This window comes from Podarcis melisellensis (assembly GCF_964234715.1).
Source record: "Podarcis melisellensis genome assembly, chromosome: 8".
Lineage (NCBI taxonomy): Eukaryota > Metazoa > Chordata > Lepidosauria > Squamata > Lacertidae > Podarcis > Podarcis melisellensis.
In genome coordinates this window covers 72287953-72359336 of record NC_138540.1, presented here as the reverse complement: position 1 = coordinate 72359336, position 71384 = coordinate 72287953, and the positions used below count along the sequence as shown (strand labels likewise).

The 71384-nt window shown below is 45.1% G+C and overlaps 3 protein-coding genes across 3 annotated transcripts in view; 2 read left to right on the top strand and 1 right to left on the bottom strand.

Annotated features, from left to right (window-relative positions):
* The window catches only part of LOC309375104 (IgGFc-binding protein-like), a 12828-nt gene extending 3208 nt beyond the window's left edge, over window positions 1-9620 (top strand). The window contains exons 3-9 of the mRNA XM_081920509.1: window positions 1-513; window positions 1191-1795; window positions 2887-3460; window positions 4264-4463; window positions 5223-5603; window positions 6752-7040; window positions 8234-9620. The exon at window positions 1-513 is cut by the window's left edge and continues 55 nt beyond it. Coding sequence (XP_081776635.1) covers window positions 1-513; window positions 1191-1795; window positions 2887-3460; window positions 4264-4463; window positions 5223-5603; window positions 6752-7040; window positions 8234-8259 — 2588 coding nt within the window. The 3' untranslated portion in view covers window positions 8260-9620. The remainder of the gene's footprint in view (window positions 514-1190; window positions 1796-2886; window positions 3461-4263; window positions 4464-5222; window positions 5604-6751; window positions 7041-8233) is intronic.
* Window positions 9621-11311: 1691 nt separating this feature from the next.
* Window positions 11312-44288, bottom strand: LOC309375810 (IgGFc-binding protein-like). The gene is made up of 22 exons (XM_081921733.1): window positions 44263-44288; window positions 41838-41897; window positions 37541-38776; window positions 35402-35742; window positions 34231-34879; window positions 33343-33947; window positions 32372-32939; window positions 30530-31286; window positions 29476-30248; window positions 28856-29055; window positions 28255-28396; window positions 27372-27712; window positions 26291-26864; window positions 23943-24547; window positions 22969-23536; window positions 21513-22099; window positions 17644-18217; window positions 17024-17223; window positions 16423-16564; window positions 15595-15833; window positions 13515-13798; window positions 11312-11756 (listed from the first exon to the last, which is right to left on the bottom strand). The coding sequence occupies exons 2-22, from the start codon at window positions 41893-41895 to the stop codon at window positions 11747-11749; spliced, it is 9453 nt and encodes a 3150-aa protein (XP_081777859.1). The 5' UTR covers window positions 41896-41897; window positions 44263-44288; the 3' UTR covers window positions 11312-11746.
* An 11686-nt stretch (window positions 44289-55974) lies between these two features.
* Window positions 55975-69601, top strand: TYROBP (transmembrane immune signaling adaptor TYROBP). The gene is made up of 5 exons (XM_081921834.1): window positions 55975-56198; window positions 63653-63673; window positions 64145-64276; window positions 67503-67540; window positions 68289-69601. The coding sequence occupies exons 1-5, from the start codon at window positions 56138-56140 to the stop codon at window positions 68355-68357; spliced, it is 321 nt and encodes a 106-aa protein (XP_081777960.1). The 5' UTR covers window positions 55975-56137; the 3' UTR covers window positions 68358-69601.
* Window positions 69602-71384: the final 1783 nt, after the last annotated feature.

Sequence of the window (71384 nt, the reverse complement as noted above, 5' to 3'; positions counted from 1 at the left end):
TCTACCGCCACGGCTGGGATATTGTGATCACTACTGATTTTGGTTTAACTGTCGCATTTGATGGCACTAACAATATCCGTCTCACGGTGCCAGGAGCCTACAGGGGTGACGTGTGTGGCTTGTGTGGCAATTTCAATGGGCGGGCAGATGATGACATGACTCTGCAACACAGCCAAGTTCTGACAACCAACCCGGGGGACTTTGGCCGAAGCTGGAAAGTTCGGGACATCCCAGGGTGCATTGAGAAGGAGAAGGAGGCCTGTCCAGACCTTGTGAACATTGAACACTCACAGAAGACGAGCAAGGAGTGTGGCCTCCTGCTGGACATGCGTGGCCCTTTCAGGGAGTGCCACAGCAAGGTGCCACCTCAATCATATTTCAAAGACTGTGTCTTTGACTTTTGCTCCAACAAGACCAATAAAAATGCCGTCTGTCACATCATCTCCTCCTATGCCGCAGCTTGCCAAGCATATGGCACCAGGGTCTATGAGTGGAGGTCTGCCAGTTTCTGTAGTAAGTTCATGGGCAATAACCTTGCAGAAAGTGAACCCCCAGTTCCTGCCAAGGAATGATGAGTACATAAACTCCCAGGCCAATTTTCAAAATTATTTTATTTGATGGAGAAAGTGGATAGAAAGTTTTTCCCTTTCTCAGTACTTAGAACTTGAGGTCGTCCACACTGATTGGCAGGTGATTCAGGACAAATAAGAGGAAGAGCCTATGTTCACAATATATGGAACCTGTTGCTACAGATTGTGGTGATTGCCACTTGCATACACACAATGGGGATTTGACAACTATCTGTGGAATGAAAAGTGGTATATAAATACATTGTAATATGTTATGTTCATCATCAATGATAGCTATAGTCATGATAGCTATAGGCGTTGCTGGAGAGCCTGATGGGAAAACCAGTTTCTTCATCCTCTGCTTGTGGACTTCTCAGAAGAATCTGGTTGGGCTTTGTGGAAAATAGGATGTTGAATTGGATGGACATTTTGATCTGATTCAGCTTATGCACTTATTCCTAGAGTCAGGATTAGGAGATCTCCCTGTTAGAAACAAGATTTGGAAATGTCTGAAATTAGTATCTCTTCCTACACCTACATTTTAGGTTGGGGGGATTAGGAGAAGACGCCAGACTAAGTGGGGTTCAACCAGGTCAATAATGTCTTCCTGTCTCTCTCCAGCTCCTAAATGCAGTGCAAACAGCCGCTATAAAGTCTGCACCAGCAATTGCCCAGTGACGTGTCTCAGCCTCTTTAACCCAGTAGCGTGCACTACTAGATGCCACGAGGGATGTGAATGCAATGAAGGTTATGTTCTGAGTGGCGACCAGTGTGTTCCCATCTCCCAGTGTGGCTGTGTCCACCAAGGCTTCTACTACAAGGCGGGTGACTCTTTCTATCTCAACGGATTCTGCAAGGAGCGATGTGTATGCCAAGTAGGTGGCATCATGGACTGCCACCGTTCCTCCTGTGGTCCTAATGAGGAATGTCGTGTGGTGGAAGGTGTGCAGAAATGCCACTCACTTGCCCCCAAGAGGAGTGGCTCTTGTCATGTGGCTGGTGACCCACACTATCTCACCTTTGATGGCACCACATTTGACCTCCAGAGCAATTGCACCTACACCCTGGCTAGGAGCTGCACACAGAAGACCTCCCTTCAGCCCTTCTCTGTCAATGTGCAGAATGAGAGGCGGTCCAGGGGCAAGGTCTCTGTGACGAAGGTTGTGTCAGTCACAGCTTATCAAAACACCATCTCCATCTTGCGGGAAAAGAGAGGCATTGTCCTGGTAAGCCTTTGTGAAACGGAGAGCAATGGAACATGGTTGCTTGGTCAAAAGACATGAGGTGTTGAATATATAGGGTGAATGGTTGCAGCAATGAGGTTGTGTAATGATATAGCTATGGGTAATGATGGAGTCTGCGGATGGGCTGTAGCTCAGTGCAGAGAATCTGCCTTGTATGAAAAAGGTTCCAGGTTCAATCCCCAACATCTGGGGCTGGCAGAAACCCCTGAGAAACCCTGGAAGGTTCCTGCCAGTCAGTGTAGACAATACTGAGCTAGATGAACCAATGGTCTGATTCAATATAAGACAGCTTCCTATGTTCAAGATGAGCACAGTAGAACTGATGTGTGGCTGGTGGGCAACAATCAATATACAATAGTCATATTAGCAAGGCTAGATCTAGGTTTGAGGGAGGCCTTGGGAAAGTCTCTACAGGTGGGCTCCCTACTTCATTAGTGAGTCCCTGTGGCCAAAGCTGGCAGCAGCAGCACTACAATCAGTGTTTGGCAGGGCCGTATTACCCATAGGTGCTAGGGGTGCGGGGCACCCAGGTGCCAGGCTCTCAGGGGCACCAGCCAAGAGTCCGGGCTCTTCTGCTGTGGGCAGCTCTGCGCCGTGAGTTCGGGGGCGACCAACCCAGTGAGACGCTGAGGTGGCCGGCCAGGGACTGGGCAACCGGGGGGGGGGCGGTGCTGGGTGGATCTTTGCATCCTGGCGCCACATATGCTTAAGATAGCCCTGGTGTTTGGGCAGCTTAGCAACACTTTTTAAAAAATTTTCTGCTTTGACCACAGAGTAAGTCCTTGACATTACAGGAAATCTAAAATGGTGGCTCCAAGCCATCCAGCACAAGGGGTCCAGGGCAGGTGTCAGTACAGTGATGGGCCCTGCTTGCAATATGGAGATCCTAGTGTTCAGGGATGCTACATGCTAATGCCAGGTTTGCACGTATAAGGAACATACGTAGAAAACAGACCAATAAACAAGGGCAAAAGGTGAAACTACATCAGATGTTGGTTTGGACACATCAGAGGAGTGGCCATTGTCTTAAACTGTCTGCCTGCCTGATTCTCACTAACTTTCCACTGCCACAGGTCAATGGTGCAACCACCTACTTACCTTTCCGGTTGGTAAGTGATGGTATGTGGGCGTACTACCATGGTGACAACATTGTGATTCGGACAGACTTTGGCTTATTCGTCTCTTTTGACCAGCTCTACCATCTTGTTGTCAGAGTACCTGAATCCTATCAGGGCCAGACCTGTGGCCTATGTGGTAATTATAATGGCAGATCCAATGATGACCTCTTCCTGCCCACTGGCTACCCAGCCTCAAGCGTCCAAGTCTTTGCAGCTGCTTGGAGAGTGGACGTCCCCACGGCTGTCTGCGCAGATGATTGTGCCGCTTCAGTATGTGGTGCATGCAGAGAGAGCCGGAAGGCCAGCTATGTACACAGCAGTCAATGTGGCATACTTCAAGCACCATATGGGCCTTTCAGTGCCTGCTTTTCCACCATCAACCCTGCAGACTTCTACAACAATTGCGTGCATGACCTCTGCAAAGCAAGAGGGAACACTGTTATCCTCTGTCGGGCTATCCATGCCTACGTCACTGCCTGTCAAGCTGCAGGTGTCAAGATCAAGCCTTGGAGGACAGCAGCATTCTGCCGTAAGTCCTCCTATAGAACTAGCTTTCTAAGGCCACGGGCACCTAACCCCACTTTCACAACCCCTGCCAGCATCCTTCTTGATCTGTGCACACTAGTATCTATTAACAATCTCAACTATACATCCAAGAACAGGTATTACCAACTTGTCTACTCATAGTCCAGGCTTGGTGATGGAAGCAGCAGCATGTAACATCCCAATTCGTACTTTGCAAAACAATGGTAATTTTCCAAATGCAGTGCTGCAACCCAATGTACAAAAGTGCATATACTAGAGTAAAGTGTGCATAAAACTTCATATATTAGGGGGAAATAATTCACAAAGATGCTTTATATTAGGGGGAATAGCTTTGCAAAAATGTGCATGTTAGGCAAAACTGCATACAAAATTGTGCATATTGGCAGGGGGGAATCACATTGAAATGTTGTTGAGTTTTCCCAATGACTTGAAAAAAAGAAAAAAGCAAACTTGCATGGAACTTAAGATGGGAAAAACAAGGAACTGGGAATAAACAAAACTGTGAGATTTACCAATCCCTATTCTCCATCTGGCCCCCCATACATTGTCAGGTGTGAGGCAGCTGAGTCCAATTTTGGGGTAATGAGCTCATTGTTCAAATTTGTACCCTTGATTGGCCAAGTTTGGCATGTGGGATGGTGATTTCTTATCCATGGTGCAGACAATACTGAGCTAAATGGACAAAATGGTCTGAACTGACTCAGTATCCTAGCTCCCTATGTTCCTAATCCAAACTCATCTTCCCCTTTCATATAGTAACTTAATTTCCCCCAATCTTCCTTGCAGCTATGAAGTGCCCAGTCAACAGTCACTACGATATCTGTGTCAGAGCTTGCCCCAGAGGTTGCAGAGAAGCAGTCAGCATCACCAAGTGCTCTAGCAACTGTGCCGAAGGCTGCCAGTGCAAAAAGGGTTACTTTATGGCTGGGTATCATTGTGTGCCTATTAGTCAATGCCGGTGCTTTCACCAGGGCACATGGTTTAAGGCAAGTGACAAGCACTTTCTGAAAGAACAAGAACTTGTTATCCCAATACACAAGCTGGCTAAACTGGAATGCTTGAATTTAAAGGCATTTTGTTCAGTTGGGCTGTAGTTTCTCTAGAAAGATCAGGAAGAGATGCTAGTGTGTGTGTGTGTGTGTGTGTGTGTGTGTGAGAGAGAGAGAGAGAGAGAGAGAGAGAGAGAGAGAGAGAGAGAGAAGGAGAAGGAGAACTTTAACACACACACTTACAAACAAAGGCATAACCCCAGCTGCACACTCACAGATTGTTCTTGTTAAGAATTCTTCTGCACAAGGGGAAATAACACCTGAAGAAGGGTTTTGCTCCAACAGGAAGCAGAAGGCTAGCTGGGATGTTTATGGAGCAACGGGAAGAAATAATGTTGTAGAGGCAGAAATGGGAGTGGTGTAGGTTCCAGAAGCACATTTGTGGGTGTCACACGCCCCTGAAGTTTGTTAGGCAGAGCTTTCAGTGTGGTGGCATTCATGTTTTGGAATATGCTCCCACTGGAAATTAGGAGGCACCAACTATTTTTTTCTATTTTTACTCAATGATGTGATGAAAGTATTTTTTTTCCAGTGTCAAACTCACACACATAAATTTGCAGTTGGGTCAGCAGAACTGTGATGATAACATATGGAAGAGACCATGTAAACTCATCATACGTTATATGATTTCAAACATGGCAAAATGCAAGAGTCACCTGCTTTCAACACAGCTCCTATCTGTGTTTTTATTGGCAGGTTGGAGTGAAGGTGATCACAGCCAACTGCAGGGAGCAGTGTACCTGCCATCGTCAAGGTCGGGTCGTGTGCACACCTCTACCATGTGCAGCTGGACAAACCTGTGTCCTGAGTAATGCCAAGTGGACTTGTATCCGGCAAGAGGGCCATTGCACCATTTCCCAGGGGCACATCTTCACAACTTACGACGGGGTCTCCGGAAAGGTTCCCCCTGTAGGGTCCTATGAGATCTCCGTGCTCATCAATGCCAAGTCTACATCTTGGTTCCGGGTGGTGATTCAGCTGCAGAAATGTCCCACATGTCCCACACCCCTTGTGGTCACTGTCACAATCTATTTTCACAAGCTTATTGTGCTGGTGAAGCAGGACAGCTCAGTTACGGTAAGAAGTAAAGAATGGAAGTTGACAGAACTCATATTCTATCAGCCATTATACCTTTCAGTATCCACTTCTTATTTCCACAAAAGCTTTCTTCCCAATCAACACACCACCATCTCACCACCCACGCTTCCCACTAACTTGTCATCCTTTTTATCTATCTGCCCTGGAATGCTGTAACTAATGAGCATTAAATTAGTGTATACAGTTGCAATAGACACTTTATAAGGGTGGGCTTAATTCTCTTCAACCAGCCTTCCATAGGATTCATGCCAGAAGTGGGCAGGGCCAAAGCCAATAGTGGGAAAAGCAATAACTGACAATAGGTGTAGCCACTCTACACTTTCACACATGCATTCACCATACCCACCCACATAAATACACACATCACATATTCAGCACTCACCACACAGTCAGTTGGCAATAGAGATGCTGGTTGGATGAGACTAGTCTGACATAGGAAAGTGTTATATGAAAACTCTGGAGAGGTGAATGCATTGAAAAATGTAGAACATAGAATTGCAGGGGCACAGAGATCAGAGAAAGAAACAAAGATGTTAAGAATTGCCACTGAATCAGCAAATTTAAGGGTAGTTTTGCTCAAACAAAATGCCCAGGGATATAGAAGGCTATCAGTAGTTTTCTTATGGGTTAGTGACATAATTCAGTGTGTTTGTCAGAGAAAGAGTGGGCAAGCGAATAGATACACTTCTGAGTCATAGGCAATGGCGTAGTTGAACTCGAAGGTCCTCTCAAGAGAAACTTCTATACAAATTCAAAGGAAAATGAAAGGAATTTTGATAAGAGTTTCAAAATATATGGGTATGTATACATTTCACATACATTTCTGGAAAGGTTCCTTAGCAAATGTGCTAGATATATGATACAGAAAATAGAGGGAGGGGTGGTAGTCTAAGGCCATGAGCTTTAGAAGTTTTGTGACAAAAGCTTGAAATTGATGCAGCTTGCAGGATCCAATGCAGAGGTTTAAGGGGTAGGTCATGGTCATATCATGGGGAAGAACAGTGAGTTTAGCAGAAGCTATATCTCTCCAGCAACCACACATCTTCTAAAGTTAAATTGTTGTTCTCCTTGCTTTGTCTTTATCATCTGTAGTAGTTCTAAATGACCAGCTGGTTTACATGTTATAGGTTAATGGGCACCCAGTGCATCTTCCAATCCAGCCCTCAAAGGAAGTATCGATAAGCCTGGCTCAGGACTTGGTGACAGTGGCACACAGATCAGGTGTGCGGGTTCTCTATAGCACCAGAGGAGACCTGACAGTGGCCATCAGTGGTGAACTGGCCAACAAAGTATTTGGAGCCTGTGGAAACTTCAATGGGAATGGTGCAGATGACTTGCGGTTACCCAACGGTAGAGTAGCGCACACCATTACAGAGGTCATTAGCCACTGGCGAGTCACGACAGCTATGCAAAATGGTATGTAAAGACAGAAACTTAATCAATTTCCCCCCAATGCTTGCATGTCTTATTTCACTAATCTATTTAATGATCCCCACTGCTTAAGCCAATGGGCAAGGGTGCAATCTCTCCCCCCCCAAAAAAGCAACTGGGACATAAATGATGGCAACTGGATACTTGGTTGTTTAAGAAAGTAGGTTTCTACTGATGCTATTTATGCTGCTCTGTTGAGCATCTCAAGGTTGCACCCCATGACCCAAGCATGGAGGAAGAAGGAGAAGAACGAACAGTTTATTGGGGCCTATTGATCATGGAAGACTGGGCCTCAACTGTAAACACATTGCCATTGAGGGGTGTGTGTCAAATTGTAGCTCATGCTTGAGGGTGTTAAGGTAAACTTATTTCCCTTTCTCTATCTATGATTTCTGCTCTTCTTTCCTCCTCTTTTCTTTCTTCCATTATTTCATCTTTGCTTCCTTTTAACTCTTTTCTTGCTTTCTTCTCTTCACATCCTTCCTTTCTTCCCCCTCTCCACAATATGTTTTCCCCTAGAAGCAAGACTCAGTCTAAACGAAGACTTCCATGGCACTGCTTGAGAGCCAGCAGACTTTTCCACCCTGGTGCTCTCCAAGTGGTCTGGACTACAGCCTGACCATTGGTCATCCTGGCTGGGGCTACCTAGAGTTGTTGTCCAAAGAATCTGGAGGGCACCAGATTGGGGAAGAATGATATAAAAGTGCTTCTTCACCATCGTAGCTCTGTGGTAGAAATAATGTTTTGTATGCAGGAACGGGCCAAGGGGAAACCTACTCTGACCCATGCCTAGAAATAGGGTTACCATACGTCCAGAATTTCCCAGACATATCCAGAATACTGCATTCGTCAGCAGCGTCCAGGCAGAAATCAACTAAATGTTCGGGAAATTCCAGACGTATGGCAGCCCATGTTGGCAGTGCTGATTTCCCCGATTTCCCCTTAAAATAGCTCAAAAACAGCAATTTTATGACACGAGTAGAAGTGTGGGCAAGCCTCGACAGATTTATTCATCCTTAGCAATGGCTCTTTAGTGTCTCCTGTTAAGAACAACACCTATACACAGTTTGGAATTGCCCACCATGATGCATGTCCAAGTATGGGTATACAAGGGATTTGGAATATTGTTGTTTGATATACAAGGCACTGAATGCTCTGTTATTCCCTTATATTTTTAGCTCGTTTTAAAATCCACTCCTACTGAAACCTAGAATCGAGATCACTTTTGGATGCCAACCCCTCTGAGACAATATCTGGACTGGTATTGTGACAGAAACAGCTTCTCCCTGGCTGAATCCCAGGGATAGGACAGGCAGCTGGTCTCCCAAGCACAACGGAACACCTCTTGCTGTTAAATACATGTGCTTCCCTGCAGCAAAGCAGATTAGGTTCACCAGCTCAGAAATGCTGAGCTTCAGCCCCACAGATATTGTACAAAGTTCGGACACTAGCTAGCCTCTGCTTCCTTGAATTTGCATTGTTTGATGTTTTCAGTTTGTTTCACTAGCTTATTCACATTTGACTCAAAGTGTCACATAGCATACATAGAGGGGTCCCTCTGCCAAACAGTACAACACATTCCAATCTGATGTGTGATAGCTGCTCCCCAGGTACACAGCAAGTCTTTCTTGGTTCAAGGCTACAGCTGTCTTTGGGGCATGGCAATGAGCATTTCACAGCAATGTCTTGACCCATACCGAGTTGAATCTAACAGACAAATCAATAAAAAGCTTTTGGTAAAGGTCTTGCATTTGTGTGAGTCCATCTTGACAGCTTTTTGGCAAAATAATGATTTTACACAGCTGCCTGGGCTACAGTGCTGGTCAAAGAAGTACTGAGAGTACCACCAGGCCTCGATGGTTGTAGCTGGCATTTGGGTCAGTGCTATTACTTCCACAAGGACGTAGTCCATCAGCAACTGCCCAGGTTTTCCTGGTTTGGAGTGTATGTGCAACAAGTAGGATTGCTAGACAAGAACTGGTAGTCGTGTTTGGAAAAGTATTTAGTGAGAGGGAGTAGATAACCCCAATTCATTGTTTCTGTAAGCTGTTTTAGAAATAGAAAAGCAATAGAAAAAATGTGTTAAATAAGCAAATAAATTGCCTCATAAGAAGACTCCCACAGGACTGGGGGTGAAGAAAGAGGCAAAAATTGAACTTATGATCATATTTTGGTGATGCTGTTCCTCATGGCCAGTATGTAAAACATGACAACCATTCAAATGGTGGGTGGTTGCTAATACTGCCTCCAACTCTTTCATTTTTCTCCTTCCTCCAATCTTGATCAACACTTAAAGCCTCAGGCTTTGTGCCAGCGCTGCCCTTCCACAATTTGCCCATGTCACCTAGATGTAGCTCAGACCTGTAGGCTGTAGACCAGCCTTTGTCAACCTGGTGCCCTCTAAATGTTTTGTAGTACAACTCCCATCACGAAGTGACCACTCTCGATCCTGAGTGAGACCCTGTCAGCATATAAAACCTCTGCTCAGAGATCTTTAGTGGTTGCCAATTTGTTACTGGGCTAAGTTCAAGGTTACTAGTGGTATGTAAAACCCTTAATGGCTTGAGACTAGTTTATTTGCAAGATCACCTTACCCCATATATGCCCATTTGACCACTGGAACTTGCACTGTTACAGATGCTGCATATTACTCGTCCCACACTTATCTGAAATTGACCATTTAGTGTTGCAATGACTATACTTATTCTCTGCCTATTGAAAACAGGCAGGCCCCTACACAAGCCTATCCAAACAAAAATATGTTGACATGTTTTAATCTTTTTTACTATATATTTTAATTATCTTTAACTGTTTTCGTTGTTTTCAAATGGTTTTATTGATAATTTCAATATTTCTTGTAAATTGCTTAGAGGTTCTACTACAATCAAGCAGTGTATAAAAACTTTGTTAAATAAAAATAAATTTTCTTAGGGTTTTATGTTACTTTGGGTTTTGTGCTGCATTACACACTTCCAAACAACATGTTCATACCAACTGAAATGAGCGGGACATTATCTCTTCTGTGCCCACAACACGCCCGTTCATGTGGCTCCACAGCAAACGAAACTAGGTGGTCTTAGGTACAGGGAAAGATGGAGGCCCTCTGGTCACAGTATCACATTTTTATTGTCAGCTGTGGCAGGGGGGAAACTGGGGACAAGATAAGAAAGGAATATTGCTAATGGCGGTGAGTTCAGTCAGAGTAAAAAGACAAAGCTCCCTCAGAGCTCCAGGCAGCAGAGCCTAGGGACTGTTTCATGACAGACAGACAAAATGGAGGTTTATTGCTCTCCAACTTCTCAGAGGCAAATGCAACACATGTTTTGAATAAGCAGACTCCATACAACTAACACTGCTAGGCGACATACGCAAGAGGTTCTAAGGGTGCAATATATCATCACAAGCATGAAGTAATATTTGAGGCACTTCCTTTGCGTAGCTTTTTGTTGTTTTTATTTACCTCAGAAATTTTACCTCAGAGCAGGGATGGCCCTACAGTTAGGCAGAGGCTAACCAGGGAGGGCAGCAGCAACAGCCACCTTTCCTGAATCCCCAATAATTCCCCTCAGTGTCCACATGGCATCTCATAATCTGGCCTGCTGCCTCAGGGGCAGTGAGGAATATTATCCTGCCACCAACGCTGAGGTTAAGATTCAACTGCCAGTCTGGAACATGAAATGGGTAAGTTGGGTGGGGGGGTGCCATCTTGTCCTTTGTATCAGAAAGCAAACTACCTTCAACCATTGCAGGTGCATTTCAGCTAATACGTGCAGTGCGTGAACTGAATTTTTCACAGCACCATCTACTGCCCTGTTCTGGAAAATTCATCTTGTTCCTCAGTTAGTTTAACTGCTAGTCAACCTGAGGAGACTGTCATGGGTGGTGTATTGAAGGGCCTGTTCAACAGCAGTGTCCTGACTGAAACATTCTCCTCAGAGAGGCTGGCCTGGTTCCATTTTCCAAATGCTTTTAATTTATTCTTGCCTGTGCCTTAAAACTCTTTGTGTTGGTTTCGGGGTCCAGCTGCTTCAATCTATTCACATGTTTGCCATTTTATTTTATTGTACAGTTGACTGTGTTTATCGTAAGGCCCCCTGATAATGCAATGTTTAAATAAAAACATAAATTGAAGCACCTCTTTAATCTAGCCTTTGACACAAGAGATGTGTGCTTTCAGGACTCACCGTATTCCTGTGATGGTAATCTGTTTTAACTGTTTTTAATTCTGAAATTTAAATTGGGGCTTGCTGGCAAACAGTGGGTAATACATTAGTTAATTAATAGTGACCTGACAAGTATTTTTTAACTTTCAGTGAGGGGATCAAAATACAGAAAGCTATGCCTAGCATTCTTTCAAAACTTTCCCAGGAACAGTGCTGAGGGAAACCTTCCCCCCACCCCCAATGTACTCATCCAAGTCATTGTTACATATTTAGACTCAAGAGAGATTAAGACAAAATTAAGCCAGATGTCTTTATTAGGCATAATCTGTTCGCTCTCACATACCTTTAATTAAAAGATCTGAAGAAATAGATTTACTGAACAAAATCATTCTAATGAGATTTTGCCAAGGATTACCCAAATTATAGGATTAAATTCATCATTTCACCATTCTCCCAAACACCAGTTTCCCCTTAGTATAATTCAATAGCTTCAGTCTGGAACTTTCAGTTTACCAAGTGAATCTTCTCTCACTCCACACTGAGAAGGAAAAAGAGAAAGTAGCAGTTAGAACATAAAATGAACTGAACCAGTGGTGCAGTTAGGCAAAACAATGGTCTTATGGAACATCTCTTTTTTAGGTCCTTCGAAATGTCACCTTTTCTGTTTGGGATCCCTCCAGTCCACCATACTGAGTGGAGCTATAGACTTCCACCCTCAAGTCCCACCTGGTGGCATTGCTAGACCAAACAAGCCTCTACTTTAGTAAATTTAGTGAAGCTCCTAATATAATAATTGCTGAGTTTGCTCCTATTCAAGGCAGCAGGGGAAGCCCTGTGCTCCCTTGGTGTTCTTTCTTTCTTTCTTTCTTTCTTTCTTTCTTTCTTTCTTTCTTTCTTTCTTTCTTTCTTTCTCGCCAGGATTCTGAGCACTGCCATGTGCCTGGATCTACCTACTTTTTAATTTCCAGAACGCACATGATTATAGTGTTTCTCTGCGGCATCATGAGAACATAGGAAGTTGCCTTATTCCGAGTCAGACAATTGGTCCATCTAGCTCAATTGTATGTACCATGAGTGACAGCAGGGGTTCAGATAGGAGTTTCCCCCAGTCCTGCCTGAAGGCACCAGGAATTGAACATGAAACCTTCTGCATGCGAAGTAGATGCTCTACCACTGAGCTACTTCCCTTCTCCAAATCAAACTGCTCCTGTCAGAGACGTCTGCTAGAGGAACTTGGCCCAGGCCCACCACAAGCCTTGTTGCCTGAAACCTTGTTTTGCGCATTGATTAATAATTGGAACATGTTGCACAGGAAAATAATTTGCAAGATGCATATTGGGCGACACACACAAAAGGAGTTGATTCAAGTGCTCGAGAAATTTGATAAGATACTAATTAAGAAGTCATATCACAGTGGTTCTTCACAGTGGTTTATTTTCCTTTTTCTAAGTCATTTTATGGTTATTTAAGGAGAATTTTTGGACACCCTTCAAAGTCAACCAATTTAATTTTCTCCGCTGTTCTTAGTAATGAATGTTGTATTTTAACTTTGTTATTGTATATCATTTTCTTCTTGTTAATTGCCTTGTGGGGCTTGTTAGGGGTGAATGTTGGTGGGTGGGTGTGTATCTAAGTTTGCTGACAGAAAAGCACAGAACATTTATGAAAGAAGCCCATATGGCTTGCCTCATTGCTCTTCATTTCATACAGGTTTTCCCATTCATATCAATAGAAGGGGCAATACTACCTACCCATACCCATGAGAACAGAGAAGAGTTGCTTCCACTGAAATGAATGGGTAAACCCATATATGTGGAGTTGGGAACTCCACATATATATTTGAATCCCATCACTTGCAAGGGACTGTAGAATTCCAGGGCATTTCTGAAGATCCAATTGGCTGGATCTCATCCAGTTTTAATAAAATAGTCTGTCAGACCAGATTCCAATTTTTCATCACTCTAATTTTGTTAGTTTTGTGGTTTAGATAGAACCCAACACATTCTTTACTCCACTAGAGGGCCTGCTACTGCCTTCCCCACCAGTGGAGCCAAGTAGAAAGCTGCCAAGTTCTTGGTGGTGGCAGCAAAAAATCTGGATTGCTGTGTTACAGACAAACTTTTGAATTGGATCATCTTGGTGGTGAAATGTGGGGAGGGGAGGAGAGAGATAGAGAGATTTGGAACCTCTTATGGGGCACCATATCACCAACATGCTTTTGCAATTGTCAGCATAGCTCTTTTTGATGGCCTCCATTCAGTCATCCACAAGGAGGAGCATTTAAAAGCTAACTTACCAGGGGGTGAAATCTCTGGCTGTCCAAGATGTCAACAACCCAGGAACATCAATTACTTTCACTTGATTTGGGCCAATTAGGTCATCCGTCTGATCATTGTTGAAGTTTCCACACGCCCCACATACTTGTCCTTTCAAATCTGGACTAGCAGTCACCTGCACCCCTCCAGCTAGGTTCAGGTTTACTTCAACTTGAGGTGAACTCAGGGTGATGACTTCACCAGACAGATTAAGTATTATTGACTCTGTGATTTTGGATGGGATCTGAACTGGCAGCCCATTCACCTGAAACACACAAAACAGTTAAACAGGACAGAGAAAAGAGAAGCATACAGTGAAACAGGGTTCTCTTCCAAGTGCTTGCCTTCAAACTAGAGCTATAAGGTTTAACTGGTTTAATCTGGAAGATTAGGGATGGGGTACATGTGGCCAACCAGAGGTTGTAGGATTACAACTCCCATCATCTTTTATCATTGGTCATGGTTTTGGGATGATGGGAGCAGGAGTCCATTAACATCTGAAGGGTCATAGGTTCCTCATTCCTGCAGAGTATACTGATTTGTTGATGACTGAGAGCAGCCTTGGGGGCTAGACCCTGCACCACCACATGGAGTGGTTAGGCGAATGCTGCTGGTCCCCATGAATACCATGATTTTTGTGGTGGCAGCCATGTTTTGTTTTTGTTTCTTACCCACATTGTGATGGAAATTCCAGTTCAGATCAAGGGAATGCCCAGATGGAAACCCAGACAAGGAGGGCCCTGGGACAGCATCTTTCATTTTCCAAGGGCACCTAGAACAGCTCTGTTAAGGGCCCCATGTTTGATTACATTTATATCCTACCTTTTCTCCAAGAACCGTATGGTGTTGTACATGATTATCCGCCCCAGGCCCCTCATTTTAGCCTCATAAACCTTGTGAGGTAGGTTAGCTATCCCACCCCGTATTTTAGAAAGCCTTGTAAGAAGCTGCTGCAGAAGAGTGAATGTGACTAACATCATGAGATGAACTGGTGCCTGAATGGTGATACCAAAGGGGCAGTGATTCTTTGGGGAAGCTGAGGCCTAGGCATTTGATCAGACTAATTTTATCCTTGGATAATTGTAGCTGACATAGTAGTGGTGGCTAAACTAGGCTTGCCATATTTCAAAAAGTAAAATTTCTTTTTTAGGAAACCACCATAGTTGTTGAACTTTGGTTTTGTTAATTTTTTTTAAGGAAGCTTCCTCTTTCTGGCTAGGCCCTGGGTGGCATATTTCAGTTCTGCAAAGCTGGGCTCTTATGGACTCCTTCACAAAGGGAGAGATTTCAAACCCACAACCCTGAGATTAAGAGTCTCATGCTGAGCTAGCCTCAGAGAGAGAGAGAGAGAGAATGCTTAATGCACACACAAAAACAAAACCCTCCCTGCACAGAATTCCTTTCCTGACAGATGTGGAGCATTTCAATTCAAGAGATCGGGGGGGGGGGCAGAAAACAAAGCAAAACCCGGGTTGCCATACGTCCAGGAAATTCCTGACATCTCTTAAAATTCAAAAAATTCCCCCTGGACACCATTTTAGGTGTCCAATTTGCTGGCATGACCATAATTTTCCAGACGTATGGCAAGCCTAGGCTAAAACATCCAGGACCAAGGTGAAACTGTTCAAACATCCTTGTCATTTCTGCTACTGCTAGGAGGAGCAATGTTGCAACATTGATACTATGAAAATGTTGGTGAGGGGTTTTATTTGCCATTACATTTACCTTACGTTGCTTCTTTATTATGGCTGTTAATATGAAATTATTATCGCAATTGTTGATTTTATGATGTTGTGTTCTCATAAGCCAGTTTGAGCATAATTTTTTGTGTGTGTGTGAGAGAGAGAGAGAGAGAGAGGGAGGGAGGGAGGGAGGGAGGGAGGGAGGGAGGGAGGGAGGGAAAGCGGCATACAACTAAAGTGGTTGTGGTGATGATGTTTATAATACAGTGACTGACCCAAAGTCATGGCAAACTGGGGGATAATAAAATAAATATTGTATAAATAAATATTTTAATACATAAGTAAAACTTCTCCCTTTCTTGTTCAGCTTTCTACTTACCCAGGCCTCCTTCTGTCTATTCACAGTAATAAATAGACCCTTGTAGAAGAAATAGAGCAAGTTGGCAGTGACTACTCCATTGGGTGGACATGACGAAACTTCCACAATCACACGGAACCAATAATCAGAGTTGAAGTCACAAAGGGAAGTCAGTTGAAAGGTGCCAGGAGCAGGAACTTTCCCAGAAAGGCCATCAAAGGTGGATAGCTGAGCTCCAGGCATCAGGGAGCAGCGGGACTCTGTTGGGAAGATAAGTTTGAAAATATACAACCTGAAGTGTATGGAATTTCAAAAGCCTAAGCCTTCTGGGGCAGGATGAAACCAGGACATTGCCCTCTTCTGTGTGGAAGATTTGGAACTAGTAGTTTAAGAGATCTGCTTTCTCCTTAGTCTTCTCTTAGATTCAACATAACCAGTTCTTTTAGACTTTCTAGATAAGACCTTTTATAATATTTGTTGCTCCCCTTGAAGCCTTTTCTATTTTGTAAATAACCATTTATTGTGGCACTATGAACTGTGACTCCCTACTTAGAAACATTGAAAACTGCAATAGTCAGAGCCATTGGTCCATCTAGCAATATGTTGTCTATGTTCACGGGCAGTGGCATTCCAAGATTTCAGGCAAGGGACATTTCGTGGTTGACCTGGAGTTGCAGGGGACTGAATGACCTTGAAAAGTGCTTTTTTAAAATTTCAAAGGAAGTTCCCACTGGCAGCAATGGAGGGCTGAATCTATAATGCCCTGTCAATAAGGAACCCAAGAAAATATAGAGAATCCAACAGTGTTTACCCCTCTGTTCACAAGAACAAGCAATCATCAAAAGTTACCTATCCTGTTGCATCGCATGATGCCATCGATCACATCGCAAGTTTCTTCTCCTTGGCAAGTGATGGCCTCACACCTGAACCCTCCAACTGCAGTGCAGATGCATTTCTCCTTGCAGTCATTGAGCACCACAGGTGCATTAGGCTAGGGATCAAGAGATAACAATAGCATAAAGGGGGAAAGGGTCAGAGAACACAGCCTAGAACCACTTGGAAAAGAAAGATTTTCATAGTAAAGGAAACCATCATTGAAAACTTAAGACGAGCTGGACTTGAACTGGCCACTGGGCATCGAGACCAGAATTCTGTTCCCATGGTGGCCAACAAGAAGCCCTATAGGAAGTCTGCAAGCCAAATCTGAGTACAACAACATTCTCGCTCCAGCAGCAGAGATAGAAGCTAGCCATGGTGACTAATAGCCATGGATAGCTTTCTGTTCTGGAAATATGTCTAATCCTCTTTCACAACCATTCAAGTTTGTGGCCACCACTGCCTCTTGTGGGAGTGAATTCCATAGTTTAACCAGAGATGACTGACAAAAAGGGTTGTGTATAGGCAATCCAATACTATCCCCATCACCACCACTGCCTCCCTCTCCACATACCGGGAAATATCTGCCACGCTCAAAGCAGCCACACTCATCCAAGGAGATGCATTTCAGGCCATCAAAGAAGAAGCCAGGATCACACTGGCAGCCCTCGACACAGTATTCCGGGCATCGAATGTGGTCAGTCAGTCCAGCACAGTTGGTTTCACAGATGTTGGAACAAGTGGTATAATAACTGTTGGCAGGGCAAGTCACAGCTGCAAGAAAAAGGACACAGAGGATTGATCGGTGGGTCCCTCATATAGCAGAAGCAGCAGAATTAAACCTGCCTGCTTTGGATAGGCATATGTGATGCTGGCCACAGCAATGCTAATCAACAAATAGACCAGGTCACAGCACCAATGAGATTTACCCCTTAGAGAAGTGGAAGAAAGCAATGGAGCTTGATCCATTAGAGATGATGAGATGCTAGCCCAACAACCTCACTCGGCCCCCAAGTGGTCCTTGCTTGCTTACAACACCTTTTTACTTACAACAAGTCGGCAATGGCTCTGCCCGTCATTGCCTCAGGCACCACTTACTCCTAGTCTCCTTGCCTTGTGCCTTGCCTGTCTCAGTGGGTACCAACCACCACTGGAAAAAAGGGAAAGCAGAATCAAGGGTCTCTTGGTACTCACGGCAGAAGGTTGCACTTCTCCAAGGCTCAATAGTGACCCTGGCCTCCTGGCAGGCTTTCATGTAGCTCTGGAGGCTCTGGCACAGGATCTGTTGGTCACCACCTCCTACACACAGGTCATTGATGCAGTTGTTCAGATATGGCTCGGGGTTCACTATGGCATGGCATGCACTGAATGGACCATTAGATGCAGTGAGGAGCCCACAGGAGCTGGGCTGTTTGAAAGCTTCTTTCTTCTCCTCCGCACAAACTGAGCAGCCCTCTGCACCACACCCATCCGTGCAGGGTACGCCAACAACTGGAATTTTCCAGGCGGCACCAAATTCATTCTCATCAGTGACCACGGTGCCATCAGGGAGCTGAAGATCGTCACTCTGGTCTCCATTGTAGTTCCCACACAAGCCGCCTACGTAGTCCTGGTAGATGCTGGGAATAGTGACCCTCACGTGGGAATACAGGTCGTAGGTCAGTGCAAAGCCGAAGGAGGAGTCTATTGTGATACCTATCCCGTGCTGAAAGACTCTGAGATGCCCAGACAAAAGATTCACAGGGAGGCGTTGCCATACTCCATCCACCTGGAAAAATAAAGGGGATTGGCCTACTGAGTAGGGTGTGCTATGCAGAATAAGGGCCAATCTAGCCAAGATGCCATTCACACAATTAGCATCTGGCTACTTGAAAATATATTGCAAGCTCACATGGAATGGACCTCGGCAAGAGAGGTAGGGTCTTTAACGTTTTTGCGCTTTGTCATAATACCGAAACATGATGGGTCATCTGCAGCTGCTATTTCTGTTGGGCTAGAGAAGGAAAGCTTCCATTCACTCAAATGGGATCTCTTTTCCAATGCAAGGAGCAAACACAGGGAGGGGATGATTCAGATTTGAAAGTTTAGCAGTGGGTGGGGGTGATGATGATGATGATGATGTGTGGGAGTGGGGCGGGGGTTTGAGAATGGGATAGAGGCAATCTATTCGGAGCAAAAGGCAAAATTGATAGTGAACAATGTGGTGACGGAAGAGTTTAAAATTGAAAAAGGAACACGACAAGGTTGCCCTATTTCCCCTTTGTTATTCATTTTGGTCCTGGAAGTGCTCTTAAATATGATCAGAGGAGACCGGTTGGTGGAAGGTATTCAGGTCAGAGCGAAACAGTATAAACTTAAAGCATTTGCAGATGACCTAGTATTGACTTTACAGGAGCCAGAGCCAAGTACCAAAAGTGTATTGCAACTGATTTATGAGTTTGGTTGGGTGGCAGGATTTAAACTTAACAAGCAAAAAACCAAGGTTTTGGGGAAAAAATTGACTTCTTTAGAATCAGAAAGGTTTCAGAAAGAGACAGAGTTAAATGTGGTTAAAAAAGTAAAATACCTGGGGGTAAACATAACAGCGAAGAACATGAATTTATTTAAAGATAATTATGAAAAATGCTGGTCTGAAATTAAAAGAGATCTAGAAGTTTGGTCAAGACTGAAACTTTCCTTGTCAGGACGTATTGCTGCTATTAAGATGAATGTATTGCCAAAAATGTTGTTTTTGTTTCAAACTTTGCAGATTGTGGACAAAATGGAGTGTTTTGGGAAGTGGCAGAGAGATATCTCTAAATTTGTCTGGCAGGGCAAAAAGCCCAGAATTAAGTTTAAGATATTAACTGATGCTAAAGAAAGAGGGGGCTTCGCCCTGCCAGACTTAAAGTTGTACTATGAATCAGCAGCTTTCTGCTGGTTGAAGGACTGGCTGCTTCTTGAAAACACGGATGTCTTAGATTTGGAAGGATTTAACAATGCTTTTGGATGGCATGCATACTTGTGGTATGACAAGGTTAAAATACATAAGGCTTTTAAGAACCATGTTGTCAGAAAAGCAGTGTTCAATGTCTGGACAAAATATAAAGACTTATTGAAAAATAAGACCCCAAGGTGGCTATCACCAATGGAAGCTAAGGCCCCGAAAAGACTCAATATGGAGGTCAAATGGCCGAAATATTGGGAAATTATAGAAAAAGATGGAGATAACTGGAGGTTGCAGAGTATGGAGAAAATAAAAGATAAAGTGCGAGATTGGTTACATTATGCTCAGATTAAAGAAGTTTTTAAGCAGGACAAAAAGATAGGATTCCAGGTGGAAAAATCAAAGTTAGAAACAGAACTGCTAGAACCCAGATCTAAGATACTTTCAAGAATGTATAACTTGCTGCTAAAATGGAACACACAAGATGAAACGGTCAAATCAGCTATGATAAAATGGGCACAGGACATAGGGTACAATATCATGTTTGCTGACTGGGAAAAGTTATGGACCACCGGTCTGAGATTCACGGCATGTAATGCCTTGAAAGAAAATATTATGAAAATGATATACAGGTGGTACATGACCCCAGTCAAGCTTGCAAAGATATACCATTTGTCAGATAACAATTGTTGGAAATGTAAGGAAACTGAAGGAACGTTTTTTCACCTCTGGTGGACTTGCCCTAGAGTTAAGGCTTTCTGGGAAATGATATATAATGAGCTGAAGAAGATATTTAAGTATACCTTTCCTACGAAACCAGAGGCCTTTCTTCTGGGCATTGTCGGCCAGAGGGTGCAAAAGAAAGACCGAACTTTTTTTATGTACGCTACAACAACAGCAAGGATAAGGTAAAGGTAAAGGTACCCCTGCCCGTATGGGCCAGTCTTGCCAGACTCTGGGGTTGTGCGCCCATCTCATTCAAGAGGCCAGGGGCCAGCGCTGTCCGAAGACACTTCCGGGTCATGTGGCCAGCGTGACATCGCTGCTCTGGCGAGCCAGAGCTGCACACGGAAATGCCGTTTACCTTCCCGCTAGAAAGCGGTCCCTATTTATCTACTTGCACCCGAGGGTGCTTTCGAACTGCTAGGTTGGCAGGCGCTGGGACCGAGCAGCGGGAGCGCACCCCGCCGCGGGGATTCAAACCGCCGACCTTTCGATCGGCAAGCCCTAGGCGCTGAGGCTTTAACCCACAGCGCCACCCGCGTCCCCAGCAGCAAGGATACTTATTGCTAAATAATGGAAAACCCAAGATTTGCCCACACTGGAAGAATGGCAGATGCAACTGATGGATTATATGGAACTGGCGGAAATGACTGGCAGAATCCGAGACCTGGGAGAAGAACTGGTGGAGGAGGACTGGAAGAAATTTAAGGACTATCTACAAAAACATTGCAAATTGTATGAATGTTAAGAAGGATGTAAGACTAGCAACAACATGGTTCCAACAAACTAGTTATAAAGATTATGAATTTAAATGCAATTAAAAGAAAAGACAAATTTTGGATAAATAGTATGTTAAAACTAAGTTTTTAAAACGGTGATCTAAATTTTCTAAAATTTGAGATTTAATATTGGAAAATTATGTTATATGAATTGAAACAAGTTAATAAATTGCTAGTAAAATTTAAGAATTTGGAATGCAGGAACAAGAGTTGTGAGGAAGTCCAATGATGAGAATGAAATGTGGATAGTGGAAAATTGTATGTTACTCTGTATGTTTTTTATTGTTTAAAGAAAAATTTAATAAATATTATTTTATATATATATATAAAAGATGATGATGTGTTAGGCCTCCCTACTGCACATACTCACCCAGTAGGGTACAAACTTGGATCATGCTATCAAACCTGCAATTGACTTCTTAGAACCATTCAAACAGTAGTGATGTGCCTGAAAACTACTTGTTCTACTCTGGCCCTAAAAGGATGATGAGCAAATAATCTCCAAAACAATCTTCTAACCCGTAGGCAAATATCCCAGGATGATTAGCGGGTGGCCTGATCCTGGCTACAGAGTGAGTAGGAGATGAACGCCCATCCCACCAAGCTTGTTGATTTAGCAGCATGAAGAGACTCACCAGCACTACTCCCCATTTGTTCCTCAGCAAAACAAGCTGCCTGTCAAGGACCTCCACATAGACCATCGTGGGAAGTGTGATCTCCCCATTGCCCCAAGGCTCGTTCTCGATAATAACAACTAAGGGTTTCAAGCTCTCGGTTGGCTTCTGCAGCTTGGTCAAGAAGTAGGTGCAGGTGCCCTGGAAGTTAATGATTCGGCCATCAAAGGACAGATAGAGATCACCAACCACCGAGCAGGTGGCGTTTCCAACTGCGTGGCACTTGCGGAACCCTTCCACCGTTTTGCATTCTTCATTGGGGGTGCAGGGAGCGGTAACACACACGACGTTTCCACCAGCCTGGCACCTGCAACGTTCCTCACAAGTTGGATAGAAATCTTCCAAGGCTGGATAGTAGCGTCCCTTGTAGAAGCAGCCACACTCAGACATAGGGACGCAAGTGTCAGAACTCCTGACGAAGCCCTCATTGCACACACAGCCCTCCTCGCACTTCTCCGGGCATCGAGGCGGGACTTGCAGGCTGCTGCAGGTCTGGTCACAGGCCTTGGCGCAATGTTCATAGTGACTGTTGAGCGGACAGGGTAGGGCTGCAAGTGCAAAGCAGAGAGGTTAGCCAATGTTATGCTTTAGTGGTCTGGTGCAAATCTTGCATTTACAAAGCAGTAGAGGCTGGTCCATTCGGGACAATGTGGACCTGCCCCACCAAACCCGGCCTGGCTTTACCCAGCCCCACCTGAGTGTCTTCTTACTTCCAGCCATTGCAGTGGGTGGCAATAGCTGCCAGCCTCCTTCCCCTAAGTCTTTGTGTTGCTCCGTAAAACGCTGCCAGGAGGAGGATGGGGAGAAAACTAGAATTTGTTGTTTCCGTTTCTCATTGTTTCTGGCTCCAACTACTCTTGAGCTCCCTGCCTTGCTCAATACGAATCCTGCCATCACTGCTAAGAGAGGATCGATGTGAAGCCACATCACAGGTGCATGGTTGCTAGAGTCACAAGCAGGGGATGGTATGATATCATATTCTCTCACCTGTTCTGGCAGGAGGGGGAACAATAGAATGTGGAATCTTCTTCTTCCTGTCACACTTTTCCAGCAGAGAGCACACTGTATTTTGAATTCGACTATGAACTTTTGCAACTTTAAAGGATGGTTGCTTGGATCTGTCTAAAGCCCTATAGCCTGGGCAAGACATTTATTTCACTAAACATGTGAGTGTGTGCGTTTATATAGACAATTTGAGAGTGATTTCTTTGTTAAAAGAGAAACATAGAAGGGAGATGATGAAAGTCTGTCTGGTGGGCTTGGAGAGTTACCTCTTTCTTCTCTCCTTTCTTCTCCCCTGTTTCTAAACTGTTCTTTTATCTGCACTGTTCCCTCCTCTCATTATCTGCCCCTAGACTCTGCTGGAAATGAACTTGACCTTCCTAGCAGGAGCTGTTTCAAACAATGGAACACTCACGGCAGAAGGTTGCAGACCTCCAGGGGTATATGGTGACCCCAACAGCTCGGCAGTCTGCGGCATAGCTGGTGATGGCCGCGCACATGAAGGCATAGCGTCCCTTGTAGAAACAATAATCGTAAATGCAATCTTGGAAGGCGCCCTCTTCGTCAACCTTGCCGTGGCACTCCCGGAAGGGCCCATCCTTGGCCACAATAAGCCCACATTCCTGGCCTGCTGCACGCTGCTGGGCAGCTAATTCTTCGATCCCTGGACATTTGGGGTCCACTATCTCCTTGCATTTTGGGTCAATGTTCTCAATTCCACTGCCGCCAAATACTGGCCTATCGGGAATGAGAATGCTCCCAGGCACAAGGGCATCATCTTCAGGGTTCCCGTTGAAGTTTCCACACAGGCCACGCAGGATGTCAGCATAGCTGTTGGGCACCGTGACTGACACCTTGCTATCCCAGTTAAAGGTCACCACGAGGCCAAATTTAGTCTCAATCACAGCATCCTGGCCCCTCCTATATAACTTGATTCTTCCTCCAGCTGCACTAAAGGGAAGGAAGGTGAGCAAGCCTTCGACCTAGGAAGACAGGAGAAGATGCTGCTGTTGAAAAAATGAAAAGGATATTTGGAGCTCTTGTTTCCCACCCATAATCTCAACAGGAGGTGTGGCAAACTCCAGTCCAGGGGTCTAGTGTGGCCGTGCAAGTCTCTATCTGACACCTTTGACCTTTCTGCCTTCACACACCCAGCCCCTGATTTGCACCCCCCTTGAGTGCTCTTGCCTGGTTGGAAAGCCAAACTCCCACTGGTATAAGCCCCAGTGTGGTCTTTTCACAACTTAATAGGGAGGAGGATGTGGTCAGAATTAGTTTTCATTGGCTCTCAGCCAGCGGACAGTGGCCACAACACAACAGTCCTCTGCAAATGGCACCAGAGGGGACTAATCATGACCATAATGATATCCCACTGTTAGCCAGACTTACCAAGACTTTGCCAGAATATTGCCTGCTGACTATAATCTCAACATCATAGACGTTGACTTGGACACTCCGGGTCCAGGTCACAGCAGTATTTCCCCGGTATTCATTTTGAACATAGACGCTGAACCCTTCCAGTTCCAGGGGTCCGTTGAAAACCTCAGCAAGCACATAGGCACAGGGCCCTTGGAAATCAAATCTCTTTTTGTCAAAGCTCAAGTAGTGGGGATCCCCGGATGCAGAGCAGGTGCTGTTCCCAGTCGGATAGCATCCCCGCACGCCTTTGACCACTTGGCACTGTTCCGTTGGTTTGCAAGCACTAGCTGCACACTCCACCACCCTCCTGGTCGGGTTGCACACACAACGCTTCTGGCACATGTCATCCGCCCAGAAAGCCTCATTGGGGGCATAGGGGCGCCCTTCGTACAGACAACCGCAGCTGCTCTTGGGGATGCATGATCCTTGGCTCAGCACAAAACCCTCAAGGCACTGGCAGCCTTCGACACACACAGCTGGGCAGAACTTTGGCCCTTGAATTTGGTCATCCATGCAGGTGGCTGGGCAGGCTGTTCCGCAGGTTTGGTACTGGCTGTTCGGAGGGCAGTCCAGGTCTGTAGGGAAGAGAAGGGGTTGGGTGGGTCACAGTGGTGATGTTATGTTGACCCTACTGGCAACATGGACTAACACAGCAGATGGATTCTGAATACAAATCTTGAGAATGAGAGCCTGGTCTTCTGCCCTGCCACCCAGTTCCTACACTGACTGCACTGTGCATTTATATTGGATCACATCCCAACTATGCATTCATAGCACTTTTAGACCACTTTAAGAATTATGGTTTCCCCCAGAGAATACTGGGAACTAACAGATGATCTTCGCAGACAGCTGGATCGAGGCGGGTCTGGGCTGCTGATTCTTCTAGATCTGTCAGCAGCTTTTGACATGGTCGATCATGAACTTCTGGATCACCGCCTTGCCGACGTGGGGATCCAGGGCACAGTCCTTCAATGGCTGCACTCGTTTCTCTCTGGTCGGGGACAGAGGGTGGCTCTTGGGGGGGGGAATTGTCATCGCGCCACTCCTTGGTGTGTGGAGTACCTCAGGGTGCGATACTCTTCCCGATGCTTTTCAACATCTTTATGTGCCCCCTCACCCAGCTTGTCCGGAGCTTTGGGCTGGGTTGCCATCAGTATGCTGATGACACCCAACTCTATCTGTTGATGGATAGCCATCCTGACTCGGCCCCAGACACACTGACCAAATGTTTGGAAGCTGTGGCTGGATGGTTACGTGGGAGCCAGTTGAAGCTAAATCCTTCGAAGACAGAGGTCCTGTGGCTGGGACGGGATGATATGGGATTGGGGGGCAACTCCCATCTCTTGCGCGGGCGCAATTAGTGCCAGCACCGTGCGTTAAGAGTTTGGGTGTAATCTTCAACACCTCCCTTTCCATGGAGGCGCAGATTGCAGCTATAACAAAGGCGGCATTTTTCCATCTCCACCAAGCTAAGCAGTTGGCTCCTTACCTCTCTCGCCCTGACCTAGCCACTGTGATCCACACGATGGTCACCTCCAGACTGGATTATTGTAACTCGCTCTACGTGGGGCTGCCCTTGAGACTGACCCAGAAACTCCAACGGGTGCAGAATGCTGCACCGAGACTCCTTACGGGGTCTTCGCTGCGAGATCACATTCACCCGGTGCAATACCAGCTGCACTGGCTCCCGGTGGAGTACAGGATCAGGTTTAAGGTGCTGGTTTTAACCTTTAAAGCCCTATATGACCTAGGACCCTCGTACCTATGGGACCGCCTCTCCTGGTATGCCCCACAGAGAAACTTACGGTCTTCAAATAAAAACATCTTGAAGGTCCCAAGGCCACAGAGACGTTAGGCTGGCCTCAACTAGAGCCAGGGCTTTTTCGGCTGTGGCTCCGACCTAGTGGAACACTCTGTCACAAGAGACTAGGGCCCTGCGGGACTTGACATCTTTCCGCAGGGCCTGCAAGACAGAGCTGTTCCGCCAGGCCTTTGGCCAGGGCACAGCCTGACTCCCTCCCTCGGCAATCTTCACAGAGCTCTGGCCCAATGGTGGCCAGTGGCTTGAATTTAATTAATTTTATAATGAATGATTTTAGAATGTTGTTTGTGCTGTACTTTTGTACTGTTTTATTGTTGTTAGCCGCCCTGAGCCTGGCTTCGGCTGGGGAGGGCGGGATATAAATAAATATTATTATTATTATTATTATTATTATTATTATTATTATTAGGAGACCTCTCACCTTTAAGACCCCCATCTGAAACAAGGCCCCCTTCAGTTAGTTCATCCCCCTTTTTTCCGTGCTTTGCATACTCACAGCATCCAGAGTCCCTTCTCCAGTCACCAATTTGGGCTCCCTCGCTCTGGCAGGCATCGGCATAGGCTGCCAGGGCATCACACAAGGACTGTTTGTTGCCTTCAGTGGAGCAGACGTCAAACACACAGTTTGTAAAGTAGATTGTGGGGGGCACCTTGGCATGGCAAAAAGCAAAGGGGCCATTGGAAACCTTGGTTAGCAGACCACAGTAGGCCTCTGACTCATACCTCTGGGCCTGATCGGATTCGCAAGGCTTACATGGCCCATTGCAATCATGCCAGCAAAGGCTGCCAATAGTCGGCACCTCCCAGCTTTCACCAAAGGCCGGGATGTTAGGGGCTGTGGTGCCTGCAGGTGTTTCGAAGTCATCACTGGGATTCTCATTGTAATTCCCACATAGGCCACCGACAGCCTCCTGATAAGCACTGCTGATGGTGACGCGGAGATGTTGACTCCAGTCGTAAGATACCTTCAGGTGGAAGTCCGTGGAAAGTATGACAGAGGTGCCAACATGCAAAATTTGCAAGTTCCCACCCTTCAGATATATGGGCAAGTGTGCCCGGATACCATTGACCTGTATTACAGAGGAAGAAAGACACAAGGGGGGGAAATCACCTTTTGCTCATGTGTAGCAGCAGAAGCTAAACTAAGCTAAGCTTCTATTGGACTACAGGTTTTGGCTGTTTTTCGATACGATTGGACACCATCTGGATGCCATGAACCTTAAAAAACTGCATGGATTTGAACCAAATTGGACATGTTTGTTCCTCAGATCCATGAGCAGGTTTTCCTCTTTCTTTGGATATGAGTGGCTGGCATTTTGAATCATGGAAGGAACCTTTAGAAGCTGCACTGATCCTTTGGTTTCTTCTGCTTCCCTAACAATGCCTGGTACAAATTTGCTGGTGGCTTATATGTAAAGATGTCTCATAGGTCAAGATGGCAGGGTCTAAAAATGTCACCTGTCTTTTGTTTTACAACTTGAACATGTGCAGTAACCATCAGCTCACATGGCCGTCATGAACTCATAAGTGGCATTGAACTTGCCTTCTGAATCAACTCTGAATCGATCAATACTCACCTGTACAAAACCAATTTCTGATCTGGTCATGGTGATGGTATACCCATAAACCTCAGTTGTCACCACGGTCACATAGGACACTGCTTTGTTCCCCCGGTTTTCATTCTTGGCAAAGATATGGAAAGATGGAAGTCCAAAGCTTTCAGCACGTGTTTTGACAATAGTATAGGTGCAAGTGCCTTGGAAGTCATACTTGCGTCCGTCAAAAGTGTTGTAGTGCGGGTCACCCATACCCCAGCAGGTAGCATTAGAGGATGGCACACAGTGTGGTTGACCATTTATCATCTTGCACACCATGCCTCTTCGGCAGTTTACAATGGTACAGCTGGGTGGTGGTACAACTAAGGACAGGATGGAGAAAGTTAGTTGCCTGAAAACCTATTGGAGTTGAAGGAAAGCTTCCTACAACATCAGTATCAATATTATTGAAAGAATATCTGGTTTCTAACTTCTGATACACTATTGCATCTAATATCCCTAAATCCAGGGATTCAGAATTGGAAACCCTACTTTACAAATGAAAGAAGAGAATAATAATTTAGAAATTCTGCAAGCAAACATATGAGGGGGTCACATCTCTCACAACTTGCTATAAGACTACAATGAATCGCTGTTCCCTGCAGAGCGGCGTTGAGGAGGCCAACACAGTTCTGGAACTGTGGGGAGGGAATGTTCAATTCTGTCTCTGTGTGCTGCTACAGTCTTGACAAATACTGCCTCTCTGAAAGTGCTTTTTACATTTCAAAGGAAGTGCCCATTGCCACCAGTGGAGGGCTGAATTCATAATGTCCAGCACTCCTTGCCTATTTCGCAGGAATCCAAGAGAATACAGGGAATCCAAAAATCCCTCTGTTCATGGAGAAAAGTAATAATCACAAGTCACCTTTCTTGTGGCATTGCATGACGCCATCGATCACCTCGCAAGTTTCTTCTCCTTGGCAAGTGATGGCCTCACACCTGAACCCTCCAGCTGCAGTGCAGATGCATTTCTCCTTGCAGTCATTGAGCACCACAGGTTCATTAGGCTAGGGATCAAGAGATAACAATACCATAAAGGGGGAAAGGGTCAGAGAACACAGCCTAGAAACACTTGGAAAAGAAAGATTTCCATAGTAAAGGAAACCAACATTGAAAATGTAAGACTAGCCGGACTTGATCTGGCCACTGGGCATCGAGACCAGAATTCTGTTCTCACAGTGTCCAACAAGAAGCCCTATAGGAAGTCTGCAAGCCAGAGCTGAGTGCAACAACATTCTTGCTCCAGCAGCAGAGATAGAAGCTAGCCATTGTGATTAATAGCCATGGATGGATTTCTGTTCCGGAAATATGTCTAATCCTCTTTCACAACCATTCAAGTTAATGGTCATCACTGCCTCTTGTGCGAGTGAATTCCATAGTTTAACCAGAGATGGCTGACAAAAAGGGTTGTGTATTGGCAATCCAATACTGTCCCCATCACCACCACTGCCTCCCTCTCCACATACCGGGAAATATCTGCCACGCTCAAAGCAGCCACACTCATCCAAGGAGATGCATTTGATGCCATCAAAGAAGAAGCCAGGATCACACTGGCAGCCCTCAACACAGTATTCCGGGCATTGTATGTGGTCAGTCAGTCCAGCACAGTTGATTTCACAGATGTTGGAACAAGTGGTATAATAACTGTTGGCAGGGCAAGTCACAGCTGCAAGAAAAAGGACACAGAGGGTTAATCGGTGGGTCCTTCATATAGCAGAAGCAGCAGAATTAAACCTGCCTGCTTTGGATGGGCATATGTGATGCTGGCCACAGCAATGCTAGTCAACAAAAAGACCAGGTCACAGCACCAATGAGATTTACCCCTTAGAGAAGTGGAAGAAAGCAATGGAGCTTGATCCATTAGAGATGATGAGATGCTAGCCCAACAACCTCACTCGGCCCCCAAGTGGTCCTTGCTTGCTTACAACACCTTTTTACTTACAACAAGTCGGCAATGGCTCTGCCCGTCATTGCCTCAGGCACCACTTACTCCTAGTCTCCTTGCCTTGTGCCTTGCCTGTCTCAGTGGGTACCAACCACCACTGGAAAAAAGGGAAAGCAGAATCAAGGGTCTCTTGGTACTCACGGCAGAAGGTTGCACTTCTCCAAGGCTCAATAGTGACCCTGGCCTCCTGGCAGGCTTTCATGTAGCTCTGGAGGCTCTGGCACAGGATCTGTTGGTCACCACCTCCTACACACAGGTCATTGATGCAGTTGTTCAGATATGGCTCGGGGTTCACTATGGCATGGCATGCACTGAATGGACCATTGGATGCAGTGAGGAGCCCACAGGAGCTGGGCTGTTTGAAAGCTTCTTTCTTCTCCTCCGCACAAACTGAGCAGCCCTCTGCACCACACCCATCCGTGCAGGGTACGCCAACAACTGGAATTTTCCAGGCGGCACCAAATTCATTCTCATCAGTGACCACGGTGCCATCAGGGAGCTGAAGATCGTCACTCTGGTCTCCATTGTAGTTCCCACACAAGCCGCCTACGTAGTCCTGGTAGATGCTGGGAATAGTGACCCTCACGTGGGAATACAGGTCGTAGGTCAGTGCAAAGCCAAAGGAGGAGTCTATTGTGATACCTATCCCGTGCTGAAAGACTCTGAGATGCCCAGACAAAAGATTCACAGGGAGGCGTTGCAATACTCCATCCACCTGGAAAAATAAAGGGGATTTGCCTACTGAGTAAGGTGTGCTATGCAGAATAAGGGCCAATCTAGCCAAGATGCCATTCACACAATTAGCAGCTGTGGACTGAAAAATATATTGCAAGCTCATATGGAATGGACCTCGGCAAGAGAAGTAGGGTCTTAAACATTTTTGCACTTTGTCATAGTCCCAAAACATGATGGGTCATCTGCAGCTGCTATTTCTGTTGGGCTAGAGAAGGAAAGCTTCCATTCACTCAAATGGGATCTCTTTTCCAATGCAAGAAGCAAACACAGGGAGGGGATGATTCAGATTTGAAAGTTTAGCAGTGGGTGGGGATGATGATGATGATGATGATGTGTTAGGCCTCCCTACTGCACATACTCACCCATCAGGGTGCAAACTTGGATCATGCTACCGAGCCTGCAATTGACATCTTAGAACCATTCACACAGTAGTTATGAGTGTGAAAACTACTGCTTCTACTCTGGCCCTAAAAGAAGGATGATGAGCAAATAATCTCCAAAACAATCTTCTAACCCATAGACAAATATCTCAGGATGATTAACGGGTGGCCTGATCCTGGCTACAGAGTGAGTAGGAGATGAACGCCCATCCCACCAAGCTTGTTGATTTAGCAGCATGAAGAGACTCACCAGCACTACTCCCCATTTGTTCCTCAGCAAAACAAGCTGCCTGTCAAGGACTTCCACATAGACCATCGTGGGAAGTGTGATCTCCCCATTGCCCCAAGGCTCGTTCTCGATAATAACAACTAAGGGTTTCAAGCTCTCAGTTGGCTTCTGCAGCTTGGTTAAGACGTAGGTGCAGGTGCCCTGGAAGTTAATGATTCGGCCATCAAAGGTCAGATAGAGATCACCAACCACCGAGCAGGTGGCGTTTCCAACTGAGTGGCACTTGTGGTACCCTTCCACTGTTTTGCATTCTTCATTGGGGGTGCAGGGAGCGGTAACACACACGACGTTTCCACCAGCCTGGCACCTGCAACGTTCCTCACAAGTTGGATAGAAATCTTCCAAGGCTGGATAGTAGCGTCCCTTATAGAAGCAGCCACACTCAGACATAGGGACGCAAGTGTCAGAACTCCTGACGAAGCCCTCATTGCACACACAGCCCTCCTCACACTTCTCCGGGCATCGAGGCGGGACTTGCAGGCTGCTGCAGGTCTGGTCACAGGCCTTGGTACAATGTTCATAGTGACTGTTGAGCGGACAGGGTAGGGCTGCAAGTGCAAAACAGAGAGGTTAGCCAATGTTATGCTTTAGTGGTCTGGTGCAAATCTTGCATTTACAAAGCAGTAGAGGCTGGTCCATTCGGGACAATGTAGACCTGCCCCACCAAACCCGGCCTGGCTTTACCCAGCCCCACCTGAGTGTCTTCTTACTTCCAGCCATTGCAGTGGGTGGCAATCGCTGCCAGCCTCCTTCCCCTAAGTCTTTGTGTTGCTCCGTAAAACGCTGCAAGGAGGAGGATGGGGAGAAAACTAGAATTTGTTGTTTCCATTTCTCATTGTTTCTGGCTCCAACTACTCTTGAGCTCCCTGCCTTGCTCACTACAAATCCTGCCATCACTGCTAAGAGAGGATCGATGTGAAGCCACATCACAGGTGCATGGTTGCTAGAGTCACAAACAGGGGATGGTATTCCTTCCAGTAGCACCTTAAAGACCAACTAAGTTAGTTCTTGGTATGAGCTTTCGTGTGCATGCACACTTCTTCAGATACCAGAAGAAGTGTGCATGCACACGAAAGCTCATACCAAGAACTAACTTAGTAGGTATTTAAGGTGCTACTGGAAGGAATTTTTTTTGTTTTGACTATGGCAGACCAACACGGCTACCTATCTGTAAGGGGATGGTATGATATCATATTCTCTCACCTCTTCTGGCAGGAGGGGGAACAATAGAATGTGGAATCTTCTTCTTCCTGTCACACTTTTCCAGCAGAGAGCACACTGTATTTTGAATTCGACTATGAACTTTTGCAACTTTAAAGGATGGTTGCTTGGATCTGTCTAAAGCCCTATAGCCTGGGCAAGACATTTATTTCACTAAACATGTGAGTGTGTGCGTTTATATGGACAATTTGAGAGTGATTTCTTTGTTAAAAGAGAAACATAGAAGGGAGATGATGAAAGTCTGTCTGGTGGGCTTGGAGAGTTACCTCTTTCTTCTCTCCTTTCTTCTCCCCTGTTTCTAAACTGTTCTTTTATCTGCACTGTTCCCTCCTCTCATTATCTGCCCCTAGACTCTGCTGGAAATGAACTTGACCTTCCTAGCAGGAGCTGCTTCAAACATTGGAACACTCACGGCAGAAGGTTGCAGACCTCCAGGGGTATATGGTGACCCCAACAGCTCGGCAGTCTGCGGCATAGCTGGCGATGGCCGCGCACATGAAGGCATAGCGTCCCTTGTAGAAACAATAGTCGTAAATGCAATCTTGGAAGGCGCCCTCTTCGTCAACCTGGCCGTGGCACTCCCGGAAGGGCCCATCCTTGGCCACAATAAGCCCACATTCCTGGCCTGCTGCACGCTGCTGGGCAGCTAATTCTTCGATCCCTGGACATTTGGGGTCCACTATCTCCTTGCATTTTGGGTCAATGTTCTCAATTCCACTGCCGCCAAATACTGGCCTATCGGGAATGAGAATGCTCCCAGGCACAAGGGCATCATCTTCAGGGTTCCCGTTGAAGTTTCCACACAGGCCACGCAGGATGTCAGCATAGGTGTTGGGCACCGTGACTGACACCTTGCTGTCCCAGTTAAAGGTCACCACGAGGCCAAATTTAGTCTCAATCACAGCATCCTGGCCCCTCCTATATAACTTGATTCTTCCTCCAGCTGCACTAAAGGGAAGGAAGGTGAGCAAGCCTTCAACCTAGGAAGACAGGAGAAGATGCTGCTGTTGAAAAAATGAAAAGGATATTTGGAGCTCTTGTTTCCCACCCCCATAATCTCAACAGGAGGTGTGGCAAACTCCAGTCCAGGGGTGTGGCTGTGCAAGTCTCTATCTGACACCTTTGACCTTTCTGCGTTCACACACCCAGCCTTGATTTGCACCCCCCCTTGAGTGCTCTTGCCTGGTTGGAAAGCCAAACTCCCACTGGTATATGCCCCAGTGTGGTCCTTTCACAACTTAATAGGGAGGAGGATGTGGTCAGAATTAGTTTTCATTGGCTCTCAGCCAGCGGACAGTGGCCACAACACAACAGTCCTCTGCACATGGCACCAGAGGGGACTAATCATAACCATAATGATATCCCACTGTTAGCCAGACTTACCAAGACTTTGCCAGAATATTGCCTGCTGACTATAATCTCAACATCATAGACGTTGACTTGAACACTCCGGGTCCAGGTCACAGCAGTATTTCCCCGGTATTCATTTTGAACATAGACGCTGAACCCTTCCAGTTCCAGGGGTCCGTTGAAAACCTCAGCAAGCACATAGGCACAGGGCCCTTGGAAATCAAATCTCTTTTTGTCAAAGCTCAAGTAGTGGGGATCCCCGGATGCAGAGCAGGTGCTGTTCCCAGTCGGATAGCATCCCCGCACGCCTTTGACCACTTGGCACCGTTCCGTTGGTTTGCAAGCACTAGCTGCACACTCCACCACCCTCCTGGTCGGGTTGCACACACAACGCTTCTGGCACATGTCATCCGCCCAGAAAGCCTCATTGGGGGCATAGGGGCGCCCTTCGTACAGACAACCGCAGCTGCTCTTGGGGATGCATGATCCTTGGCTCAGCACAAAACCCTCAAGGCACTGGCAGCCTTCGACACACACAGCTGGGCAAAGCTTTGGCCCTTGAATTTGGTCATCCATGCAGGTGGCTGGGCAGGCTGTTCCGCAGATTTGGTACTGGCTGTTTGGAGGGCAGTCCAGGTCTGTAGGGAAGAGAAGGGGTTGGGTGGGTCACAGTGGTGATGTTATGTTGACCCTACTGGCAACATGGACTAACACAGCAGGTGGATTCTGAATACAAATCTTGAGACTGAGAGCCTGGTCTTCTGCCCTGCCACCCAGTTCCTACACTGACTGCACTACTGTGCATTTATATTGGATCACATCCCAACTATGCATTCATAGCACTTTTAGACCACTTTAAGAATTATGATTTCCCCCAGAGAATCCTGGGAACTGTGGCTTGTTATTTAGGAGACCTCTCACCTTTAAGACCCCGATCTGAAACAAGGCCCCCTTCACTTAGTTCACCCCCTTCTTTTCCGTGCTTTGCATACTCACAGCATCCAGAGTCCCTTCTCCAGTCACCAATTTGGGCTCCCTCGTTCTGGCAGGCATCGGCATAGGCTGCCAGGGCATCACACAAGGACTGTTTGTTGCCTTCAGTGGAGCAGACGTCAAACACACAGTTTGTAAAGTAGATTGTGGGGAGCACCTTGGCATGGCAAGAAGCAAAGGGGCCATTGGAAACCTTGGTTAGCAGACCACAGTAGGCCTCTGACTCATACCTCTGGGCCTGATCGGATTCGCAAGGCTTACATGGCCCATTGCAATCATGCCAGCAAAGGCTGCCAATAGTCGGCACCTCCCAGCTTTCACCAAAGGCCGGGATGTTAGGGGCTGTGGTGCCTGCAGGTGTTTCGAAGTCATCACTGGGATTCTCATTGTAATTCCCACATAGGCCACCGACAGCCTCCTGATAAGCACTGCTGATGGTGACGCGGAGATGCTGACTCCAGTCGTAAGATACCTTCAGCTGGAAGTCAGTGGAAAGTATGACAGAGTTGCCAACCTGCAAAATTTGCAAGTTCCCATCCTTCAGATAAATGGGCAAGTGTGCCCGGATACCATTGACCTGTATTACAGAGGAAGAAAGACACAAGAGGGTAAAATCACCTTTTGCTCATGTGTAGCAGCAGAAGCTAAACTAAACTAAGCTAAGCCTGCTTCTCCATCTATTGGGCTACAAGTTTTGGCTGTTTTGGGATACGATTGGACACCATCTGGATGCCATGAACCTTAAAAAACTGCATGGATTTGAACCAAATTGGACATGTTTGTTCCTCAGATCCATGAGCAGGTTTTCCTCTTTCTTTGAATATGAGTGGCTGGCATTTTGAATCATGGAAGGAACCTTTAGAAGCTGCACTGATCCTTTGGTTTCTTCTGCTTCCCTAGCAATGCCTGGTACAAATTTGCTGGTGGCTTATATGTAAAGATGTCTCATAGGTCAAGATGGCAGGGCCTAAAAATGTCACCAGTCTTTTGTTTTACAACTTGAACATGTGCAGTAACCATCAGCTCACATGGCCGTCATGGACTCGTAAGTGTCATTGAACCTGCCTTCTGAATCAACTCTGAATCGATCATCACTCACCTGTACAAAACCAATTTCTGATCTGGTCATGGTGATGGTATACCCATAAACCTCAGTTGTCACCACGGTCACATAGGACACTGCTTTGTTCCCCCGGTTTTCATTCTTGGCAAAGATATGGAAAGATGGAAGTCCAAAGCTTTCAGCACGTGTCTTGACAAAAGTGTAGGTGCAAGTTCCTTGGAAGTCATACTTGCGTCCGTCAAAAGTGTTGTAGTGCGGGTCACCCATTGCCCAGCAGGTAGCATTAGAGGATGGCACACAGTGCGGTTGACCATTTATCATCTTGCACACCATGCCTCTACGGCACAGCACATTGCTACAGGTGAGTTCTGGTTCAGCTAAGGACAGGAGGGAGGAAGTTATTTGCCAGCACTCTGAACCAATTAGAATTCATACAAAGTTTGCTACCACTTTGAAGATTTAGCATAGCTTCATATTTTTAGTTTCAAACACTTTTTCAGATCTTGAAACTATTAAATTAAACATGCTGATTAATATTATCGCAACAATGGAAACTTTTTAACTTGGATGCCGTATTGCACATCGCTTCATCTACTATCCCTAAACTCAGTTGCTTTCAAAATTATGAGCATTATTTTTAAAATAAATGAGGAGAATAAAAATTATTTCAAGCAAATTGGGTCAAATCTCTTAAATCTTACTATAGGTCTACAATCAATGACTGATACCTGCACCACATTGCTCCCTAGTGCTGCTCCTGCTTAGTGAGACTAGGCGTTATTTATACTAGGAATGGGGAACCTTTGGCCCTCTATATGGTTTTGGACTCCAAGTCCCATCAACCATAACAGCCAAGGCCAATGATCAGGCATGATGGGAACTGGAGCCCATGACACCTGGTGGGACACAGATTCCTCATCCCTGATTTAAACAGAAGACATTTCTTTTCCCTCTTACTCTGAATGGGGGCATTGACTGAGATTAGAAGCCCAAGTGAATTGCCCTCCCCCATGAACCTGGCACTGGCAGCAGGGGTCCCACAGCTGTATGTGTAGCCATTTCAGTGCTGAGGGGGTTGCTACCCACTTCTGAATGTCCTCCCACTCTCTGCAGCATGAATCCCCACATAGGGTACAAATTTTTTGAGTTGTCTTCTGGAAATTGGTAACAGAAGGGTCCTGAGGCTACTGAGAGGCTGTAGCCCCTGCATGCCAGGAGAAAGTCAAGGCAGGAGGAAGACCAACCTGACCCCATCAATCAGCCAAAGAAGCAATGGGTGCTTGCTTCCCCCCTCCCTACCTTAAAGCATACAGAGGCACCTTGGTTGTCGAACTTCATCCATTCTGGGAGTCCGTTTGACTCCTGGAACCGTTCGAAAACCAAGGCGTGGATTCTGACCAGCTGCAGGAGCTTCCTGCACTCAATCGGAAGCCACAGAAGCCGCGTCAGATGATCGGCTTCCAAAAAACGTTTGCAGACTGGAACGCCTACTTCCAGGTTTGCAGCATTCAGGAGACGATGTGTTCAGGAGTCAAGCCATTCGACAACCAAGGTACCACTGTGCTCAGCTCTACCTGTCTGTGGTCCTGGAACTGCAGAATGGAACAGAAAGACACCCTAACCCCAACCATTGGCCGAAGGAACAAGAGCCTTCAACTGCTATTGAAGAAAGAACACTAGAGTGGAGGCTGACCTACTGGGGCACAAGGGTCATTGCCCCGCCAACCTGAGTCTGCGCCTCAGCCAGCTTCCACTTGCCTCCCTCCTTAATTGCATCTAGTCCAGAGGATGGCTTCCTCCTTACTCTCAGTGTAGCATTTGTATAACTCAGAAGCCAGAAGGATGAGGACTAACCTCGAGTTAGCTTGCCCCACCTGTCATTGATTCAACTCCACCTACTTTTGGCCTCTCTGCCTTCTGTCTCCACCAGTCCCAATGGGCTCTGGCTGCCAATGCTAGCAAAGGAAGATGTGCCTGGTCTGAACTGGATATAAGCACTCTCTTGTAACTCCCTACCTTGCTCTTACCTTGAAGAACCAATCTGCCCTTTCTAACTTTTCCCTCTGCTTCCCTTTCTTTGTCTGAGCCCTCATGTATTTTATTATTATTCCTTGTCTTAAAAGCAGGATAAAAAGACAGCATACACATGGATAAGCTTTGGAACCTTCTACTTACGGTCTCTGCCGGCACCACACGACCCATAGCCATTCATATTTGCAATGCCCACACTGATGACGCAAAAATGGGACAGGGGGTTTGCCACTATGTAGGGCACAAGTATATCTGGCAGGTCATAGCTCCCCCAAGAGTACTCTGAGCCAGGAACTGGACTCCACTTCACTCCGCTCAGGAGATTCTCATTCACTGTGAGACCACCAGTCTCCAAACTCTTCACCACCAAAATAATAGAGTTCTGAAAGCCGACTTGCCCATTCACATTGTACGAGAGGCTGTAACTTTCAATGTCTGGAATCCCTATCAAGAAGGTGTCGTAGCTAAAAGACTGGGTGCTCCCACCATTACTATAGAGGAGCACCTGTACCGGAACATCGGCCGAGAGGTAGATTGGGGTTTGGGGTGAGATCTGAATCTGCTGGATCTGCCCACCTCCCAGGTTTATCGTCTGCTTTGATGTACCCATCTGGTAGTTCAGGATGGTGGCTTGGGATGCTGAGACATAAAGGGTGTCAGTTTTGGTCTGCCAAGGTATAGGAGGGGCCACAAACGTCTTCCCCCAGTTGGACACGGGCAGGAGCTGCTCAAAGACATGGTTGCATTTAGTGTACCTCCACGAACAGGCATGGCCGGACAGGACAGCCACTGGTAGCTGAGAGACAATCCTAGTGCCGGAGAGATCACCTTTTCCTTGCAACTGGACTCCAGTGAAAGCATTTAGTGTCACACTCAGTTTACTTCCTGCGGTGTATGTTTGCCCATTGAAGGTCACTGGGCTTGTCAGGTGGATAACGACCACATTAGGTCCCTGGGTGGCTAAGACAGCAAACTCTTGTAAATATCCTGTAGGGCCTATGGCAGGACCCACAACATAATGCTCAGTCCCTAAACTGCTCACAGGGTAGAGCAGAGCAGTTTCTGTGCTGTAAGGCTTGGAGCTCAAGGACACCACCGACACATCTTTGTCTGACTGGATCTGGACAACGCTAGAGAAAACTTTGCTGCCGATGATTTCCACAAAATTTGGGAGCTCAACTTGCACCATCTTCCCCTTATCGACAGTGAGCCTTCTTTCAAAGTTCTCTTCCTGCGGGCAGCCTTCACAAGGGACAGAGACTGTCACGGTGGTCGAGTCAGAGTAAGCGATGATCTGCACTTCAAGCTTGCCTTGCTGGTCAAAATTCTGCATAAAGGAGGTGGCAAAATGTGTCCCAAAGCTCCTACCGAGGCAGGTAACTATAAGGGCAGGCAGAAAAGAGAGTGAAGAAGAGGGTGGTAAAGGATATTGTAAGGTTAGACATGCTGAGTTAGAATGATTTCAGTCTCCTCCAGCCTTCTGTTTGCAATAACAACCTCTCAATGTATTCCCTTGCCCCCTAAAATGAATGCTCTCGTCCAGGTCTTCATCTAGCCAGGACAAGAGCTGTGTATTCCCACTGAGGTAGAAATGGTTGGCTCTGGTCCACATCAATTTCTCATGTGTTCATTTCTAAGGATTTGTAAGAGCCACATTTCATTCTAGGCAACTTTCTGTGGGCCCCAGAGCAGGCTGGGCTGGGCCAGAGGCAAATGTGGGCAGAGCAGGAAATGTAAATCTTACCCTTCCACAGTAGGCCAGTTTCTACGCCCACTCACACACCCAAACGAGGATCTCTTTGGGTTCTGGGGAGAGTCTCCTTGCCAGCCAGAGACTTGTTGAGGCTCCTCAGCTGTGGCATGGGGAGCCTTCTGTGCCTCAGCTGAGCAGCTTACTGAAGCCCCATGCCCTGGCTCACGTCTTGATGTAGGATAGAGAAGGGTGTGTGAGCGGGCGTAGAAACTGGCCTCCAAAGTGTTGTTAGGTAGAAAAAAAAGGTGCTGGAATTCACTCAAAAGACCAACCCCAGAGCCAAACGAGGATCTCTTTGGGTTCTGGGGAGAGTCTCCTTGCCAGCCAGAGACTTGTTGAGGCTCCTCAGCTGTGGCATGGGGAGCCTTCTGTGCCTCAGCTGAGCAGCTTACTGAATTCCAGCACCTTTTTTTTCTACCTAGGTTTAAGGTGCTGGTTTTGACCTTTAAAGCCCTATGCGACCTAGGACCCATGTACCTATGGGACCGCCTCTCCTGGTATGCCCCTCGGAGGACCTTAAGGTCCACAAATAACAACACTTTGGAGGTCCTGAGTCTCAAGGAGGTTAGACTGGTTTCAACTAGGGCCAGGGTCAGCACTGGCCCCGACACTCTGTCACAAGAGACTAGGGCCTTGCGGGACTTGACATCTTTCCGCAGGGCCTGCAAGACAGAGCTGTTCCGCCTGACCTTTGGTTTGGACTCGGTCTGACCCTTATGTTTCCCTCCCCTTATGGTCTTGATTTATCAGCTACTTTAAAATGAGGCTGCATTTTAAATTGCATTTTAACCTGTATTTTAAATTGGGGTTTTACTGTGATTTTATTGGTGTTAGCCGCCCTGAGCCTGGCTCTGGCCAGGGAGGGCGGGGTATGAATAAAATTTATTATTATTATTATTATTATTATTATTATTATTATTATTATTAGCAAAAAAGAGAGAAAGCACTGGGGATTCCTATGTTTCCTAGATAACTGGAGTGTTTAAACTCCTATAGCAAGGGTGTCAGGGGACCTTATGTTACAACTTATACAACAGAAAATAATATTTAGAAGTTATCGGACTCCACTACATTTGTATAGAAAAGGATTGTATAAGACATCATTTTGTTGGAGCTGTAATAAGTGTAATGCTTCTTTATAACATATGTTTTTATAATGTCCTATACTTAGTAAGTTTTGGGGGGAAGTCATGGATTATATAAATATGACTGTGTGGAAATAGCTAAAATTTTCAAAGGATAATATTCTTTTGAACTGTATGCCTACTGTAGGGAATTTGACAACCAGACAGCGTAAATGGATTCTCTATGGCCAAAAGACTGATAATGCTGCATTGGAAAAAGCTCCATTTATTCAATGGATTGAAGACCTGACTTCACTTCCCATTTATGAATGGGTTGCTTATAGACATAGACTCTGCAATGACAAGTATACTGAAATTTGGAAGTCATTTATACAAAAGGCAGTAAGTTAAAAATGGTCATTTTTAACTGTTAACAATTGTAATAGCGGTATACTATTTTCTTTTTTTGCTTTTTCTTCTTTTCTTCAGGTTTTTCTTTTTTAAAAAAGCATCTGTTTCGTAAAGAAAATGAAAGAAAGAAAGAAAGAAAGAAAGAAAGAAAGAAAGAAAGAAAGAAAGAAAAGAAAAGAGGGTTCTCTCAACCCCCTAACATTTCCCCTGCAAACCAAGTTCTCCTCCTCTACCAGATACTCACATCAGTGGTGGAGCATGTTTCCATAGCATTGGGGGCAGGGGCATAGCTACCGGTTACAGCATCCAGAGCGGTAGGGGCGGGACGATCTGCCCACGGGGGCGCCGCCACGATCCCACCTCCGCGACCTGCGCATGGCACCACTGCTGCTATCCACGTGTGGCGCTGGTGCTGCGATCCGTGCACAGCACTGCCGCCGCAAACCCACCACCATGATCACAGCAGTGGCAGGCGGGTGAGCGCCACTCCACCGATCCGCCCAGAGGATTTTGTCACCTTCCCCCAGGGATGGCACCCAGGGTGATGCCCCCCCACCCACACCTTCCTCCACCAGTGACTGGGGGGCACGCATTTCAGGGGGCAGAGTGTATGGGCAAACAGAGCTGCCATTCACTAGCCCAGCCAGAGCCAGAGCAACACCATCCCCGAGCCACTTTGTGAGGCTGGAATGATTCCAGCCTTGCAAAGTGCACCTGGCCCTGCAGCGCTTTGCGAGGCTGGGATCTCAGGGAGGGTGGCGTGAGAAGGATGCCATGCACCCTTTGATCCCAGCCTCGCCTTCGAGGGCCTGGGATTGAAGGGTGCATGGCTGTCATGTCCTCCTCCCACCGCCCTCCCAAGCCAGTTCCATGGCGGAGGGCTGGCTCAGGGAGGGTGGCATAAGCAGCACGCTCCCAAGAAAAATGTTCCTTGGACGCTCACCCCAGCAAGCCTTCCCTGCTATGCCCCTGACTCACATTTATCTGCTAGAAAACTGAGCAGCCCCCCTGTTTTCCCCATTCCTCCCCTGCCCCATTTTCTTTTCTCAGTTGATACATCAACATTCCAGAGCTCTTGGAAGCTCCCAGGTGCCTGTCAGGCCATTGGGATAGAGAGAGAAATATTATTTGCCTTCTAATTACAGAAGCATATTGTTCTCCCACCTGTTTTCTTCAGTTCGAAGCCATTTCCTCCATTCTCATTAATACTCACCCCAGAATGCTGAGTTCCAGACCCAAAGGCAGATGAGGAAGAAGCTTGTCCTCCCCATGGCTGGACAAGGAGGGAGAGAGAAGAAATCGTGTTTGGATATTATTTATTTTTGTATTATTTCACCAAATATATATATATACTACTTGATTGTAGAAAAAGACCTCAAAGGCATTTACAGAAAAGATAAAATATAAAACAATAGAATTATTACTTTTTTTAAAAAAAACCAAAACCATAATTTAAGACATACAGAAAGTTAAGACTACAATAAAATAGCCTAAAACAAATTAAAACTCATACAAACTGGACAGGCTTTCCTAAATAATAGTATCTTCAGCAGGCACTCAACAGAATATGGTGAAGGATCCTGCCTGATATCAATAGGCAAGGAGTTCCAGCGTTTCAGTGCTGCCACAGTAAGCAATCAAGTTCTTACAGATGTGGTGTGAGTATTATGCGGCACCTGTAAAAGTGAGAATTCTGCCGATTGAAGTGGTTGAGTGGGTACATATGGGGTAAGTTAATGGGGTATGGAGACTGGAGCTTATGGGGCACTGTCCTCAGCCAGACCCTGCCTGCCTGCCTGCCTGCCTTCATATTTGCAAGCAAGCCTGGCTGTCAGTGTCCTCCTCCTTAGTCTTGGTTTCCCCTCCTAGAACTCCGCAGGGAAGGAGATGGGGACAAATCTAGCAGCAATCAGTTCCATCTGTCAATATTTTTGCCTTCGCCCGTTAGCCTCCCTGCCTTTGCTGATCCAATCACAATCGGCATCAGCCACCACTAAACATAGCTAGTTTATTATTGTTCCAGACCAGGGGTCAGCAAACTTTTTCAGCAGGGGGCTGGTCCACTGTCCCACAGACCTTGGGGGGGGCGGACTATATTTTGGAAAGAAGAAAAAATGAATGAATTCCTATGCCTCACAAATAACCTAGAGATGCACCTTAAATAAAAGGACACATTCTACTCATTTAAAAACACGCTGATTCCCAGACTGTCCGCGGGCCAGATTTAGAAGGCGATTGGGCCAGATCTGGCCCCTGGGCCTTAGTTTGCCTATCCATGTTCCATGGGTGTGTCACACTGCTGTCACCTCCCAAAAGTTACTGCGAACTTATCTCCGAAGAGTCTCTCCATCTTGGCACGTAGGAACAAAACACTCCTGAGGCTCCCTGAAGACTAACTTATGAACCTAAGAAGAACCTGCTGGATCAGGCCAATGGCCTATCTAGTCCAGCATCCTGTTCTCACAGTAGCTGAACAGGTGCCTGAGAGAAATGGGCAAGTTGGATATGAGCGCACCAGCACTCTGCCCACCTGTGTTTCTTAACAACTGGAATTCAGAATTGCGCTCTCTTTGACATCGCCATTGTGGGTAGTAGCCACAATGTAGTAGATTTGGCTAATCCCCTTTTAAAGCCATCCAAGATGGCGGCCCTCCCTGCCTCCCATGCAAGCAATTAAGGGTATCCATTATAGTGGTGGCTAGATTGTGCCTCCCCAATCCCCACCTCCCTAAGCAAGAGCCGACTTCCCCGACTAAAGACTAAGGGTGTCCTTCATGAAGGTTAAGTCCATCCATGGCCAGCATGAGCCATATGCCTCTGGAGACCAGTTCCTGAGGAGCACAAGTGGGGAGAGTCAGTTGCACACAGGTCCTGTCTGCAGGTTTCCCATAGGCATCTGCTGGGACCCGTGAGACCAGGTTGTTGGGCTAGATGGGTGTTTAGTTTCGTTTGAAATAGGATGGGGCTGTGCTGAAGGACAAAGGAAGTTAAGGAGAACAGTAAGGAACTCTGTAGCTCCTTAAAAGACCAATGAAGCTATATTGTTGCATTTGCTTCTATAGGCTCAGGGGTGCCAACCTGAATAAAATAGGGGGGGGGCGTAAGCCCTGCCTCACATAATCAACCACAAGACATGGCACGTGTAAACCATTTGAATGGCAAGCCCCTGGCCCCCCTCAAATATTTTATGGGGGCATGAAGGGACCCCAGCCCCTACGAGCTGGATCCTATGTATAGGCTAAACCCCTTTATCCTTAGATGAAATTTACAAGTTGGCAGCTAAAACCAATGAACATGATCCAGCCAAAGTTTAAACAGTCTCAGATTCTACGAGATCCTGCTGGAGTTCAATCTATGCTGAATTCCCCAGCTGAACTCAATTATGGCTGGAGTACAACTCCCCTCATTCATGAGGACAAGCCATATTGGAGCCCAACAACATCTGAAGAGCAAGAGATTCTCTGGCCCTAGTTTGGTCCATAATCTAAACCCACTAAATGTTGCGATGTTCCCATTTTCTTCTAATTCCAATATCAAACATGGAAGCGTCTACTGCCAGCCTTGCCATGTTGTCTGCAATGGTCATCCTCAAATCATCCAGAAATGCAGGGCATGACCATCATTTAGCATATACTCACCTGCAGAAGGGTGCTGTGCATCCCACAATTGAGTTATTTTCATCCCCATATATAGGCTCCCTTTATCCTCATCCCAGAAGTGTGTTATTTGCATTTCCTCATGGCTGGAGAGAAAGACGGGTTCAACTGGATCCTTTAACATTCATCCATAAAATCTAACATTCCAGGTGGGGTACAGAATTCTAGTTACAGGGTCCCAGTGGAATCTAATATTTCCACATACAATGGTTTTTTTTAAAAAAAAATTAATAGGAATTTGAACAAAACATATTATCTTAAAACATATCACCTTAATTCCCCCCCCCCACATTTCCCCCTCCCATAAGACGACCCACCCTCCCCTTCCTCCTTGACTTCCCTCAGCTCCAATAGCATCCCTCAGATGCTATTCTCTGCATGTTACAAAAATGTATAAATCCTTAATTTATCTGACTGATTATTGTCAAAAAAAAAAGTTTGTGAGTGTTTATTGAAAGCCTACCAAGGAGTCCAGTTCACTTTGTTGCTTCTTTAGGTACTTTGTAAAAGGTACTCATTCATCTTTAAAGTCACAATTATCCTTGTCCCGTAGTTTATGTGTCAGTTTTGCCAATTCTGCGTAGTCCATCAGTTTCTCTTGGCATAGTTCTTTAGTGAGGTATCCTCATAGTTCCATCCTTGTGCTATTAGGACTCTCACCACCGTTGTCACATACATAAATATATTTTTCATCTTCTTTGGCAAGACTTTTCCTACAATCACTAACAGAAATGCTTCAGGTTTCTTAACAAATGTTAGATGGAATATTTTCTTCAATTCATTGTACAGTGGTACCTTGGGTTAAGTACTTAATTCATTCTGGAGGTCCGTTCTTAACCTGAAACTGTTCTTAACCCGAAGCACCACTTTAGCTAATGGGGCCTCCTGCTGCTGCACAATTTCTGTTCTCATCCTGAAGCAAAGTTCTTAACCCGAGGTACTATTTCTGGGTTAGCGGAGTCTATAACCTGAAGCGTATGTAACCTGAAGCATATGTAACCCGAAATACCACTGTATATCATTTCTCAAAACTTTTTAATTTCATTACAGTCCCACCACATATGGTAAAATGTCCCCTCCTTTTCCTTACACTTCCAACACGTATTTGAGCTGGTTAATATTTCCACGTACAATGTTGACCACACAACATAAAAGTTACAGATAGGTAGCCGTGTTGGTCTGCCATAGTCAAAACAAAACAAAAATTCCTTCCAGTAGCACCTTAAAGACCAACTAAGTTAGTTCTTGGTATGAGCTTTCATGTGCATGCACACTTCTTCAGATACACATCTGAAGAAGTGTGCATGCACACGAAAGCTCATACCAAGAACTAACTTAGTTGGTCTTTAAGGTGCTACTGGAAGGAATTTTTTTTGTTTACACAACATAAAAGCCAGCTCAAACACACACACACATACACACAGAATGAAATTTAACTGAATTTTTAAAAACACCCTGGTCCTATATGTCTGCGTACATATTTCTACAGAATATTCTGGGTAAATTCAGAGAAGGTTTTTCAGCAATGGACTATGGCACACAATGGAAGCTGAATTCTATGGGATTGCCTGGCCTCCATGAAGCACGGGTGAATGCTGTCCACTGAACAACATCAAGTTCTGCCACTTTCAGGGGGCCTGCTCAATGTGCACTGACATCCTATGAATGCAAGCTACGTGCAGTTCCTGGAGACAGCTCTGAGCATGTTATTAGATCTTGGGTTCTTCTGCCCTGACTGGAGCCTGTAAGAAACACAGAGAGCCAATCACAGCTTTCCAACCCATACATACCCACATAGAAGAAATGTGGGTGTGGCCATCTAACATGACAGCTTCAAGGGCAAAATCTCATTATCTTTCCTTTTCTTCCCCTATGAGGCAATGGTTTTTATGTACAAGTTTAAAACTATTTGAAGAAGCCTTTAAAGAATTTTATTGCTTGAGAACATTGTCAGAGCTCAAGGATGGGCAGCTTAGCAAACAAGGAGGTATGAGAGCTACGTCAGAATATCACCCTCGTTAAACATACTTTGACAGAAAAGCAATAAACTGTGATTGGGCTAAGCAATATTCTATACGTTTACATGTCAGTGGGTCAAGGAGTCTAGCAATCTGATCAGCAAAGAATCAGGGAGGAGTCCTTATCTTCCACTGTCCTGCCAGGAACATTTGAGACAAGACCTGCACCGAAGCCTGCAATAAAATGATTGGCTGAAGGTGTCTTCTTTCCACCACAGCTATATTTTTGTTGCTGTTGCAAAAGGGAGAGTTATTCAGTGATGTCTGGAGAGCCTAAAGTTCCCCACTCCTGCCCAAGAATCTAAAGATGTATTAGCACATTCTATCCCATGTTGTGGAGCGGCCTCTGCAAATACTTTTCTTATCCTCTAGAAGGTGCATTAGGCTAAATACTCCAAAGGCAGTCAAAGTACAGTGGTGCCTTGGTTCTCAAACTTAATCCGTTCCGGAAGTCCGTTCCAAAACCAAAGCATTCCAAAACCAAGGCACACTTTCCCATAGAAAGTAAGGTAAAGTGGATTAATCCATTCCAGACCTTTAAAAACAACCCCTAAAACAGCAATTTAACATGGATTTTACTATGTAATGAGACCATTGATCCATAAAATGAAAGCCATAAACAATGTACTGCAGTTACACAATCAATTAATTAGTAGCTGAACTGGGTTCCACACAGTCACAAAAATAAAAAAAGGGCTGCGAAACAAAAATACAAAATAAATAGCAAAAACAGACAGACCTCAGCGTAACACTCAAAACGGAAATGTGGCACTCAAAACAGAAGTGTGGCACTCAAAACAAAAGCATGGCACTCAAAATGGAGCACTTTCAGCTTCTGAAAAAGGTTCGCAAACTGGAATTTTTACTTCCAGGTTTGCAGTGTTTGGGTTCCAGGTTGTCTGAGTACCAAGGCATTTGAGAACCAAGGTACCACTGTATCCAGCATGTTAAATAATTATTTTAATTGTACCACATATGCTGCCCCATAGCAGTTCAAGCTTCAGGGTCCCAAAAATGTAGGTCAGGATTCCTCAACCTTGGCCCTCCAGATGTTTTTGGCCTACAACTCCCATGATCCCTAGCTAGCAGAACCAGTGTTCAGGGATGATTAGAATTGTAGTCTCAAAACATCTGGAGGGCCAAGGTTGAGGAAACCTGATGTAGGTCCACCCCTGCCCTCACCCCTGCCTCGCTCCACCCTGTCAAAATCCTCATATATAAATTTAATAAATAAATGAATAAAAAGTGGCAGAAATCCTGGTGTTGGGAGGATGGCTCTGTGGCACCATCATACCAGCAACTCCTGAGAACTGAGCTTTATTGGTTGAAAACTGCATAACATAACATACTCCTTAATAGGAAGTATTGCAGCAGTCAAGATGAATGTTTTTTTTCCAAAAATGCTGTTTTTATTTCAAACAATACCAGTAATAAGTGATGCGGCTTCCCTCGAGAAGTGGCAAAAAGATAAATCTAAATTTATCTGGAAAGGGAAGAGGCCGATAATAAAATATAAAATAAATCTTCCAGATTTAAAATTGTATTATGAGGCAAGCTGCATTACTTGGATCCGGGATTGGATTAAATTAGAAAATACTGATTTATTAGACTTGGAAGGACACAACAATAGATTTGGTTGGCATGCATATTTATGGTATAATAAAGGGAAGATACATAAAGGATTTCTCTTTTTTATAGAATATTTATTAAGGTTTTTAGTAATAATACAATAAAGGTAAAAAGGAAAAAAAGGGGAAAAAATAATAGCAAAAATACAAAAATAAAAATAATTAAAAACATGCAGATTTTCAATTACTTATTTTCCTTTAACTTGTTTCCCGTACCTCCCCATACCTCCCTTTTTTGTATTCCAATTCAAATTGTTAGTTCAGCAAATCCTTACCATTAAATTTTTACCTGTTTCTAAGCCTTTTTCTCTCTCTCATATTCCCTTAAAGCATTACAGCTGGAAACCACTTAATTTCTATCCAACATCATTCTAACATTCATTAATTTTGCAATATTTCTGTAGGTAGTCTTTAAATTTCTTCCAATCTTCTTCCGCCGACTCTTCTCCCTGGTCTCAGATTCTGCCAGTCATTTCTGCCAGATACATAAAGGATTTCATAATCATATAATTAGGAAAGCATTGATAAAGGTATGGGAAAAGTATAAAGATCTATTAGAGCAAAAAACACCCTGGTGAGTGGCCCCTACAGACGTGATGTCAATCAAAAGAATAAATATGGAGGCAAAACGGCTGACATATAGAGATTTATTGATAGAAAGAGAAGGGAAATTAAGATTAAAAGATTATGATGAAAGCAAAGATTCGGTTTATGATTGGCTGCAACATCGGCACTTAAATGAGATCTTTAAGGAAGATAATAAGAAAGGATTTAACTACACCATATCTAGATTCCAAAGAGAAATAACAGAAGAGAATACGTAGTAAGTAAGTAAAGAAAACCTACAGTTTATTGCTAGAATGGGAGACAAAAGATGAGAAGGTGAAATCAGTAATGATTAAATGGGCACAAGATATAGGACACAATATACAAATGGAAGATTGGGGAAAGTTATGGAAGAGCAATTTAAAATTTAATGATTGCATATTGTTGAAAGAGAATTATATGAAAATGATGTCCTGATGGTATATTACACTGGTGAAAATGGCAAAAAATGTATTGAATGAGCTATAATAAGTGCTGGAAATGTAAAGGAAGGTACCTTCTTTCATATGTAGTGGAATTGCAAAATAATCAAAAATTATTGGGATATGATTTATAATGAAATGAAAAAAAATGTTTAAGATAACTTTTGTTAAAAGTTCAGAAGCACTTTTATTAGCCATTGTAGGGCAAGAGTTACCAAAAGAAAAAAAGAATCTATTTATGTATGCAACAACAGCGGCCAGAATCCTATTAACTCAAAGATGGAAAAGCGAGGAAATGCCAAAGAAAGAATATTGGCAAGAAAAGTTGATGGAATATGCAGAAATGGCAAAGTTAACTGAGAGACTTAAATATAAAGACAATAATGACTTTAAAAAGGATTGGGAACCCTTTAAGATGTACATACAGAAACAATGCATTGAAATGAACTCACTTGCAGGATTTGACAAATATAAATAGAAAACACAAATATGAGGTAAAAGGGTCAAGAATAGATTAAGAATATAATTTTAGTTTTAGTATATAAGGTGTACAAAATTATGAACAGAATAAATAAATATATTATAAACCAGAAAGGGAAGTTGGGGGAAGTCGTGGGGGGGGTAATTGAAAATGTAAAATGCAATTTGAATTTCTTAATATGTTAAAAATCGTTGAAAAATCTTAATAAAAATTTATAAAAGAAAACTGCATAACATAACAAAGACAATCAGTTGATGTTAAACACACAGACAAAGATAAAAGTATACAATCTCTCATTCCTTAATTGATACTTGCTTTATACATCGTTTTGTAATTCAGTTTAACTTGACCTCTGATCCTCCCATTGCATTCCCTGATTAAATTCTTTAAATATGCACTTGCCTAAGGTTGCCTGACTTACTTTGAGTTTTATCAAATTTTCCTATTTTACCCACAGAAGTTCAATCAAAAGCTGCCAACGGATTAGTAATTTGACACACACTGTGGCATCTCATGACTGCTCCAACTTGTTGAAACTTGTTTAGCTCAGTTCTTCGTTGGCATGATGCCGCCTTCCACTGGCCTCATGCTCACCATGAAAGTAAAAGAACAACAACAACCTTGCTACATCAGAGCGTAGCTCTATCCAGTCCAGCAGTAATCAGTTTCCAAGAACAGCCAGTCATACCTCTGGAAAGCAGCAGAGGTCCAGTAGCTGGAAAGCCCAGCAGAACATTTGACAGCAACACATTTCAAGAAGCAGCCATTGTTATAAAGGTAAAGGTACCCCTGACCGTTAGGTCCAGTTGTGGAGGACTCTGGGATTACGCTCTCATCTCATTCTATAGGCCGAGGGAGCTGGCGTTTGTCATGTGGCCAGCATGACTAAGCCACTTCTGGCGAACCAGAGCAGCGCACAGAAACGCCGTTTACCTTCCCACCGGAGTGGTACCTATTTATTTACTTGCACTTTGACATGCTTTTGAACTGTTAGGTGGGCAGGAGCTGGGACCGAACAACAGGAGCTCACCTCGTCGCGGGGATTCGAACTGCCGACCTTCTGATCGGCAAGCCCTAGGCTCTGTGGTTTAGACCACAGCACCACCCACGTCAGCCATTGTTATAGTGTGCAAGTAATTTTGCATGGCTCCAGCTGAGATGCCCCTAAGTCTTTTATCGCTGCCCGTTGTTAAGCAGAAACCACGTTTCTTGTTTGAAATGGTTGGCTTCCAAACAAGGACTGGTTTGGCCAGCTAATCAATCTCCCCAACGATTTAACAAGGGAGAAGGAAAGCAGGGAAGCTGAGAAGTGTCACACAAACATCCTCGGTGTAAGCTCTGCATGCATGTTTGCTCCACATAGGGCAAAGAGTTCTGCAGCGGGCTTGGCTGTACTCAGTTTGGAGTCACCATCTTGCTAGTGTATTTATCTTGTCCCATCCCTAGAGACTGGATTCGAGGCAGAAGCAGCAGAGTGAGGGGCTGGCTTTGTGGGGCTGAATCATGACAGGGGCCAACTGCCGCCACCACCACCCTTCTCCTCTTCCTGAACGTTGCGGTGGCAGCCTGTCCACCAGTCCTCTCCAAGAATGCAAACGAGATCATCAGCTTCCATTTGCATTGCGGTCTGCTTCTGGGAGGTGGTCAAATTGAGCACGCTGTCACTGCATGCCAGCGGTGGTGGGGATGGTAGCAAGGAAGGTGGTAGCCGTGCTATGGGAAGGAACTACATTTTTTAAAAAAAATCCAGGGCAATTCTTGTTACAAATTCAGAAGCCACCCTGAATTTGACCCTGAAGTACAGTCATACCTTGGGTTACAGATGCTTCAAGTTGCGCATTTTCGTGTTACGGACTCACCGAAACCCGGAAGAACCGGAACGGGTTATTTCCGGGTTTTGGCGCTTGCACATGCACAGAAGCACTAAATTGCACTTTGCGCATGCGCAGAAGCGCCAAATCGCAACCCACGCAGACACGGCGTTGAGGGTTGCAGACACTGAAGGTTGCGAACGTGCATCCTGCACGGATCGCATTCAGAACCCAAGTGTCGACTGTAATAACATTATTATCATTATTCCTGTTATGGAAATGATGGGGGCACATATTTAAAGTTGCTACAATGTTACAAATATTATGCCTAAATGTATCCTTTTGACTTGGCAGCTCAGGGAAAATATGGCGCTTCGTAGAAAATCCATACTTTAACCAACTATCCTCATTCCAATGCCATTTTAACCCTTAAAGAATGGTGAATTGGGGCTCCAACTCCCTTCATGAACCAAGAAGCAGGAAGTCACGTAGGCAGCAGGAACAGGGCATCCCACTATAATTCCCGAGCTCGAGAGCACATACTCAGCGCCCAACCAGGGAGTGACCAAGGGGGCAGCAATAGACATCCGCAGAGGCAGTTTAGAAAATCGGATGTTCTTAACCAAGTCTTGAGGGCAATAGTTTTATTGTACAAGTCTTGAGGGCAAGAGTTTTATTGTTCTTTCAGTGATGAGTACTTAAGAGGTGTTGGGAAAGGTGTCTGATAAAGTGACCTAATGTTGGACTTGTATACCCCTCCCCATTTGTGACATGCTAGTGATGTAGTGATGATGTATCAATGATGCTGCTCAAAGTCTATTCTGGGGGAAAGAGGGAAGTTTTAAAAGAGGATGTCGCCCAATGCTCAGGGTTCTTACTCCTGTGGGGACCTCTTGCACAACAGTAAAGATCATGGTCTACTGACCGCTGTTTTGCTCTAAATTACTTGGCTGGAACTTCCTTCTTTTACTGATTGCATAGACCTATGGGGGACTTGACGAGCTGGGCTGTTGAGTAGTCCCTCACCCCAGAATTTTTTTCCCTTTACATTCCTTAAAATAAGGTATAGTGGTACCTCAGGTTAAGTACTTAATTCGTTCTGGAGGTCCGTTCTTAAGCACCACTTTAGCTAATGGGGCCTCCCGCTGCTGCCGCGCCGCCAGAGCAGGATTTCTGTTTTCATCCTGAAGCAAAGTTCTTAACCCAAGGTACTATTTCTGGGTTAGCGGAGTCTGTAACCTGAAGCGTATGTAACCCGAGGTACCACTGTACCTTATCTATCTCTCACATTAATGTAACATGATGGGGGAACTTCCCTTCCTTGTGGAGCTTTGTCGCTGTGCAGAAATGACGAAATATTTCCATCCAGTCTGTCAGCTACGCTATGACAAGCAACTTGTAAAAGGTTTAAGGTAGGGATGGCAGGCTCAGAGTGGGGAGAACAATGTGGCCGTCCAGACATCTCTATCTAACCCTCAGGGTTCTCAGTGTGGCCCTCCAGAGCTTTCAATCAGGCCCTCAGGACTCTCCCCAGGCCACCCCCCTCTGCAATCGCAATATTCTCTTCAGGCCAAGCCCCTCACAGGCCCTGCTTTGTAACCCTCCATTCCTGGCTGGAATATGGCCTTTGTTGCCTGAATGGATAACAGATAGGGATGTGTGAGACACTTCACATTTTTGTTCCACCCACTTTTACTTCTGGGCCTAACCACCAAGGCATGTGGCCCCTGGGAGGTTGCTTAGAAGATAATGTGGCCCTTGAACTGGGGGGGGGGGACGGTCCTCCATCCCTGGTATCAGGCTTAGATGTCTGACACCATGTCAAGTTATTTCTGAGAAAAGGCCAGGCAAAAATGCAGGCATTACTGAACAGCTTTATTGCTAAGAATGGTCTAGAACAGCAGCTTTGCTGACTGGCACAGTTTAGACACAGTGCCACCTACAGTTGGAAGACCAATAAAACAGTTAAGGTCCCCATTACGACTTTGCAGAATTTAAATCTGACTACAATTTTAACATTTTGGCTTCTGATATTTACATTCTGAGGGATATTAATGAATGAAAACGTTAACTCTTGCTGAGGAATTTAAGAGGAAGATTGTGACATATTAACTTGCTAAATTTTGCAACTTGTATTATTAATTTTTTAAAAAACTTAAATCTCAAAAATTATTAAATGCATCAATCCCTTATATTGATGGGGGGGGGACTGAGGGTGTTTCCAGATGCCCAGTTTACTGAACATTCATCCTGATTTGACTATTTAATGAGTATTATTTCTCATTTGTTTGCAGGGAATTTAGGTGGCAGTTGCTTCCAAGCGAGTGTTATCTCACAATTTCCACTTATCTCGCATCTCGTCCTTCCCCCACTCTCATTATCACATAAAAATTCAATCATTTGGGGAAGTGGGTTTGTTGCGCAACACCTCCCAACCAACAATTATTGTGCAGCCTGAATTTGCCAGAGATTGTATCCCACCTGAAAATAATGGCCGTCTGGAAGTGCCTTGATTGAGGAGAATAAATACATTTGAATTGTGGCAAGTGCCTTTGAGTTAGGAAACACGTCTTGTGAATCTTCCTTCAAAATTAGTTTCAGTTTTAAACAAAAAGTATACAAGATAATGCATCACAATTACAAAACTAACCAGTCAACAAAAACTGGATTAAAATGTTCTGCAAGAAACCTCTAGTAGAAGCTCATCCCTGGTAGCAAAAGGCAGTCCCAATGCTACTTTAAAAATAAATAAATAAATATTTGCTTTTGTAAATGTGTTGGATGTCAAATATATCCAGAACAGAAAAAAAAATCAAACAACCAAGTGAACGCAATGTGACATTTGACTTGAGAGTACCATTAGGACAGGCATGTCATAATCCAAATGAAATTAGCTCATAATATGAAAGATAAAGAGCATATGAAAAAAATTCCATTTTGAAAGGACTAGGGCAGTGATGGCCAAACCTGGCCCTCCAGCTGTTTTGGGACTACAACTCCCATCATCCCTAGCTAGCAGGCCTAGTGGTCAGGGGTGATGGGAACTGTAGTCCCAAAACAGCTGGAGGACCAAGTTTGGCCATCACTGGACTAGGGTGCATAGTTACACAAAGTGTCACTTGTTCAATGCTCCCTTTTTTGTCAGTACAATTCTTTAAACTCTTCTTTGGAAATTAATGTGAAGGACACCACTCAATGGCTACATGTGAGCCAGGATTACACCAAAAACGGCATGTCCTTTCTACGTGGTTTAAATAGGGGGTGAGAACCTGTGGCCCTCCAGATGTTGTTGGACTCCAACTCCCTTCATCCCTGACCATTGGCCATGCTGGCTGGGCCTGATGGGAGTTGAAGTTTGAAAACTTCTGGAGGGCCACAGCTTCTACACCCCTGCTTGAAACAGATACAAAGGATTTAGCAGGTAGCAAGCACAGCAATTGTCTTAACAAAATTCTAAATGCATCAATAAAGACGGTCAATATTTATACATTAGCAAAACAATTAGGCAGCATTTTTTGACTCATTTACATGGGATTAAACTCACACTGACCTCAGGCAGTAGTTGGTGGGACCCCAGAGTGACAGCAAGATATTGGGGACAATCTTGTATGTGCCACATGGCCTTCTCTGTCCCCTAGCTAGCCTGCTGCTCTGTGGTGTGGTAGAAAACATCCCATCAGTGTTAAAATTCAATTGCTGTTGTTGTTTCAATTTACTACTCACCCTTTGCTATCAGGTTCCTGGGTGGGACTCACAGCCATTGAAAGGTCAATATTAAAAACAGTTAAATTACAGCCACAAGATATGGGTGGGTCCTCACATATCTCAGGTGTCAAGGGGCAAGGGAAAGAGTTGCATCTTCAGCATGCGGTGGTGCCAGATACAATTCTGTGGGGAGGGAATTTGTAACCTTGGAGGTGCCAATGAGAATGGCCTCTCTCAGGCCACCACCCCCAAACCTCTGAGGACAACATCATCATCAGTATCATAATTTTATTTGTATGCCACCTTTCCATAGTTAAAACAATGCTCAAGGCGGCTTACAACATGACAAGATTTACATAATTACCAACGTAACAAAAGTCATAAGCAATAACTAAAACACATCAAAAAGTGCACAACCAAATGGAAAACAATTTCCACATAAATCATAAAATCTAAAACTAAGAATACAGCGTTCATATCAATTACAATTTAAAATGGCATAGCTAAAAAAATAAAAGCAATTTAAAAAACAAAAACAGAGCCCTCTCTGCCCAGATGGAAGGAGGCAGGCAAGGCCCTTCAGGCCCTCAGCAGCAGGTGAGTCCCTCAGCCGAACTATGAAGAAGACTCCTCTGCTGATCTTAACACCAGAAAGGGAAGAAACAGTATTTCATATATTTGGGGCCTGGGTAGCTTTAGAACTTCAAACACTAATACGAACACTTTGAATTGAGCCTGGAAACAAACTGGCAACCAATGTAGCTGCTTTAAAACAAGAGTTACACGAGTTCTACAAAGAAGCCCAGCCAGGAACTGGCTGATGTGTTTTGGACCAGTTGAATTTTCCAAGGCATCTTCAAGTCCATTTAAGTTGATGGAATTGGTGAGGTGGGTGAGCAGTGAAGACATCTCGTCCTTTGGTCTCTTTTCTCTCCATTCTGATTGTGGACTAGATTGTAGATCACGGCCCACAATCTGACTCCCGCCCCTCTGACATCTCCCTTCCCCTTTTCTGAGGTTTCCTGCTTGAAGCAATTTCAAGTTCTCCTTCCTTGCTCTTCAGCCAGAGAGAACCACTGCTGTCTCTGGGGGTTTGGCTTCCACACCCTTGGGAACCCGGAATCGGATCATCCTCAGCCAGGGAGACATCAGCGTCAGATTGATCCCCAATTTAGGAGGTTTCACAATGGGCCGTCCAGGATTCCCTGTCCTCCATGTTCTTCTGGGCTTGGCTTGGGCACAGCTGGGTGAGTTGGATCAAATACTTCCCATCTCTTCAGCCTCCTCTGAACTTCCTGATTCCTCCTCTGCCTACTGTGACTCTTCCTCCTTGGCTACGATCAGCCCTTAAGCAACCAAACAACTCTCAACAAATGTGACATCTCTGCATTGTCTTGGGCTACATAGTTTTCCTTGTCAGAGCTTGGGACAAATTGCCCTAAAGTACGTCTCCAACCTTTGCCCAATGGTTATTGTGTCTGTCCCAGACTAACACAACAAGCTAGACTTGAATCTTCCCCTCTTCCACACACACCCCGCACAAACTCACAGGTAGTTCTATCGGACCATCACTTGTTGCCTTCTCTCGGTTTCTAGCAGCTTCCCATGCCCATAATCTCACTAGGATATTTTCTTCCCCCAAATTTAGGGGCAACTGACACATACGTGAACAATATGACTGTGTGACTGTTTCAGCCGTTCTTTCTCTTTTTCTACCTCCCTGTGTTGCTCAATCAGCTTTGTACTCATTCTCATTTTATTTTGGGGAAGGATCCTAGCTCAAGATTTTAGCATTTGCTTTGTATTCGGAATACCCCAGTTTCAATCCTCAGCATCTGAAGGCTGGGCTGGGAAGTAAGCTTGCCTGAAGCTGCGAGTCACCGTTAACAAAACTGAGCTAGCTGATTCTGTGTAAGGCAGTTTCCTATGTTCCCATGTTCAGTTTAAAAACTGCCATTTTAAAACATCAGCTTAATTGCATGCCTTGTTACTACGTTCAAACAGAGGGCCCACAAGGACTCCCCAGGGTGCCAGCGGCTCAGCTTATCTTCTCCCTTAGCGGAGAGAAAAGTGGTTGTGGGAAGAGGGCGAACAGGGCAGGAGCCCAACCTGAGCAGTAACCTTAAATACATTGCATCGCCAGGTCTGAGACGACATACACACTATCCCTTTAAATCACATTCAAAGCACATTTTCCCCCCTCAAAGAATTCTGGGAATTAAGGGTTGCTGGGATTTGTAATTCTGAGAGGCAAACTGCGGTGCCCAGAATTCTTTGAGGGAAAAGGTGTGATTCCAATGCGTGTATATATTTCGTGTATGCAGCCTGAGTCTCGGTGCTGTAGATTGGAGAATATTTGGGGGCTGGCAATGCAGGAAGCTGAGCAGCCAGCCTCTAACCCAGGGGCAGCCATCATGGCAATCTCCAGGTATTTTTGGACTCCCAACACCCATCAACCCCAGGCAGTATGGACAATGGGTGGGAATGAAGGGAGTTGTAGTCAGATAACATCTGGAGGGCAGTGGTGGTTATGTTCTTCTGTGAGAGTTCCTGTTTTCCCCTTCATTCGCCCAGGGTGGGAAAATTAGTCCATATGTGGCCACTACTGCTTGCTTTCAACAGGGCTGAGGCTTTCAAACATTCTGTTCTTGCAGGAAGGTTTTGCTTAAGCATAGTTCTCCTTCAGCTGGTGTTGTAGATGCAGCTTTAACATTTCAGTAGTGCCCGGTTTGAGCCGGCACTCTCCCCAACCTCTCACATTCCATTGTTGGTCCTGCAACACCCTCTCAGCTCCCAGTGCAGGCAAACTGGTTGCACTCCCCTAAATCCGCCTCTTAGGAATATGTTAGACCTGCTTAGAGACTCAAAAAAAGGGGGTCCCTAAGGATTGATTAGGAAACTGCGTCATAAGGGAATAAATTACATGTTCTCTATCCCCTTGGTAACATCTACAGTAGCAAAATACACGAAATGCTGTTTCAAACTCCAAATGGGGGCAAAGACACCATCTATCCTTGTCCTGGATATTGGTGGGTAAAACCAAGCAATAAAACTGCTCTTCTGTACTCAGGTACTATTAGAAAATAAAGATATGACATCTGTTTGTTAGAAGCAGACCAAGTCAGGTCCCCCAAGCATGGTGTACATGAGTCATTAGCTGGTGTGTGTAACTCTTGAACATCCATTTCCGGTAATACAGAGCAAGGAGAACTGACGTGTGTGTGCGTAACCGCGCTTGCGCACTTAAAATTTTTAAATGCTTACATCAGTATGATAGTTTCTAAAGCAGCCAGACCTCCCCACACCTTCCGTTCCAATACAAAAAAACTCACCATAGGACACATATCTTGTTTGTTTCTCCCCATTAACCCACTAGCCCAAAACCCCAGGAAGAAGAAAAAATGCCACAGCAACATTTATTTCGTTGGTCCTGAATAATCGGTGATTAGGCAAGACCACCCACTGATCAGAGGTAGCCTTGGGAGTTACAGGTACACTCACTTACCTGGGCTAATTGTGTGACCGGTGTCTCACTATAGTTTGAGTAGAGAAGCACCTGTACTCTATCCTAACCCCACACTGGGGTGGGAGTGGGCAGGTTAGGATTGCAGCCTTAGTCTGTCATCTCTCTTTCTATCCCTTTCCACCTTGTGAGAGAGGAAGGAACTCTAGAAATGATCTTTCCCTGACTTTGATAGAAGCATTCCATCAGTGCCAGCTGGGTGTTGTGGCAATCAATGCCAGAGGATGGCACGAATCCTACGTAAGATATTAGGTGCCTTCAACAGGGCTGCACTCTCTCTCACACACCAGATTAAATCTGAGGCCTGATCTGGAGCTTTGGAACGGCCCTGATCTGACCCAGGGTGATCAGGAACTGAGTGGATCTCAGAAGAAAATCTATTGAGGGCCTTGCACAGCCATGTGGTCAGGAAGGGGGGAGACAAAGCTATGCCTCTTCTTCTTCACCCCCCTTCCACCCACATGCAGCAGGGAGCTATGGAAGGAGGAGATAAACACAGGCTTCCTGCGCCTCTCTTTCTCCTTGCTCTCACTGCTGCCAGAATGTCCTCACATTTACAAAGCCCCAGATTGCTCAGGGTTAACCCTATCCAACTCAGGGCAATCTGGGGTTGCATCAACCCAATCCAGCCAAATCTAAGGTCAACCCAAATACAATTAGCGTACCACTCTACCCTATACAAGAGGTGTACAGTTTTTTTCATGTAATGTTCAGTGAATGCAGAGCCTGTACACTTGTGCACAGAAGATTTGAGCGGTACAAGTCAACAAGTGTAAATGATTTCACCCAAACACTTGTATATGTGTCGGACCAGCTTGTAGTTGTATTGATTGTAATGTGTGAAGAAGCCTCTTGCCTTGCTGGATCAGTCTAAGGCGGGTAAGCTATGGGTCCAGTGAGTAAGCCCCACTGAATGCGGTGAAGCAGACTTTAAAGTAAACATAGGTTGGATTGTGCTGCATCATTCCATGATACCCAGTATTCTGTCTCCAGCAGTGACCAGCCAGATGTCTCTGGAATGATCCGAAGCAGATCTGTGTTTCTCTGCAGCACCTGATAGTTGACAGCCTTAGATAGAATCACAGAATTCTAGAGCTGAAAGGCACCCCAAGGGTCATCTAGTCCAAACCTCTGCAATGCAGGAATCTCATATATGACAGGTGGCCATCCAACCTCTGCTTAAAAACCTCCAAGGGAGGGGAGTCCACCACTTCTCTTGCGAGTGTGTTCCACTGTCGAACACCTCTTCCTGTCAGATAGTTCTTCCTGAAGATAATGATTTTGTTTTTAAGTGTCACCGTTGTCATGAGCCCAGGCTGATCTTGTGGCGTTATCTCTCTTCTGAAGGGCCCATCTCCTGAAAGTGACAAGCCATTCAGGGCCAAAGCAAACATGTCTTGTGAGATCTGTGAGCAGATCCCCCAAACTGGTTTCCCCTCCAACCACTTTAAAACCGCTTTCTGGCAGTGTGCACGATCAGTGCATTCATGGTGAAGGAGAGCTTGTTTAACACACCTCTCCCCACCACTTCTCATGTCTAAATTTCATTATCACCCAAGCTGCTATTAGATCTACTGGGGAGCCAAAGGAAAAAGAAAAAGACAAGTTCTTATACTATGCCTGTCTTTCTTCTGCTGCTGTAGCAATATTTTCAGTTTCCTTGGGGAAGGTATGTCACTTAGCTAATAGGACACCTGCTTTGCTTTCACAAGGTCCCAAGTTCAATCACTGGCATCACCAGATGGGGCTAGGAAAGACCTCCATCTGAAACCTTGGTGTTCCATTGCCCATCTGTGTAACAGAAAATTCTAAGCTAGATAAGCCAACGATCTGACTCACTATAAAGCAGCTTTCTCTGCGTGGCAGAGGGGCAACTTAGATCAGGGGAATGGCATGGAGAAAAGGCTTAAAATCCACTCTCCCAGCTCCAGTGCCTCAATCCAATAAGTGTACCCTGAAGAAGGCTTCCTTTTGTCTGTCCTCAATGCACTGACAATTAGTTCAACTACAGAGCTACATGTTCTCTGTATGCTCTCGCCATTCTCATCTGTTGCTCAGTTACATTTAATAATCTTACTGGGGGAGCAGGGGAGCTTTAGACCAAGTGGTGAACCTGTAGCCCTCCAGATGTTGGACTATGACTCCCATCAGCCTCCACCAGTATGACTAAAGGCCAGGGGTGATGAGAGCTGAAGTCCAATAACTTCTGGAGGTCTACGGGTTCCCCATCCCATCGCCTAGAATTGCAGCCTTACTCCCTAGACACCCCGAGCATTGCATAAATCAATACATAAAACATTGGTGCCTCACTCTGCAAGGGTTCCCTAGGCAATATGTAAGAAAAGTGATGAGAGGGACCTAAACTTTCTTTGAGATGCATAAAAACATGCATAATCCATGTGGATTAGTGCTGCATCCATGCTGGGCATCCCCTCACCAATGCCCCATGCTGCTCACTACGCCACTCTCCTCCCTGCTCCCCCTCTGTTTACGAGTTACCAGACAGTGGGAGAAGAGACTCTGATGATGTTCTTGTTGTTGCTGCTGCTGTTAAATGGTCAGCATGCCAGTCAGCATGCCACAATGTGCCCTCCGTGGTTGTTTTTGCCTGGATGGAATGTGTCTTTCAACTTTGACAATGCCCCTGGCAAATCTAGATGAAGGATAGAGAGACATGTGTTCATCCATGTAGAAATTAGCATACTGTATTAAAGTAAAATTAATGTTGGTTGCTCCACCCATTTTTGCCCTCTGGCCCTGCTCACTCAGGGCATGTGGCTCCTGGAAGGTTGCTGAGAAGGAAATGTGGCCCTCAGGTTGAGAAAGTTTCCCCTCCCCTATGATATGTGAACTCTCATGCACAGATGATCCCACCTATAGGACACACAATGATACTTGTGATTCAGGGACACTGACTGCTGTGGGGCTCAAAATCAGGAACCTGACCTAATCTATAGGTCAGTGATCTTAGGGCAGGATGTCTAGGGTCCCACTCTACAGAATGAGTTGGAAGGAGGGAAGCAGCAGGGCTGTCTTATCACATTTCCAAGTACGTAAGGTGCTTGACTGTTAAGTTCAAAGTCTACAACTGCCTAGTTGTAACACTGGTCCTATGAATTAAGTCAGGGTGGGGAATCTGGGGACCTTGAGATGTTTCTGGACTGCAGTTCCCATCACCCCTGACAGTCGACTGTATTGACTGGGGGTGATGGGAATGGGAGTCCAGTAATATCCAGGTTCCCCATCACTGGATTAGGAATTGGCTCATTTTACTGTTAGGGCTGTTGTTCAGAGGAGAGATGTACAGGCAGTTTCAACATGGGCATGTACCAAGTGAATCCATCAGGTTTTAAGTCTGCAGCCTATCCAAAGAATCTTGAAAGGCTAAAGAGGAGATCCGCCTGAGACCTTGGAGAGTGCTACCAGCGAGAATAGATAAGGCGGGACTAGTAAGGGTGAAACTTAACTTCAGATAGTTACCCTGTTTATAGACAGACTTGAAGAGATGGAAGGGACATGTTCATCCACAGATACATTAAGGCACATGGTTATGCCAGCAGATGTGGCTGGAGCCAACCATACTCTCACACATATTAACACACACACAAACATTTACATGTACATGCCCCCCAATGCTGATCTACAGGCACATTAATATGCATTCACACATGCACATGCACACTCATACTTGCACAAACTCCTGGGGAGAAAGACGCACAGGACACTTAGAAAGGTAACTGAGATTATGGCCTTTCCTGTTATGTGTACGTTTATGATCCATAGGGTTCTGAAGTCTGAAAGAAAGAAAGAAGAAAAGCTCAGAAGACTGATCTCTTTATACTTGGCTGAATTGGGAGCCAACCAAAAGTTCCCTGTCTCATCTCCAGATAGTTTGGTGATTACTTTTGGAGACCTTTTTCTTTTTTTAACTCAAGGAAGTTGACGAAGCTGCAGTTAGAAGAGGAAGGCCAGAACAGGGGAGCAGGGCTTCTGAACCCTTTCCCCTTATGCAATTATTTCCACCCTGTTTTTCCTGCCCCTGGGGAAAGTTCTCCAAAGAAGACGAAAACACCTTGGAGGAGCAATTTTTGGTAGAAAAATTATGTTAGGTGAGAGAATTAAGGAACCCCTCCCATGCATGCTGGTTTTCTACTTCAAATGGCAACATCAGCAGCTGCATTGGGTAAAAAAAAGAAGAGCACATCCCAAAAAAGAATTGCGGAACTATACATAACACGTAGTTTTCACCCTCAGTTTCCACCAGATGGATTCAACAGCACCAGCTGACTGCAGGAGGCTTAGAGATGGGTGTTGATTTCCCTACCATGTGTTGGACTTTTTATTCTGGACCCTTTTTCATCACCAGCCAGTCGAGCATCTGATTGTTCTTTGATATGCTTTGGAGCCCTTACCAATCAACAGGAAAAGATTAATTTCAAAGAAGCCTCAGCATTGCGGTCTAGTTCACATCTCTGCTTCCGTTTGATTCCAGCTTCCTAGATTAGTCACCTGGAGGTGGAGTGTTGCTTTGCCTGTCAGTAATTCTGTGGGTAAAGCTCTGAGTACAGAAACTGATCATGAGCAAAGCAGTCATTATTCTGATGTTGCATGGCCCAGGACCCCCTCAATTGCAGGGGCAAGGCAGCACATGTGAGATGTATTCAATGCTTCCCCTCCCTTGGTCAAAAATGTAGTGCCAGTACTCACATCACAGGCACCAGAACAAACTTTTCTGCTGCTCAGGGCAGGTGAACACCATCACAAAATGTACTGAATGTATATATAGTGGTTTTTATTAGACCACGTAATCTAAAACATTTTCCAATATGACTATAATTTTGCCTAATTCCAGCTTTTCCACTCTCTCTTTTTTATTTTTTATTTATTTTTATTTATTTTTTTGCAACTCATGCTTGTAATTTTTGAAGAAGAAAGCTTCCAAACAGTTTAACTGATGCATCTCTAATTTTGTGGGGTCACCTAACAATTCTCAGTAGCCTTAAACTAGATTTCCCAGGATTCTGTGGGGGAAGCCATGACTGTTTATAAAGTGGTGTGATACTGATTTTAAATATACAGTGCAGATGGGACTCAAGATGGTGGTGTTAATGGTCTGGGGAAACATGCCAAACCTCTCTTTTCTCAAACCTCTCTCTTTTCTTCCTTTTCTTTTCGTAGGAGCTGTCCAAGCCCAGAGAGGTAAGAACCTTTTCACACCTTCCTTCATATTATTTACTGCTGCTACTGTCTTAAATAAAAGATGCAAGCAGAATATGGGAGCCTGTGATGAAGAAACTTTTATTTAGGCTGTTCAGTTCCTAACAGTGATATATCAAGGGGGCACCTGTTCTTTGAGGTTTTAATTCCTTAACTGTGGTTCCTCCAGATTCTTGCACCACTCACAGCCCCTTTTGGAACACTTCAGTTTCTACTTTCAGTCTCTCACTATCGAGACAGCCAGCCTTGTCAGGTGGTTGTGTCCCACAGGTGCTGACAGTTGCCCAATGGTGGGGACAGGGAAGCTGTGACCCTCCAGAGTTTTAATATTTTTTTTCATAATATTAAATTCTGCCTTTCACAATGTTCCCAGTCGAGAGGTTTGTGGGGTTTTTTAAACCCTAGTGGCTGCTGTTCTGTGTATCTCATGATTCCACTGCTGTTTCTCCCCAGACTGTGGCAGCTGCTACCAGCTGAACCCAGGCACCATTGCCGGCGTGGTGCTGGGAGATCTGCTGCTGACTTTGCTCATTGCATTGGCTGTATACTACGTGGCTGCCTGCATCCATCAACGCCAATCAGCTGGTAAGGAGAGAAAAAGCCATTCTTATTGCAGATATTAATATTGTGCAGCTTGAAGCAAATGGATGCATAAAAAATGACTCATTTTCAAATAAAAATTGTCAAGACCCATAAGTATTATTCAAAGCTTTACTAACCAGAACCTATTCAAAACAGGTAAAAAAAATCAATAATGCATCCAGATAGTTCCCTAAGGCATATATTTGTCCAAGCATAGGCGCATATAACTCTAAACCAACCTAGAATCAAAGGTATCTCTCTCCTTACATTCTCTGTTAGCCTGGAGCTGTATTATCTTCCAGAGAGACTCATTTTCACATCTTTTTCCCACTGTGCCTGGGAACAGAAAACCAAAGGCAACTCCCTTCAAAATGGCAATTTGCAACCAAATACCTTAATCACATGATCTAAGGTTAAACACTCATGTGAAAGAGCAGAGAACATCAACAGTTACCCCATCTAGAAGCTCAAAACTTTGTTTTAGCATACTCAAATAGAATTTCCTGTTGTTAAAACCCTTAGCAATACACATACAGGCATTTTCCATTTCCATGTCAATTAAAGAATTGCACTTAACAATTATTGTTCCCTGAGCTTGGTTGATCGTTCCCCTTCTGAAAAAACGGCAGAGGTTAACACTACATGCATAGATGTGAACAAGGCAAGAAGCCTATAAACCTGCTATATGGGTGTCCACTGAATGCTCACGGGGAGTGGGGGATTGTTCCTGCTGACCCTACCCGTCAACTCTTCAGTTTAGCATAACTTGGGTGTAGAACCTATATATGGAAAACCTGCACAGCTTATGCCAAAAGCAGAGTCCCAGCCACCTAGCCATACAAGTTCAGTGTATCTTGATTGGATATGGGTACAAGACTAGAAACTAGAGCTGAGCAGAAATGCTGGGGGGTGAGGGTTGAGAAAATCTCTGAGATTCTTCTTTTTCTCACCCTACCCCCTCAGAAAAAGGAGGCCACTTTGCAGAATTTTCTTCAAATATTCCACCATTTTTTGGTGGTGGCCACCATTCTCATGTCCCCCACAATGCTATGGAGTGACATTAGGTCTTGGGCATTGGGAAGGATGTGTTGGGGAGGATGCAAAGCTGGCTGCCAGCATAATTGCTACTGCTGATGTCAAGGAAGGAAGGAAGGAAGGAAGGAAGGAAGGAAGGAAGGAAGGAAGGAAGGAAGGAAGGAAGGTATTGTGGAAATGTCACTGCTAATCATGAACCCACTCCCAAGAAACTGTTGAATGATTTCTCCTCCTTACCTGCAAAAAAGATTGTGGAGTGAAATTGTCTCCCCAACTTCTCCTTTGTGCTAATTTGCGTGCATCTCTGCTAGAAACACAGAAATAAACAGATGCAAAGAAACTATTTTCTCTCTACAAGAGGAAAGAGTATCTTTCCCCCACAGATGTGGGAAAGCAGCTTGGGAAGGTGATTCTCTTTTTCTAAGCGGGCAAATGGCCAGCAAAGAAAGGACTAATCAATCCCTTCCAACTGTACCACTGTTTGCAGCTCCTGAGCTTACTTTCCATAACTCCCTTTAATATCAAATGGACGTGGTGAGTGGCAGAACTTGGTGTCTCATATTTCAGTGGCACTCCATGTAATTCCAAAATCCAGTGCCCTTCCCTGCCTCTCGTTTTCCGTTGGAGTAGTAGTGGCAAAGCTGCTCCAGTACCCCAGAAACTCTGTGCTTGATGTGACTGCTGGAGTCGTGCTCCCCAAGAGCGCCTCTGTGGCTGGAGTCAAAACAGGACCACAGCGAGTTTGTGAGAACCAGAGGTTTGCAGACACAAGCAAGTAAAAAAGCAGACAATAAATTGCAATGGAGGAGGGAAAAGACTAATGCAGACTGAGCACGCTCAGTAGCCACAGGATGTTGCATGTTAATTGGAAAGGGGGGAAATGGAAAAGGGAGGATGGAACGGAGTGTCCTGGAGAAGGGCTTAGCTGGCTGTGACATGTAAGAGTGTAGAGCAATCTTTTGCTGCAGGTCCCACTCGGTTTCTTTTTTTTTAAGGCCAAGGAGAAAAGACTTGCAGAACTCTGCCTAGCTTCTAATTTGGCCTTCTTAGCTTGCAGCCGGAGGTTTTAACTGAACCCTTTTAACCACAAACTTTAACCAACATTACACCCTTCCTCCCTTGAGCAGGGAGGACAAAGTAACCTCAGCTCCCACCTGCCAAGCCTTTTTTGCCTCTCTATTTACCTTTGAGGAACAAGACTCTGGCAGGAGAGGGTTAGAAACTTCAGAGCCATCCTAGTTATTCTTGGCCAGCCATTTGTAGGACCCTGAAGCAAGTTTTAGCCAGGATATTGCCATGCTAGCTCAGAGGCACCAGCTTCTCAGGGTGATTGGGGGGAGGCACTATTGCATGTGTGACGTCACACATGTGCAACATCCCTACGTTGCGCACCTAACGTCAGGAGGAGCCGGACACTGTGGTCACATGGCTCCTCCTAGCGCTGCCCCTTCTTCCCTTCATGGAAGGCGGAGGAGCAGAAGGAAGCGGCCACTGGAGTCATGCTTTCTCTCTCACCACAGTCTCAACGAAAATCCCCCCACTGGGTGAACTAGAGGTTTTCATTATAAGGTGCCTAGCATTCATGAGAAAGGTTATTTACCTCGGGACCATGGTGGGGAGGACCTTCCTCCTTGCATATCTGATGAAAGTTGAGGTGATCCCCCAAAGCATTTTTTTTTTTAAAAAAAATGCCCCTTCCAGTGAATCTTTCAATACTGTATCTCCTTTCGCCTTAGGGGGTGTGCTGGGCAAATATCTGAGAGGAACGGCTCACACTAAGGGCTTGTTCACACTTCTGCTTGTCCCACAGCTAGAAAGCCCGGCTTCTTTCCCAGGGAAAACCTACTCTTTAGCTTTAAATCAGAACAAACAGCATTATGCAGAATACCCAATTGGAGTTTGCTCTGATTGAGCGCTAAAGAGCGGTTTTCCTGGGGGCGGCGGGAAGCAGCAGAACAAGAGGAAGTGTGGATAAGCCCTCAGACACGTAACTGACAAATGTTGATATAACTCTCAAATACCAGAGTCTCGTTTATGCTTGAAAAATAGCATCTATGTCAGCCTGTCATCCTCCAGCTATTTCACCCAAAACTTACAGAGGGTGACGGGTTAGCAGTACTTGATCTACACAGATGGAATAAGAAGCAGAACTGTTTCTCTCCCACATGCAAACACTTATTTTTCTTCTTCTTAGGAGACCTAAAGAACCCTCCGCATGAGTCCCCATATGAGGTGAGTGTGACCATGTGATTCCTTGCTTTGACCCTGAGGCCTACTGAGCAGGCCTGTTGTGATGAGCCAAGCCGTTGCCATGACGCTGAGCCCTGAATCATTGCCAAAATGGGAAGGCAAACCAAGGCATTATACCCTGATAGGTTGAATGCTGGTGTGCGTGTTAATCTGTTTTTAGTTTATTGCTGTTTTTAATTTTTTCCCTATTTTCAATAGCTTTAAAAAAACATTTTTATTGATAATTTTGCTATTTTTTGTAAACCATTTTGAGGTTTTTGTTTTGTTTTGTTTTTGCCGTCCAGCAGTATATAAACTTTATGAAATTTATTTAATTAATAAATTATAGTGCCAGGGCAGAAAATCAAAACAGGGCATGCATATGCACATAGCGGTCAGGGTTGCCTCCAATTCATTGCCCAAAAAATGAGGAAATGCATGTCCAGAAGGGAAGTCACAGTCAGGTATAAAATTTTCATGTAGTAATTTATATGTATGTATCCCATAGGGTGTGCAGACGGTGGCCAAGTCTCCTGCCCACTGTAAAGTCAAGTCCCCTTACTCTCCATTTTTAGTAGGAAAGTATCAAAAAGAAGATTCATTCAGACAGAGGGCTGAAGCCCCTTCCACCCCCTATAATAGACGCCCCTGTCCCGGCTGTTGCACTTCTGACAAAGGAGAAGAAATGACTATTCAGCCAGCCAAATAACGAAGATATGCCTTGACACTCTGTTTTTTTCTTCCCTTACAGGAGCTCCAAGTCCGTGGAGTGGATATTTACAGTGACCTCAAAAATCCCGGCCATGGAACCTACAAATAGTCTTCCTTCTCTGTGCTGCTCTTTTGAGCTTCTACGTGCAGCGGTACCTCGGGTTACATACTCTTCAGGTTACATACGCTTCAGGTTAAAGACTCTGCTAACCCAGAAATAGTGCTTCAGGTTAAGAACTTTGCTTCAGGATGAGAACAGAAATCATGCTCCGGCGGCGCAGCAGCGGGAGGCCCCATTGGCTAAAGTGGTGCTTCAGGTTAAGAACAGTTTCAGGTTAAGTACGGGCCTCCGGAACAAATTAAGTACTTAACCTGAGGTACCACTGTACAAGATTGCTGTTCAGTTTCTCCTCTTCAGCAGGCCTACTCAGAAGTTGTACTTTAAGGCAAGCTTTCTAACTGTGAACTTTCATTTGCTTCTTCTCAATATAGAACTTCCTCCACAGAGATCGTCTGCTCTATTTTTGTGGAGCGTGTTCTGTCCCGTCCCCCACCCACATGCATCAATTGCAACATGGTCAGAACTGCCACAAGTTGAGACACAATGCAGAGTTCTTGGTGGTGGGGGGTTGGGACATGTGATCCCACCTTCTTCAACCAGGACCCCCTTCTTCAAGCATAGAAACTCTGGCTGGTAGCCAAATGCCACAGCAAACCAGGTAATGCTGTGTCATGCATAAGACTAGAGGAGAAATCCATTTCGGCTGACATTTAAAGGCCAACTTACCTAATTTCAGAAACAATGCATGAATGGAAGCAAAGCCCTCCTTTGAAATTTGCACCTCCCCAAATTTGGCAATGCAGTTCTCCAGCCAAAAATCCATATATATGAGGAAGCCGTCCATGTAAATGCATATATTTGTGAAAATGACGCACAAGCATGCATGATATTAGCTTTGCAAAAGTGGGCATCTTAGGCAAAATTGCATACCAAAAAAATCTATTCAGAGAAATGTGCACTATGATGCTGATGTATTTTCATGAGGACTTATAAAAAATAATTTGCAAACACATAGCAGCTGATGTTTGAGGTAGCACTGCAGCAGCTGCTGCTTTCCTCTGCATTCTTCAGCCAGCCCCAGAGCGTCATGGAGAAAGAGCTGAAGAGCAGGGGGAAATGGACTTTCGGAAGCATTTTAGAGGGCGCTCCCCAATTTACATGATTTTGCTTATGAGTGTGGGGGCCCCACAAGGTAACCCCAGTGCAAATGGGGGGGTGCCTGTATCAAATACGCCAAATATATATTGTAATAAATGCAGTGTAATTATTCCAATAAATAAACAAATCAAACATGCTTTTGTGTTGTTGTTCTACAAATATGTCACAATTCATATATTCTCAATAGCCATAAGACAGGGATAGGGAACCTGTAGCTCTCTTAGGCTGCTGATGGACTCCAGCTCCCATCAGCCTCGGCCAGCATAGCCAATGGTCAGGAATGATGAGAGTTGTAGTACCAAAAATAAATAGTCTAACAGCATGTTCCCCAGTCCTAAGACCCCCATTGTATATCTGGCTCCACCACAAGATATTTTAATTTTGATCCTGGCTCTCACTGATGGACCTGGGGAGTTGGAGCACAAACAAAAAAGAGTCTATCTCATAAACCTGAATCCCGACTACCACTGCTGTAAACTGATACTTTTGTCCGATTTACAGTGAAAGAAGCAAGAGACTCCTTAAGTACAGTGGTGGAGCACTCCGGGACTGAAATATATAACCCAGGTTGGGCAGGAGGGTTTGGGGGTTTTTTTGTTTTTTTACTAAAGACAGCCACCCCTATTTGATCACTTTATTTCTTTGTCAGTCCTGCTCTGGATTTTCCTGTTAGTAATCCCCATCCACCAGGGCCACTGAGAAATTATTTCCAGGCACTCACAGGACATGACACATTGCTTCTGTTCTTTTGTGCTTGATGTCCCTAAGAAGAGGGGTGGGGGGAATGGGGCCCAGGGGACAAATGTAGCCCTCTGGACCTCTCCAACTGTCCTTCATGATACTGTGATTCTCTAAAGAGAATGGATACAGAATTCTAAGCATCCTCACCAGTGCGTGCTGCCAAACTCCTGTGTGGGGATGCTTTGATGGTAAAGCTGCTATGAAACCGATTGAATGTTTTAGTCTAGATCAGGGGTTGTCAACCTGGTCCCTACCACCCACTAGTGGGCATTTCAGGATTCTAGGTGGGAGGTAGGGGGTTCTACGCCACAAGCTGAATCCTCCTTCCATCTAGCACTGGTGGGCGGTAAGGAAATTTGACCATCAAGGAAGATGCATTAGTGGGTGGTAGGTATAAAAAGGTTGACTACCCCTGGTCTAGATCTGCTAAGTTATGATCATTCAGATTCCAAACACTTCAGGCATTCAGCAGTGGGGGCAAAGCGCAGAAAAGCAATCAAAGCCCTGATCTACAACATTGTTGCCATCAGAGTTGTTGGATGAAAAGGGGTGACAGGGCAAGGCTGAGAAATCAGAATGTAAGATGCAAAATCATTCAGTCTGTTAGATCTAGTGTGGGCTAACTATCCTGTTTTTGAGACAGGCTGCAAAGTAAGAGTTGGGTAACCATTCACTGCATGCTGTGTTTGCTTCTAATCTGATCTTTCTCAGCGGGAGGAGCAAGCGGTGTGAGACCACAGACAGCTTCCCGCTGCCTTGTTGCTGTGGAGGGGGTGGGGAAAGAGGTTTTTCATTCCTTCCTACAGAGAGGATCCTCCTCTTCAGTTTGGAGGAATCAGCAGTTGGGCCAAGACTGAACCTAAAGAATTATGTTGGGTGGGAGGGATGGTGGGCAATGGCACAAAGTGAGTAGCTGCTGCTGTTTGGGCAGGGCACTTTTAACAGAGGAAGCTGCCTTGTACTGTGTCAGACTATCAGTCATCTAGATTAGTATTGACAAGACTGATTGACAGCAGCTCTCCAGGGTTCCATGATAAGGTTTTCATGCCAAGCCATATCTGGAGATGTTGGGGATTGGACTTGCTGCGGGCAAATTAGCTGCTCTACCACTGAGCTATGGCCCTTTTAAGAACAGCATCCTTGCCACCCACTCCACCTGCTCCTATCCTAGCTCCA

Coding starts and splice junctions, on each gene's coding strand:
- LOC309375810 (XM_081921733.1), bottom strand. CDS start 41,895: ATGGGGAGGACAAGCTTCTTCCTCATCTGCCTTTGGGTCTGGAACTCA. Junction 23,537..23,942: donor AATATTCTGGCAAAGTCTTG/GTAAGTCTGGCT, acceptor CTGTCTTCCTAG/GTCGAAGGCTTGCTCACCTT. Junction 16,565..17,023: donor AGCGTGGCAGATATTTCCCG/GTATGTGGAGAG, acceptor CTTGATCCCTAG/CCTAATGCACCTGTGGTGCT.
- TYROBP (XM_081921834.1), top strand. CDS start 56,138: ATGGGCCGTCCAGGATTCCCTGTCCTCCATGTTCTTCTGGGCTTGGCT. Junction 56,199..63,652: donor CTTGGCTTGGGCACAGCTGG/GTGAGTTGGATC, acceptor TTCTTTTCGTAG/GAGCTGTCCAAGCCCAGAGA. Junction 63,674..64,144: donor AGCTGTCCAAGCCCAGAGAG/GTAAGAACCTTT, acceptor GTTTCTCCCCAG/ACTGTGGCAGCTGCTACCAG.